Below are 72,089 nucleotides of genomic sequence, written 5' to 3'. Positions count from 1 at the left end.
TCATAGATATTTATAGCATTTTCCGTTTATTATATTGATTTATTATGATATTACGCGAGTTTTTGCTTTGTTTCAGGTTTTACACTCTTATTATGACTAATTGTGAAAAAGAGAAGAAATGGAGCTAAAACGACCCATATCTATGCCTAAAAGACGAAGAATAGGTGCTGAAGTAAAAAGGGAGTGCAAATAAGGCCCAAGTGTGCTGAAAGAGACCCAAAGACCCAATGAAGCAATCCAGCCCACGAAGGAAAGCAGCCCAATGCACACAAGTAAGAGGAGACGCACGTCTCCAATGTCCCTATGCCACATCAGCAAAAGGGAGACGCACGTCTCCATTTCCCTGAAGATTCTCCACTTGAGACGCACGTCTCAAGTCACGCACCCAGTCTCCCTGAAGAATCGGAGACGCACGTCTCCAAGCCAGTCTGCAGAATCTCCTCTTTTCATGCAAAGCAACTGCAAAGCTTCCCCTATAAATAGAAGCAGTCACTTCAGTCCAAAGTGTCCGATTTCCTGCTAACGAAGTGCTGCCGAAATTGTACCGCGAATCATAATTTTCATTCTGCTTTCATTCAAACACTTATTTTCTCACAACGATTTCTACACCGGAAATTGTTGTGAACTTTTTATAAATCTAGCCTTACGTTAGATTTATCATTTTATTTCCTTGTTTTATTTTCTGCCCGTTTAACTTCCAAAGAACGATCCAGCCAACTTGTGGTGGAGGTTCGATACTTGAAGATTTACTTGTCATTTATTTAATTCAGGTTTAATATTTACCGCCTTATTTATATTTTATTTGCATGATATATTGTATGCCTATTAACATGCCTATTATTATAAACCGAATCTATTTATGCATGCTTAACCATATTAATATGTCTGGCTAAATTACTAAGGTGTCGGTATGTAGAGTAAGTTAACCGAGGGATCCGAAATAAATTGGCTTAATTATGTTTTATTAAATATCACTTATTTTTGGTTTATATGTCTAATTTAATTAGTAAGTCTTAAAACCAACAGAGCGAAAGTTTGAGGGGTTAAGACGGTCAAAGGTTAATATCAATAGAGCGAAAGTTTGAGATCTTTAACCAGATAGTAGACATAGGACATTAGTTTTAAGGATGGAGAAAGCGTATTAAAACTAATTGGGACTTATTTATTTTCAAAAATTGTTTTTACACCCGAGCGGGATGGCGAAAGCGTACGTTAGGGATATTAGCATGTTCCGAGTCAATAGAGCGAAAGTTTGAGATTAGGAGATTTAAATAGATAACAACTTCATAAAATAGGCATTTTATTAATTACGTTGTTTCCAAAAAGCTCTTCTAAAATCTAATGGGATGGCGAAAGCGTACATTAGGATTAGGATAGTAATCTGAATCAACAGAGCAAAAGTTTGAGACGAGGATTTTTAATCAATTTAATTAGTAAAGATTTTTAGTTAAATTATGCAAAAGCCAATGGACCTTCGGATTACCTTAAGTTAAACGAAATACATACTGGTACCTGTCTTTTATTATATTCTTTATTTCTCACTATCACTTTCCCTTAGGAACAATCAAAATTTTAGTAGCCCTAGCTTTACATAGTAACCTTAGATAACGGTAGATCGATTCATAGTCCCTGTGGATTCGATATCTTTTAAAACTACACAACACGACTGTGCACTTGCAGTCATCAGATTTATAGACACGTAAAGTCGCGATCAAGTTTTTGGCGCCGTTGCCGGGGACTATTTAAGTCGATATCGTAACTCACTGTTACACCGTAGAGACTAGGACAATTCTTCCTTTTCTTTCTGAACGATTGTATGCCAAATACTCGTTCACAAGGAGGAGATTTAATACAACGAATTAACGAGATCGAACGTTTCATTAACGTCAAACGTCGAGCTCGCAATCTTCCCGAAGTAGCACCAATTCCTATTAATCAGGAATTGACTTTTACTGATCAAATCAATCAAATTATCCCGAAGTTAGAGATGGCTGCTATTCGTCCTCTTAGAGACTATGCCGCTCCTTCGCGCGCTGAACCGCATTCAAGTATCGCACCACCTGCGATTGAGGCAAACAATTTCGAACTGAAACCTTCGCTGGTCCAAGCTGTTCAACAGAATCAATTCTCTGGAAGCCCTGTAGACGACCCTAACCTCCATTTATCTGTGTTCGTGCAATACGCCGACACTGTCAAAGCTAACAACGTTAGTCCCGAAGCTATTCGATTACGTCTCTTTCCTTTCTCCTTAAGAGATAGAGCTAGAGCGTGGCTTCAATCCCTGCCTTCTAATTCCATAACTACATGGGACGAATTGAAGAGAGTATTCTTAGCGAGATACTTTCCGCCTAGCAAAACTGCTATGCTTAGAGGTCAAATCAACGGATTTACCCAGAAAGATAACGAATCACTCTTTGAAGCTTGGGAACGTTACAAGGACATGCTTAGAATATGCCCTCATCATGGACTCGAACCATGGCTGATCATCCATACTTTCTATGGTGGTCTCCTATATAACACTAAAATGACTATAGATGTCGCTGCTGGCGGAGCATTAATGGACAAACCCCATGATGAAGCATACAAACTCATAGAGAACATGGCACAAAACCATTACCAATGGGGTGGAGAACGAGCCGCTCTAGAGAAAACCCAAACCAAAGGAGGAATGTACGAAGTAAGTGGTATAGACCGCGTTAACGCTAAAGTAGACGCTTTAACTCAAAAGATCGAGAACTTAACCATCACTCCTTCAGCCACCGCTGCTGCTGTAACACCTAACTGCGAGATTTGTGGATTGACTGGACATGTAGTTGCCGAATGTCAACTCTTGACTGGAGTCCCATCTGATCAAGTAAACTATGCTCAAGGAAACCCTTATTCTAACACGTACAACCCTGGATGGAAAAACCACCCGAACTTTTCTTATAAGAACAACAATGCGTTGTACGCGCCTGGACAAGCACCTGCTGTACCACCTGGCTACCAAAAAGCGCCTGTAGCTGCTCAAAATACCCCTAGGAAGTCGAATCTAGAAATCATGATGGAGAACTTCATAGCTTCCCAACAACAAACCAATAAAGACTTCCTGAACCAAAACATCCACAACAGCGAGCAACTAAAACAACTATCGAACAAAGTAGATGCTTTAGCTACTCATAACAAAATGCTAGAAACTCAAATCTCACAAGTAGCCCAACAACAAGCACCTACTGCTGCCCCTGCTGGCACGTTTCCTGCTCAACCACAACCTAATCCTAAAGGACATGCGAACGCAATAACACTGCGAAGTGGAACGAATTACGATGGACCCATAGATCCTAGAACTCAAAACGTACCCATGTCACAACAAGAGCCAAGGGAAACCCAAAAGACATCAACTGATGACCAAACTACTAAGACTAAAGAGAACAATAACGAAGTGGAACCTGAAAAAGAGAAACCTTATGTTCCACCACCGCCTTATAAGCCACCAATTCCTTACCCTCAGAGATTAGCTAAATCAAAAACCGAAGCGCAATTTAAAAGATTCGTAGAACTTCTGAAACAATTAAACATGACCATACCATTCACAAAAGCCATAACTGAAATGCCTTCATATGCTAAGTTCCTAAAAGAAATCTTATCAAACAAAAAGAAACTCGAGGATAACGAAACTGTAATGCTTACCGCTGAATGTAGCGCTATCATCCAAAATAACATGCCTCCAAAACTAAAAGACCCTGGTAGTTTCTCTATACCCTGCGTAATAGGTAAAACCATTATAGAGAAGGCCTTGTGCGATTTAGGAGCTAGTGTTAGTTTGATGCCTCTTTCAACCTGTAAGAAACTAAATCTAGGTGAGCTTAAAGCAAAAAGAATGTCTCTTCAACTAGCTGACCGTTCAGTTAAATACCCCGTAGGAATGTTAGAGAATATCCCTGTTCGTGTAGGTCAATTCTACATCCCAACTGACTTCATCATAATGGATATCCAAGAAGATTCTAACATCCCGATCATATTAGGAAGACCATTCTTAGCAACCGCTGGTGCAATTATAGATGTAAAGCGAGGAAAGCTTACTTTCGAAGTAGGAGAAGAGAAAATAGAATTTATCCATTCCCAATTCCTAAAAGCACCTTCTATAATTGACACATGCTGTTCTGCTGATATAATCGACGAGTGTGTCAAAGAAATAAAATCCGAACCAAATAAGGAAACTGAGATCCTAAGAATTCCTATGCCGCCAATTCTTGAAGATGACAACTGGCATGAGGAATATCAAGATGACCACCTGAGTGAATGCTTAGCTTTAACTCCCGATCCTATACCTGGACCTAAGAAACCTGCTATAGAGCTAAAAACACTTCCTACCGATCTTAGATACGAATTTCTAGACGAAGAACTAAACCGACCAGTTATAGTGAACGCAAACTTAGGACGAACCGAGACTGAAAAATTACTTAATGTCCTAAGAAAATACCCGACCGCTTTAGGATATAACATATCAGATCTGAAAGGTATAAGCCCTTCTCTGTGTATGCACCGCATTATGCTCGAAGACGATAGTAAAACCTCTAGGGAACATCAAAGGCGGATAAATCCTATTATGAGCGATGTGGTTAAAAAGGAGATCCAAAAACTGCTAGAAGCCGGAATAATATATCCTATATCCGATAGTAAATGGGTTAGCCCTGTTCACGTCGTACCAAAGAAAGGAGGAGTTACTGTAATCACTAACGCTAAAGGCGATTCTGTAGCACAACGTACCCAAACTGGATGGAGAATGTGCATTGACTATAGGAAGCTAAACAAAGCCACCCGAAAAGACCATTTCCCTTTACCTTTCATAGATCAAATGCTCGAACGCCTAGCTAAACACTCGCATTTCTGTTATCTGGATGGATACTCCGGATTTTTCCAAATTCCTATCCACCCTGACGACCAAGAGAAGACCACGTTTACCTGTCCTTATGGTACATTCGCTTATAGACGAATGCCTTTTGGACTATGCAATGCACCCGCGACCTTCCAAAGATGCATGATGGCAATATTTGCCGACTTCTTAGATGGAATAATGGAGGTCTTTATGGACGACTTCTCTGTCTGTGGAAGAAGTTTCGAAACATGTTTAGAGAACCTTGAACTGGTACTTAAACGATGCGTAAGCGTTAACCTAGTCCTTAATTGGGAAAAATGCCATTTCATGGTTCGACAAGGAATTGTACTTGGACACATCGTATCCGATAGAGGGATTGAAGTAGATAAAGCTAAAATTGAAATTATCGAAAACCTTCAACCTCCCAAAACCGTTAGAGAAATAAGAAGTTTTCTGGGACACGCTGGTTTTTACCGACGTTTCATTAAGGATTTCTCTAAAATTACAAAACCCTTAACTGAACTACTAATGAAAGACGCCGAATTCATTTTTACCGATAAATGCACTGAAGCATTCCATACGCTTAAACGAGCATTAATCTCTGCGCCAATTATGCAACCTCCCGACTGGAATGAACCTTTCAAAATAATGTGTGACGCGAGTGATTATGCTGTAGGAGCCGTTCTAGGGCAAAGAAAAGATAAGAAACTACATGTCATATACTATGCGAGTAGAACCCTAGACGAAGCTCAAATGAATTATGCCACGACAGAAAAAGAGTTATTAGCCGTGGTATTTGCACTAGACAAGTTCCGTTCTTACCTGGTAGGAGCCAAAATAATCATATACACTGACCATGCCGCCATTAGGTACCTCCTAACCAAAAAGGACGCCAAACCAAGACTTTTGAGATGGATCTTGTTACTACAAGAGTTCGACCTGGAAATTAAAGATAAAAAAGGTACTGAAAATGTCGTAGCAGATCACCTCCCTTGATTGGAAAATCTAAAACCCAAACAAGTACCAATTGACGATGATTTCCCTTATGAAAGACTCATCGCTCAATTAGAAGCAAATGAATTCGAACCATACCATCCGAACGCTGAAACCAACAACTTAGCTGAAATAGCTTTAGCCCGCTCTGCCACACCTTGGTATGCAGACTTCGTAAACTACCTAGCTGCTGGTGTGCTTCCTCCTGATCTAAGTTACCAACAGAAGAAGAAATTCTTCCATGACCTAAAACATTACTATTGGGACGACCCACTCCTGTTCAAAAGAGGCCCTGATGGAATCTTTAGACGTTGTGTGCCCGAGGAAGAAATAAGAAGCATAATAACACACTGCCATTCTGCACCGTGTGGAGGATACCATAGCACATCTAGAACCTGCGCCAAAATCCTTCAATCTGGACTTTTCTGGCCCAACCTGTGGAAAGATGTTTATTTTGCTGTAATAAACTGTGATAGATGCCAACGAACCGGAAACATTTCGAGACGTGATGAAATGCCTCAAAAAGGCATTCTTGAAGTAGAAATATTTGACGTCTGGGGAATAGACTTTATGGGTCCATTTCCGTCGTCGTTTGGAAATCAATATATACTCGTAGTTGTCGATTACGTTTCAAAATGGATAGAGGCTATCGCTTCTCCTACAAACGATACACGAGTAGTTATCAAACTCTTCAAAAACGTCATCTTCCCTAGGTTCGGTGTGCCAAGATTGGTAATTAGCGATGGTGGTTCCCATTTCATTTCAAGAATACTTGAGAAACCCCTTCGAAAATATGGAGTAAATCATCGAATAGCTACACCATACCATCCACAAACAAGCGGACAAGTAGAAGTATCTAACCGCGAAATAAAACAAATATTGGAGAAAACTGTTGCTATATCTAGGAAAGATTGGTCAACCAAGCTAAATGAAGTTTTATGGGCTTATAGAACAGCTTTCAAAACTCCAATAGGAACTACCCCATTCAAACTCGTTTATGGAAAATCATGCCACCTCCCGGTAGAGTTAGAACATAAAGCCTATTGGGCCATTAAGAACTTAAACCTAAACTACACTGCCGCTGGTGAGAGACGACTTCTAGACATAAACGAATTGGAAGAACTTAGACAAGACGCTTACGAAAACGCCAAAATCTATAAAGAGAGAACAAAAAAATGGCACGACAAGCGTATATCTAGGAAAAATTTTAGCATAGGCGATAAAGTACTTTTATTTAATTCTAGACTAAAATTATTTCCTGGTAAGTTACGATCTAGATGGTCTGGCCCTTTCGAAATAACTAACATATTTCCGAGTGGAGCGATAGAAATCAAAGGAGAAACCGTCAAACCTTTTGTCGTAAATGGGCAACGTCTAAAGTATTACCATCATCTCGAACACGATGAAAACATCGAAGTTTTTAAACTTGACGAACTGCCCGCTCTTTCGAAAAAATAGTTTTCTATTTTTAAAATCGTCGAGCTTACGACATAAAACAAAGCGCTTGGTGGGAGACAACCCACATTTATTTATTATTTTATTTTATTCTATTTTATTTTATTTTTATTTTTAACCTTTTAATTTTCATTTAAATAAATCTATTCTATTTTTTTTATTATTATTATTTTAATTTTAATCATTTTTACTTTTTTCATACATCTTATAATAATTATTATAATTATAACTGCTATCTTAATTCGAGAAAATATTTCCATTTTATAATTATATTTATTACTATAACTTGTTACTTAATTTTATTTTTATTTTTAAAATCGACACTAGCCTAGTTCTAACTTAATCTTAATATTTTCAACTTCTAGGTTTTTCTTAACTACTAACTAAGATGCAAGAAGTCGATAATATGGAAGTTGTGTTCCGTGGTAGAGGACAAGAAGCAAGATTTGATAAGCTGGCTGAAAGACAAATGGAATTGACTTGCTACCCTCACCAACCGACTATGGTACGACTTGGTATCGAAGAAAGCGTTTTACACCTGCTAAACCAAATTGGTTGGACTGGTTCTCACCTGTTCCGCAAGTTTAGTACCTACCGGAAGCTCACTCTGGAATTCTTGAGCTCCTTGACCTATCTTCCTAACTGTGGACAAGGACTGAGAAAAGGAGTCGTTCTCTTTAGACTCTTTGGTATGGAATTTAATTTTTGCATCCGAGATTTTGCTGAAATGCTAGAGCTACCTCATGGATCAGATGCATACACCAAAGTAGCTGAAGACAGTCTTGCTTACTGGGAGTTGGAAAGATACTGGGGCAAGATCACTGGAAACGACAACCCTGAAGAGAACGAATTCCAGTCTGAGAACATCCATAACCCCGCTTTCAGATACTTCCATAAGATCATTGCTCACTACATCTTTGGAAAACCTGATAATATCATTGAAGTTTCTAGAGAAGAGTTATTCATCATGTTCTACTCCTCTCAGAATCGCCCGGTCAATGCCATCGCATTCATGCTAACAAACTTCGAGCGCATCACGCAAGACGAAGTTTCACCTATTAGGATCGGCGGATTTGTCACTATGATTGTTAATGCTATAGGAATGAGAGTACCTTTGCTTAGATTGACACCTCTTGGTTCCCACAACTCTATGGACATTCAATTCTGCTTTAACCGAGGTATCATCGGTAACCTTGGACCTGATCAGTTTGATTTGCTCATTGATAACAAAGTATTGGATCAGTTCACTTTACCGAGTCCAAGGACGAGTGTGCACAACCCTGCTAACTGGCTTTACTATGGTCAGATTCCTGAGAGAGAACCCTTACCTGAAACCCCTCAAGCTTATGAACATTTTGATGAGGAAATGCACGTATCGGAATTTGAGCCTGACACTCCTCCTGGATACTATGACCCTAATCCTGAAGATGAACCCATTCCTGATTATGAACCTCTTTCTGTAGATGAACCTATATCTGAGTATGAGCCTGAAACTCGTTCTGAAGATTCTGTTGATGATTACACTGTTGATATGACTGATGTCGAGCTCGAGCAACAACAACCCGCTACATCCACCGCATCAGTAAATCAAAGAATGCCCAATCTGAACACGCACGAGCAAGCCATCACTGCACTACAACAAGATGTACAACATGTGCGCAACGAGCTTCACACTTTGCAAATGCATTTCTTCAATTTCATCGACACCGTCAATGCTCAGTTCGACGAAGTTTTCAAGCACATTTATTCTAATGTGAATAACAATAGACGTGGCTAGATGTTACCGTTTAGATTATTAGATTTTATTTCTAGTTTTAGTAATTTCAATTCCTAGTTTAGAATTTAATTTTCTGCACCTTTACATTCTGCTCCTGTTAACACTCAGTACCGGTTTAATTTTAAATGCAATATTCTATTTATTACTGCTACTGTGTTCTTACTGCATTACTATTAACTGCCATATATTCCTGGTTATCACTATTTTTTGCTGTTTATAGTATGATACAATGACACTGTTCTGAACTATTATTCCATACTTAATGTCATCTGTCAGAACCTGTCTTGACCATTGCATGCGTGGAAAACCACTTACCTGAGCTAGGAGACGCACGTCTCCATTCATGTGGGACCAGACCTCAGCATGCAAAGGACAGGAGACGCACGTCTCCATGCCCTGTCCCCTAGCAGACTGACTGCCTGAGACGCGCGTCTCCCAAGGCCAGCAGTCTGCACCATTTGACCATGCATAAAGACCATATTGATTCCCTCTTGAATTTTGAATTTGAATTTCAAAATTCATTCTTCCTCATTCTTCCCCTATTTATTCCATTTAAACACCATAAACATCATTCATCCTCCATCATTCACCTCTTAATTCTTCATCATTTCCTAACCTTCCATTCCATTCAAACTTCAAACACCACCATTAATCCATTTTAATTCTCCATTAACCACACCATTCTCAAACCTCACTATAAAACCACACCACCACCACTCTTACTTTTCACAACCTTCATACCATTTTCTACCATTCTACTCTCATTTCTATTTTCCATTTTCAAAACTCACCATGCCTCCACGTTCAATCATCCGTAGTGTTCGTCCTGAGCGACCACCACCCGACCTTTCAAATATTATTTTCCGAGAAGACGACAATGATGCTCAACGAACAAAATACCTCGCTTTCTATGAACGTTCGGTCGTTCCCACAAAATTTGTGAACGCCGAATGTCTAGAAACTCTAGGCCTCATTGATGGTGTCACCCGTTTACTCACTAAATCTAGCCTTCACCATCTTTGTACCGAACCCGTACCAACTTATGAGCCGCTCGTCTTAGAGTTCTTGAGTTCTTTCAACTACGACACTCCTTCTAATCAACCGCTCTCAACCGGTAGCATCCAATTTCGGATGTTCAACCGTGAATATACTTTGGATCAAGAAGTAGTGGCTACGTACTTGCACTTTAATACGTCACCAAATGCTCTCCGCACTATCTTTCAAGAACTCAATGGTCGTTCATGGGAGCAACATGCTTTCGACCTGTGGTTTAATCTCACTGGCGAAGTTCCTACTGGTTGGAGGGCTCTACATGCTTCTCACATTCAAAACCCCGCTATACGTTATTTTCAACGTGTTTTGGGGCATACTATTTTTGCGAGATCCAACAACCATAAGGTAAATCAGCATGAATTATTTTTCCTTTATTGTGCGCTTAACAATATCCGCTTCAATGCCGCACCTTTCATGCTCCAACATATCCAAGACTGTGTCAACGCCCCCGCTACAAACCCCTTTTTGTTTGGCGGACTTATTACCACCTTGGCATGTGCTCTAGGTCTGGGTGATGATCTCCTCTCACTCTCTCATCTCATGCTACCTGCTCAATCACTTGACCTCACTTATTGCCGTGACTCCCACTTGGTTTCACCCCGCCATGATGGCCGATACACTTTGGTCGTCAACAAAGTTCTGATTCCTTATGTCATCCTTCCGTGTCCCGAAAGAATCAACATCTGTTATGTTCAACGTTGGAGGCTTATTGAAGACAATCCTCAAGATAACCAACCTGAACACCCTAATGAACATGTGGATGCAAATGAAGAAGAACTCAACCAAGGACAAGCTGATGTCAACCAACCTCCTCAAAACAACCCTCCGCCTATCACTCTTGAAGCCATGTATGCTGCAATTCAACGACAAGACCACCTATTTCAAGCTATGCAGACAAATCAAAATGAAACACTGAGGCTTATTCGAGAGATGCAACAGGAGCACCGTGACTATGCTATTAGGAACGAAGGCCAATACACTGAAATCGCTACACAATTGCATGATCTTAACATTCGTGTGAATGGCTCTCCTACTGATAGACGTCGCCGTGTTCGTACAAGAGGCGCAAGCAGTTCACGCAACCGCAACACTGAGGAGTAGTTCTCATGCACTGAGGACATTGCATCATCTAAGTCTGGGGGAGTCGTATTACTTGCATTAGTTTTATTCCCTTTTAGTTTATTTCCTTTCCTTTTAGCTTATTTCCCTTCCTTGTAATGTTTTTTCTAATTCAATAAAGAATATTTATGGAATTTCAAGTCTTATCTTTATAATTCCGTTGTTATTTCAATTTCTTCCATTTTCTTGAGCCATAACAAAAATTTTGCTCTTTAACGATAAACACAAACCCCACACGTTTGAGAAATACGAAGCTACTCAAACACTCAACGCATAGAAATTGATTCAAGTCAATACCCTTATTGTCCCAACACTTTAAAACCCCCAAGTATGCGTAACCGATTTGAATACCCGTTATACCGAAACCATCGACTTTAATTTTTGAAGTAACCCTTAGTAGTTTATTCTAGCAGTCGGCACCGTCTTAGATACAAACTACGCAGAGAGTCGATGAATATAAGTGTATGATCCTCATAATAATAATTATGTGCTTAACCATAATAAGAAATGTGCCTACTAAGTAAGGTGATCCTCACAAGATCATTTAACCTAACGGTCGCAAATCTCAAATACAAAGAATTTAAAAACTCATTGTTGATTGGTTCAGAAGTCATCTGGTACTGAGCTTGGTAGGAAGGACTATTGTCCGATTCCCCACAATCTACAAGTGAATGCTAAGGAGTATACCACATATTGTGCCAGAACTCCATGAGAAGGATCATAGTCACTAACCGACTACTCTGCTATGTGCGTGTCAAGATAATGGGCTTAATGTGATTGCGCGCGAATGAAAAGGGTAAAACATGATGACGAGTCAAAAAGGTCGAGCTATAATGGCATGATTCGGATTGGTATGCATACTGGGAGTTGTCTAGTGTCGCTACTATAAGTTTATTATTTGAATCTGCAACATTATTTTCAAACAAGAACACAATGTAGCTGAGTATGACCGAACGATGTGGCGGAAGCATGTTTCAATTCGCTGTCCTCCCATTTCTATCTTGTTATTTTGCTTGAGGACAAGCAAAGGTTCAAGTCTGGGGGAATTTGATAACACGATTTTATATCGTATATTTAGCTTGAAATTCATAGATATTTATAGCATTTTCCGTTTATTATATTGATTTATTATGATATTACGCGAGTTTTTGCTTTGTTTCAGGTTTTACACTCTTATTATGACTAATTGTGAAAAAGAGAAGAAATGGAGCTAAAACGACCCATATCTATGCCTAAAAGACGAAGAATAGGTGCTGAAGTAAAAAGGGAGTGCAAATAAGGCCCAAGTGTGCTGAAAGAGACCCAAAGACCCAATGAAGCAATCCAGCCCACGAAGGAAAGCAGCCCAATGCACACAAGTAAGAGGAGACGCACGTCTCCAACGTCCCTATGCCACATCAGCAAAAGGGAGACGCACGTCTCCATTTCCCTGAAGATTCTCCACTTGAGACACACGTCTCAAGTCACGCACCCAGTCTCCCTGAAGAATCGGAGACGCACGTCTCCAAGCCAGTCTGCAGAATCTCCTCTTTTCACGCAAAGCAACTGCAAAGCTTCCCCTATAAATAGAAGCAGTCACTTCAGTCCAAAGTGTCCGATTTCCTACTAACGAAGTGCTGCCGAAATTGTACCGCGAATCATAATTTTCATTCTGCTTTCATTCAAACACTTATTTTCTCACAACGATTTCTACACCGGAAATTGTTGTGAACTTTTTATAAATCTAGCCTTACGTTAGATTTATCATTTTATTTCCTTGTTTTATTTTCTGCCCGTTTAACTTCCAAAGAACGATCTAGCCAACTTGTGGTGGAGGTTCGATACTTGAAGATTTACTTGTCATTTATTTAATTCAGGTTTAATATTTACCGCCTTATTTATATTTTATTTGCATGATATATTGTATGCCTATTAACATGCCTATTATTATAAACCGAATCTATTTATGCATGCTTAACCATATTAATATGTCTGGCTAAATTACTAAGGTGTCGGTATGTAGAGTAAGTTAACCGAGGGATCCGAAATAAATTGGCTTAATTATGTTTTATTAAATATCACTTATTTTTGGTTTATATGTCTAATTTAATTAGTAAGTCTTAAAACCAACAGAGCGAAAGTTTGAGGGGTTAAGACGGTCAAAGGTTAATATCAATAGAGCGAAAGTTTGAGATCTTTAACCAGATAGTAGACAAAGGACATTAGTTTTAAGGATGGCGAAAGCGTATTAAAACTAATTGGGACTTATTTATTTTCAAAAATTGTTTTTACACCCGGGCGGGATGGCGAAAGTGTACGTTAGGGATATTAGCATGTTCCGAGTCAATAGAGCGAAAGTTTGAGATTAGGAGATTTAAATAGATAACAACTTCATAAAATAGGCATTTTATTAATTACGTTGTTTCCAAAAAGCTCTTCTAAAATCTAATGGGATGGCGAAAGCGTACATTAGGATTAGGATAGTAATCTGAATCAACAGAGCGAAAGTTTGAGACGAGGATTTTTAATCAATTTAATTAGTAAAGATTTTTAGTTAAATTATGCAAAAGCCAATGGACCTTCGGATTACCTTAAGTTAAACGAAATACATACTGATACCTGTCTTTTATTATATTCTTTATTTCTCACTATCACTTTCCCTTAGGAACAATCAAAATTTTAGTAGCCCTAGCTTTACATAGTAACCTTAGATAACGGTAGATCGATTCATAGTCCCTGTGGATTCGATATCTTTTAAAACTACACGACACGACTGTGCACTTGCAGTCATCAGATTTATAGACACGTAAAGTCGCGATCAATCTTCCCGGAGGAAGTACGTAAGGCAGGTATATGTAGCAAGCGTGATATCCCCTAGCTTCCCGAGAGGCTCTCGAGGGAAAACAGGTGTTAACAACATCTCCTCTAAGGAGGACACCCTCGAACTCAACCCTCACAATAATGATTTGTTGGTCATCACTGAACAACAGGGGATCTGAGACATCAACTGTATCCTGATAGATCCTGGAAGCTCTGGTGACTTCCTATTTTGGGACATTTTTCAGAAGCTACAACTCAATCCAAAAGACATTAAAATGTTCAGTGGTTCTATGACAGGACTTTCAAGGACTTAACGCCCGAGTGATTGATGTCAACTACCTTATTGTGGATATTGTATCACCATACAACATCATCCTTGGGCGACCGACTATTAATTCCCTTTGAGTGATTATATCCACCATGTACCTAACCTTGAAATATTCGCTCCCCAATGGGCGAGTCAGTACAATCCGAGGGGATAAATAAGAGGCTCGTAAATGCTACATGAATAGCCGGGAGATAATCAGAGAAGAGCTTGTCCTTGTTGATGTCCATCCTTCCAAAGTTTCAAATACAGAATTCGAGTGTTGGGACCCTAGATTGGGAGATGAAGCGGAAAGGCACACTCAAACAGAAGAATTGAAGAAGGTCAAGACAGGTTCTCACACCCATCATGTGACGAAGACAGGTACATTTTTTCCGCAGAGGAGGAAAGAGAACTAGTCGACCAACTCATTAAGAATGTTAACTTGTTCGTCGGGGCTCCCTTCGACATGCTATGAATAGACACCAAAGTGGTGAGCCACCGACTCGCCATCTACCATTATGCCAAACCAGTGGCCTAGAGGAAGCGCAAAGTTGGCGAAGAAAAGAGGGATGCCATAGATTAAGAGGTGAGAAAACTATCTGACGTTAGGTTTAGGGGTGGCAAACAGGCATACCTTCCCGATTTACACTCGCCCCGCAAAAGCCTGCGTAAAAAAGGGACGGGCAGGGCGAGCATATTTAATGGTGTAGGCATAAAACTTTGACCCGCCCTGCAAAAAAGTGATGCGGGAAACATTTTAGGCCTAAAAATTGTAAAATTTTAAGATAAAATGCTTGCTCGTAAAAGCCCGAAAAAATGGAGCGGGCCGAACACATTAAATGGAACGAGTAAAAGAGACATTCCCAACGAGCCTGACCCGTTTTGCCATCCCTAGTCGGGTTCATCACAAAAAAAAATTATCCCTACCTGGATGACTAACATGGTTCTAGTACGGAGATCTAATAACAGGTGGCACGTGTTCATAAATTTCATCGATTTGAATGTTGTTGCCCTAAAGATCCGTACCGACATCTAGACATCAATCACCTCATTGACAGATCATCAGGCTACCGCATGTCGAGCTTCATGAATGAAAATTTAGGGTACAACTAGATTCAGATGGATCCCTGGACGCGCCTAAGACAACCTTCATGTTAAATCATGGCAACCACTACTACAATGTCATTCCCTTCGGCCTTAAGAACATTGGTGCCACATACTAGCACCTCGTGGATATTGTCTTCGCCCTGCAGATAGAGAAAAACCTTGAGATATAATTCGATGATATGATAGTTAAAACTAACGAGGGATACAATCATGCAGAAGATTTGGAAGATGCCATGCAGTTCATCAAGAAGTATGATATGTGCCTAAACACAACCAAGTGTTCTTTTAGGATCTAGGTAGGGACGGTTATGGGGTTCATGCTGACACGAAGACGCATCGAGGCTAACCTAGACAAGTTCCAAGTAGACATCACGATAATGATCCCCACTAACGTAAAGTAAGTTCAACAACGTACATATCGCCTTGCCTCCCTATCTCGCTTCCTTTCTTGTGCAGGCGACAAAGCCTTCTTCTTATTCTCCATTTTAAATTATAATGGGAGTTTTGAGTGGACCCCCGAGTGCGAAGAGGCTTTTACAAAATTCAAAAACTTCCTCACAATGTCCTCTATCCCCCCCGGTTCTGACTCTCCCGAGAGAGGGGTCGCCGCTGCTGCTCGGCCTCGGTCACTGATAAAGCGATGAGTTCAGTCGTCGTCCAAGAAATTGACAAGGAAGAGAAACATATGTATTTTATAAGCAAAGTGTTTAGAGGTTCCGAGACACGCAATCAAAAGATCGAGAAACTGGCGCTTATCATTGTCGTTGCGGCAAAGAAATTGAGACCATACTTTTAGGGTCATAAAATCCTGGTAAAAACTAACAATCATGTTCGACGAGTCTTGAAGAAGCCTGGTCTAGTAGAAAGAATGGTATCCTGGGCGGTTGAGATCTTGGACTATGACATCCAATATGTCTAGAAGGGAAGCATCAAATCATAATTTTTGGCAGATTGCATGACCAAATTTAACTTGCCTATAGATGAAGAGATGGCCACAGAGTGGGAGCTATCTATAGATGGTGCCTTCAACATAAAAGGGAACGTCTCTAGAATAGTTCTAGAAGGAACTAACTACATGCTCATCGAGAAAGCTTTAAAATTTGAGTTCACCGCTACGGATAATCAGGAAAAGTATATGGCTCTCATTATCGGAATGATCCTCGCATGAGAAATAGGAGCCTATAAGTTAAAGGCCAAAATAGATTCTCAGTCTGTGTGTGTGTGTGTGTGTGTGTGTTTAACCCCCAAGGGTTGGTCCATCACAGATCCAACTATTTAGGACATGTTCTTAAGGTTTCAAAATCTGGTTGTTGGCTTCAAAGTCTTAAGGAAAGGCTACACAACTGCATATCATGTAAAGAAAATCATCAGAAGTCTGCAAAAGAAATGGAAAAGCTTGTAAGCTCTCTAAGGGCTCTTGAGGTCGAGCTAGAAGAGGATGAGCCCTAGAATAAATGGAAGTTTGTGGCTCTGAAGTCCAAAGGCAAACTTGAAAAGGTCAAAGGTCTTCAAGCTGAAGAAGTAGAATTTAAAGAAGATTCTGATGAAAAGGATCATATGTCTCTACTGTCCATAAGGGTCAACTAACTTTGGAAACAAAGACATAATAAGTCCAGAGGCCATAAAAGAATAGGTGGATGCTTTAAGTCAACCTCTTGACAGAAGAAGCCTAGAGCTGACAAGGAGGTCATCTGCTACGAGTGCAAAGAGCCTGTCCATTACAAGAATGACTGTCCTAAACTCAACAAAGAAAATACTATGAAGAAATTCTTCAAAGAAAAGAAAAAGGTTCTGATGGGAACACGGAAAGACTCTGAATCATCAAAACATGACTCTGGAGATAAGGAAGCAAACATGGCACTTATGGTTAGCACTGGAGCCTCTGAATTGAAATCAGAACCATATTCAAACACTGAAGAGGTATTTTTCTCATTTAACTCGTTTTGAACTTGAATTATTTTTATTTGAATTTCTTGAAAAGAATCAAAAATATTCTTGATAAAGCTTCTAGGGAAACTAACCATAAAAGACCCAAAAAGACGTGGGTACCTAAAAACAAAATAGTTTATGTTGCAGATATCATTCGGAGCAAAGTTGAGACACCAATCATAGTGCATGGACTCTTTGTACTCAAGACATATGACGAGAAAAAGACATATGCTCCAAAAGCTGGAACTTTCTGAAGGCTCCGTAGGTTTTTGAGGAAATCAGAAGGGTAAGATTATTGGTACATGAATATTTGGTAATGGTTATCTTCCTTGTATGTCTAATGTTTTATTAGTTGAAGGACTAATTCATAACCTCTTGTCCATAAGTCAATTAAGTGACAATGATTGCTCTATACTCTTTAGAGGTAAGAGGAAGAATATATAACAATTATAAAATTAAACTCTCTGATTTAGAAATTCAAAATGTTATTAAATATCTTATGTTAGTGAAAGAATAACAATGGACTTGGCAAAGACAGTTGGGCGATATTAGCATGAGAAGAATCTTTAGATTCAACAAGCTTAACTTAGTCAGAGGCCTTCCAAATATGAAGTTTGTTTTAGATGCTCTTTGTCAAGCATGCTAGATAGGTAAGTTTTCAAAAACTTATTTTAAATATAAAAATAAGGTATGTACCTCTAGGCCTCTGGAACTCTTGCTTATGGATCTGTTTGGATCATTCAAAACAACATTAGTCAATGACAAGAAGTATGGACTAGTAATTGTAGATGACTATAATTAATGGACATGGATAAAATTCTTAAGACACGAGGATGAGTCACATTCTATGTTTGCTATCTTCTGTTCTCAAGTGCAAAATGAAAAAGACTTATCAATTATTAAATTCAAAAGTGATCATGGTGTTATACCTCATTTTTTCCCTCATTCATTCATTTGATGCATGATATTTTCTCAGTAGCATACATGCATCATTCTAGGGTCAATATTCAAGGTCATTTAGAAAGTTAATTTTTAGATAAATTATGATGCATATGCATTTCTGTTATCACTTTTGCATAATTCTTTTTTTATTTCAAAAGTCAACACTTTTTAAGTCAAAGTGAAATCCTTTGTAAACTTTTCTTTTTAATCATTTTTTATCTAAAATTCAATGTTTAATTTGATTTAGTTTTTGTTTTAATTTTAATTAAATTTAAAGATTTTCTTAAGTTGAATTATTTTATTTAGCCAAAAAAAAATCATTTTTAAGCTAAAATTCAAGTCCACTTTTAAGCCATATTTGATGACCAATTCAAAAGCATTTGAGCCATTATTCAAGATCTTTTTACAAGCCAAGCTCAAGAGATGTGTTGGGAGCCATTTTGAGCCAACAAGCTATTGATTCACTTGAGACCACTTCCTTACATTATCATTCACGTTTTTCTTCCATTTAAACAACATTTTCAAACAAAACTAACACATCTCAGTTTTCAATTTCATTCAAAATTTACAATTCAAACAAACTCCAAATTTACATTTACATTCCATCTCAATTTGAATTTGCAACTAACACAAACTCTAACATCATCTCATCTAATTCATCCTAACCTTACAAACTAAATTAATCAAAGGTTGAGAATAATTGCAACAGATTTCACACGGATGCATCAAAACTCAACAATTCTCCATCAAAATTCATCATTCTTTCCCCCTCTTTTGATCATTCTTTCCCCTCAAATTCACTCAACATTTTCACATCCTCGCACTCTATAAACAGCTTCAAAACACACTTCTAAAGGAGGAAGAAATCAAGCCACAGAGCTCTATAAAAATTCATTTATAAAAATTCATTTATCTTCCTCAACATACACAGCCCCTACTTGAGTTGCTTAATTTTGCTAATTATATTGATTAACCTAATTAATTAACTTTCAATTGGTTAATTTTGTTAAATGTTTTTAATCGACCCGATTAATTGATTGAAGTTATTTTAATTGGTTAATTTTGTTAATTATTCTTAATAACTCGATTAATTGGTTAAAGTTATTGCAATTGGTTAATTCGACTTAATCGGCTTAATTAAATAACTTGACCTCTAAAATAAATTTCTTTTTCAAATAACTTACACCATTTTTATGTAATATCATTTGGTTTGTGTTTGATGGGTTGCTCTGCACTTCATTTTTATATTATTTTGTTCACTTTATTTGCATTATATTTCCAATTGACAAATGTACCCACATTGTCATAAAGTGTAATAACTTTACTTGCTTTGGTTAGTTCCTAATTGAATTAGTTAAACAACTTGGCATCTTAAAATTGATCTTTTCAAAATAAAAACGCTTGATTAAACATCAAGCTCTTTCCCGAATAAATTCAATCAATCACTTCGCAATGTTTGATCCAACATCAAGTACATTTTCTCCATTCACTTTAAATAATTTCATAATCAAACACTTGATCCAATGGCAAATCATATTTTCAAAAGTCTTTTCATAATAAACTTGCAACGAAAAGGAGTTGGTTGGACATACTTCTCTCTCTCTGATTCTCGAGTACTTGGACTGCTGGTTCTATTTAACTTGTGGTTTGATGTTTGTCTTCCATTCAAAATACATTAATCAAACAAACTTAGGTTCACCTCACAAATTTCCTAAGAAGCTTTAGGGATGAAAAAGGAGAGGTCTTGACGTACTTGTCCTTTTAACTTCCCGAGTACTTAGATTAACGACCATACTTAGCTTGTGGTCTGATGCTTGTCTCACACATAAAAATAATCTCAACTCATTCAAACCTTTTTGCCTTTTGGATTTTTAATTCAAAAGTTTTTAATAAAACGAAAGACGCTCTGTCCATTCCGCGATGATGAAAACATCGGTTCCACATGTTAATATCAAATGTTTTCCGCTCGAATGTAATGAGGGAAAAAATCTCTGCTAATCCTGATTAAGTCATTCATTCTTGAAGTGACGCATATATTCAATTATTCATATTTTGGGCAATAATGTTTTTTCGTTCGAACTACGAAGCTCTAATTTTCTCATTGCACGATGAGGATACGTAGGCATAGGATTTTGAAATCTTTGCGAGCCACTATTACAAAAAGGATATACAACAACGTCCATGTTATCACGGCCTAAGGATCCACCGTGTTTAATTATGCGCTTTTTAATTTTCATTTTTAAGCTACTTTTCACCACAGTTGGAGGTTCCAACCGTGGTAAAAGGTGGTGCACGGTCATGAGTTCGTATCTTGTTGGTTTTGTTATTGTTCTGCAACTGCATTTTTTATATTTTATTAAAATACATACAACAACGGTTGTTTAATATGATCGTTGTTGTATGTAACGTGTTGTCCACTTTACTACTACGGTTTAAAGTTCCAAATGTGGTGAAAAGTCAGCGTCCTTAAACAAATCTTTGTCGTTCATTTAGTGAGTATCAATGCTCAAGACACTGCCATTAGTGATATGCGAGAAAACTAAAACTTAGACAAACTTCCGACTTAGACAAACTTCATTATCTATCTCCAAACGTCATCTTTCATTTACGAAACTCTATTTCTCCACTAAACCAAGCTCAAAAATTTCTTCTCCAACTTGAATGAGACAAGGAAAGTATGGAATCAAGTTAACGATGTTAGTTCTTGTTGTTCTTTTTTTGTTATTGTTGTTGTTGTTCTTGTTTTTCTTGTTGTTATTATTGTTATTTTTGTTGTTGTTTTATTGTTGTACTTATTGTTGTTATTCTTGTTGTTATTCTTGTCGTTCTTATTTTTGTTGTTATTCTTCTTCTTCTTCTTCTTCTTCTTTTTGTTGTTCTTTTTTTTTCTTGTTGTTCTTGCTATTGTTGTTTCTCCACTTCTGCATTTTTTATTTTATTAAAAGACATACAATAACGGTTGTTTAATACAATTGTGGTTATATGTAGCGCGCTATCCAGTTTACTACCACGGGTAATAAACCGTAATTGAAGATAACCCACTTACAACCCCACCCTACCTAACAACCCAGTCTCTTACTTCCTTGTTATGAGCTGTATAATCGTCGTTATTATAGATTGTTCACAATCGTTGTTATATGTGTTTTTTCGTAGTAGTGATCCCAATAATAAAAAATCCAAAAATATTTTTCATTCTCTTTTCTCGCGCAATAAGTAGAAGATCACAAATAACATAAGCTAACATTTCTTTTGTAAAACTAACCAAATCGGTCTTGTTGAGTACAACGGATGTGAAAGGTGTTAATACCTTCTCCTTGCATAACCGACTCTCGGACCCTAATTTTGTTGCACTTACCAATTTCTTCTCTTTCGTGAGTTTTATCGATATTTTCCATTTCCATTTGGAATAAATAAAGTTCGATGGCAAATCTGTTGTATTTCGTGCATGCGATACACTCATGTATTTTTCGCGCCTGACATATAGTGGTGAATTTGAAAATAAAGATTTTGAAAAACTTTTTGAAGAAAATGGCATTTTACATTATTTCTCTTGTCATATAACTCCTTAACATAATGGAGTTGTAAAAAGGAAAAATCATACCTTGCAAGATATTGCCAGAACCTTGATCAATAAGACTAATGTTGCAAAGCACTTCTGGGTAGAAGCAGTAAATACTGCATGTTATATTCAAAACAAGATCTTGGTAACGTCTATGCTAGGTAAGACTTCTTATGAATTATGGAAGAACATAAAGCCCATCATTTTTTACTTTCATCCTTTGTGGTTGTACTTGATTTATGCTTAATACTAAGGATAACTTAAACAAGTGTGATTTTAAATCTCAAAAGTTTATCTTGTTAGGATACTTTAAATGCTCAAAAGGCAACAAAGTGTATAATACTGAAACCGAAATTGTTGAGGAATTAATTCATGTTAAGTTTGATGATAAACTTAACTCTGAAAAGTCAAATCTAGTTGAAAAGGTTGCAGATACGAAAATCTCCTTTTCTAACTCTGAAGAGAAATACTCTGCGGTCAAAGATTTTGGAATTTAAATTAATCAAAGTCGAGAAAGAACCTACACTCACCAGAGCAAGTATATAAAAAAACTTTTGAAGAAGTTTAATATGGATGATTGTAAACCAACCAAGACTCTGATGCATCCAACTTGCAATCTAGGAAAATACGATGAAAGTAAAAAGGTATACAAAGGTATGATTGGCTCTCTTATATATTTAACTACTTATAGACCTAATATCTTGTTCAGTATATGTATGTGTGCTAGATTCTAATCAGATCCTAGAGAATTTACTAAACAGCTGTTAAAAGGATCTTTAGATATCTGAAAGTTACTACTAAACTTGGTTTGGTTTATAAGAAATCACCATATTACAAGTTAGTAGGTTATTATGATGTTGACTATGCTAGAAATTGACTTGAAAGAAAAAACACCAGTGGAAGTTGTTCATTTCTGGGCGAAAATTTAATTTCATGGTCTAGCAAAAGACAATCAACCATTGCATTATCAATAGCATAAGTTGAGTATATTGCATCATCTGGTTGTAAAATTCCGATCCTCTGGATGAAAATTCAATTAGAAGATTATCAGCTAAAAGAGAGTAAGATTCCTATCTTTTGTGATAATATCTCTGCTATTTGTCTATCTAGGAATCTCACTTTACACTTAATCAAAGACTGTGTTCATAAGGGTATTTTAAAATTTAAAATCTATCTACAGACCATCAATGGGTTGATATATTTACAAAACCCCTTGTCAAAGTATGATTTGTCTTTTATTTTAAGGAGTTTGAAAATGAAAATTTATCCTAATTAAGTGATAATCTAATCTCAGTATGCATGGCCTCTGAATGAAAAATGTGATAATGGGATTTTTCAACTCTAACCAATTAGCCCTCTGAAGTTACAAGGTTCTCTAGGTCAGAAGGTCAAAATTCAAAATCCTTTTGGGAATTTATGTATTTTGGACTCTGAGCTATTAATGGTTAATGTCAAGTCACTTTGTTGTGGCTAAGAAACGTGACAATTGTCCCACTACTTAATTAAGCCGTCAAAAATGCTTGAAATATCTTTGGGAATAATTTGTATTGGGTAAAATAAAATCATGTTTTGGAGTTTCTTATGTCATTATTTCATTAGAATAGAAATGATTATTCATATTCAAACTTGTCTTGTTTTTAAAAAATTTTATGGTTTTCAAGGTGTCATTTTTTCTTTGATCTAAGTTCTTATACTAACATTGATTTTCATGTAGAGGCATTCTTTTGATTATTACAATTGCACCCTCTTCACTTTTTGACATTAAATACCTCAGCAGTAGCAACTAGCAACAACTTTGGTTGTTCTTGTAATCCATTCCTCAAGATGTGTATTTGTGTGTGGTCATCAAAGTCATGGTTCGGACACCTTCGGAGCATTGATTTATATCTCTCCCATGTTACATATAGGGTTTTTGTTGCCCCTTGAGAGAACACAATAGTGGTGGTTTTTTCTTCCATGAGTTTGTCATATGGAAAGAACATATCCAAGAATTTTTCCTCCAACAAGTTCCAATTTGTAATCACTTGTATTGGTTAATCCAGATACCATTCTTTAGCTCCGACAATCAATGAATATGGAAACAATCTCATGAGTACTGCATTATCCTCAGCACCTAGAGCTTCGAATGTACTTGACATCTCATAGAACTTTATAAGATATGTATAGAGAATTAGCATAAAGAATTTGCAATAAACATATTTTTATCTTGGTCTGGCGGACACTCTTCCGTGGCCCTAGCCTTCTCGGACTATTAGGGTACAACATGGCACCACTGTTGTAGTGTCCATTGTTCACATTGTTTCCCTATTGAAATTTTATGTGTTGTTACTCTTATTTACTAGGCCTGCCATGGTTTCAGGTTTTGAAATATAAGATTCGACTTGTTGTTTTCTTTTGGCTTGTTGTTTCTTCTTTCTTGTCTTTCTATTAATTTTGTGTGTGGTTATTTTAATTTCGGGTCGAACAAGATTTGGTCTTCGAGAACCTTTCCTCGCATAAATAAAGATGAATAAACATTTGGCCTTTTGGGATTTTCCTCACTCCAAGTTTCTCTTAGATTTGCCTCTCTTTTCAAATTTTGCACGTATCGTACAAAACTCTTCTCACTTTTTCTATTTATTCAACCTAATAAACTCAATTATTCTCTCATCCTTCAACTCTCCTAATTAGTGAAAGAAATGTAAAACAGTTAGTAAGTGTTAAATAGTAATTAGAAGTGGTTATGTTGTTGAGAAGTTAGTTACAGTTAATGTAACTAACCTCAGCTATATATATATATATATATATATATATATATATATATATATATATATATATATATATATATATATATATATATATTACTTAGCTACTAATATTATGGCTAATCAATAATCAATGCACTCATAAATCTTTCATGTGCATTCTCTTCTTCATTTTCCTCTCATCATCGATCATCTTCTTACCTCTCCATAAACCTTCTCTAATCACGTGTTTACTAACAATATCATGATCAAAGATCATCCCTTAACAATCCTTACATCCGTAGTCTTACTATTTTTCTAAAAATCTATATTTTATTTTTAATTAAAATATAACTCCAATTCTATTATTTCACTAAATCTCACCACACCCTCGGCTCTTACTTAAAACACCTTTGTCTTCCTAATTTTAATAAAATTTTATTTTTTCTTCCATCTCTAAAATATCTCTAATTTTCTAATATTAATTAAATTAATTAACAATAATTCTAACTAAATCTCTACTCTCCCCAAAATTAAATAAATCAATATATCACTTAATTAATTAAAATAATATAAATTTAATTAAAATAAATAATTAAAGTTGGGGTGTTAGATGTTGCATTGCACTTTTAGACGAGGCTCATGCTAGCTACTATTGAAGTTGTTAATTGTTTCTTAAAAGAGAATATCTCGAGGTCTAGCTTGGGTTAGCTAGTCATATAAGCTTATACTTACTGTAATTTTAGTGTGTGCTTCTGGTGGTTGTGCACATGTAATTTAAGCAACATTTTTTTTTGTCAGTTCTCATCAGTAACATTTTTTGTCAATGCATCCCAGATGGTTTATTTTGATTAAGTGATTATCTTAATAATTTTAGTTGCATTAGTTATTTCAATACCTTTGTCTGACCTCCTTATGATAATTAATAATTTTAGTTCTAGGAATATGTAAGTGTTTCTCCTGCTCCAGCTTCTACTTCTTAGGCTTTGGAATGGTGTAAAATGTCCAATGCACCACCAAGATACAATACTTCTGTAACGCCCCATACATAACTGACTAGTATATTATGCATGAAACGTTAAAATTGATATTGAGTACATACAAAAGTCATAGTTATAGAAAGATCCATATAAAATAAAACATAATATTCTACTAAGAATTACAAACATGTATCTTCAATGGATCTGCACAGCGGAAAGATGAGATCATACGAGGTCTCCGAGCCGTCATCACTTCCAAGTCTTCAGTCCAAACCTGCTACTGACCAAACACTACTAAACTGCACCTGAAAAAAATATAAGTTGATTGGGGTGAGATTACTAAATCTCAGTGAGTCCTCCTATCCTATGGGTCCACTCGGTTCTACAGGGTACATGCATCAACAAAACCGAATCCACCATTGATTCGGGGTTTATCCTCACATCCGATACAAGTACGGAGAAAACAAGGAATCGTCCACCATAGGACTCATCATATCACAAGTATACAAACACGTATGCTAAAACCCATACCCATGTACGGGGAATCCAGAAGCGCGTTAATGCCTCGACTAGGTTATAAAACACACCCTCGATGAATCACGCCCATGCCTATTGTCAAGAGACTTGTACAAGCACACCGCAAGATGATTAGACGGGTTCGCACAGGCCTAAATGGCCGCGATATGACCTTAGCCTAATTGGCGTCATTGTCCCATTAACCATCCTCACGCACATGTGTTAACGCCGAGTACAATACGCCATCTTGACACATGGGTCCATCGGGCGAAAGCCTAGTGATGTAGCCTACATGGCACCACTAGAGATGGTTTACCTGTTATGCGTAGGCCTACTTAGCCGCATAACGCCACCATACCGAGCACGCAAGTGTGTTAACGCCAAGTGGGAAAATGCCTCAAGACCCTCACAAGCACACTGCAACGGTAGCTCAGGTGTGAGCCCAAGATCACATGATCGGGGCTGTCCCATTGATCACAAAGCCCGGGACATAACGCAACCTAGCCCCCGGCCCGCTTCGATTCAAGCATACACACGCATCAATCGCCAATCACACAAGCACACGATCCCAATTGTTTAACCGAAACAACGGGCATCAACAATATATTCATGTCTCATCACAATATGGCATTCATATTTCAACATAATGTAGCAATAAAGTGCAATGAGATTAATTCATTCTAATCATGCATAATTCACATATTAAAATTACCACATCCATGTTCATATATGACAATAGCATGTTTAAATACCAATTAAACAAGTCTCACGTGACTAAGGAGACATCTGGTTCCCTTTACGGAACGAAACTGTTCTCGGGGGAAAATAACAAGATTCAATTTCACTCGACAAGACACTAAGTTGGGTTAAAATATAATTAAATCAAGCATTCTGATTTGGGGACCAATTTTATTAGAAAGTACACGTCGCTAGCTTTCCAACGATATAAAGTTTGCGCAATTCCGATACCCGAGCCGAAAGTTACGAATTTCCGAAGTTTGCTGATTTTTGCACTTTTGCCCAGGGTAACCGGTTACCCAGAAGCCAGTAACCGGTTACTGACATGAAAAATGCCCAAAAACGCAAATTTACACAGATTAACCGGTTACCCAAATGCCAGTAACCGATTACCCTGAAGCAGAATCAATTTTCTGCATTTTAAGGGTTCTATAACAGTCCCAAATGCTCTATAATGAAACCCCTGCACTACCAATACAGTCCCAAAAATTTTATATCACACATATATTCATAATCATCAACATGCAACATATACTCATCAATTTAGCAAGTTGATCACATGCAATATGGATTATCACTCAAACCCCAATTCCCAACATAAACCCTTGCATACAAATTCCCCAAGGTATCTAACTAAGGACTCACCTTGCTAAAAAGGAGGTTGAGAGGATGATCATGCAGCCACTGAACCCTCACCATAGCCAGAGTTTCACTTCATCTCCATCAAACCCGTATCCACTCTTTAACACACAATCAGCATGCATTTCCCAATTTCAAACTCGTTTTTCTCCTTCAAAACAGAAGCTATAAACATGAACCTTATATGCAAATTGAAGAGAATTTCGTTAGCTTTCCAATGGGACCAGAATCGATACAATCGGAGTTATGAGCAAGGAGTTATGACCTGTTTTGTGGGTGCTGTCCATGGTGTGCGAAAATGGAGATATGAGCTTCTTTCTCCTTTTTCTCTTAGGCTCTTCTCTCTCTTTCCTTCATAATTTTGACTTGCATGACTCTACCACCAAACATGACCTTATGTTCCCATGCAACCTAGAGACAAATGTCCATTATGCCCTCCAACTAAGTGGTAATTACCAATATGCCACTTAGTTGGATTCTAACTAATTCCATTGCCTCTCTTAAGACTTCTAATACAATTGTGCTTAGATGATATGGACTAAGACCAAAGTGCATTTTAATTATCAATTAACCAATTTAATGATAATTACCAGTGTCGGAGAGTCGGGGTATTACATTCTCCCCCCCTTAAATAGAATTCGTCCTCGAATTCTTTTCGATCACCACGAAAACAAACTGTTCACATCTCTCCTGACAAGGGGATGAATGTTCCTTACACTCCTTGTACGAATAGCCTTATGACTCTGCTTGAGCATAGCTCCACCAGAGGAAATACAATCTGCCAGCACTTGCATTCCACTCTGCATAATTAGAACCTTAACTCTCAAGCAACACGTCTATCCAGATACTTCGTCTTGACATATCTGGGGAAAGATCCTTCCAGGGTCCTTGACCTTCACTGCTATGCACTGAATCTCCAGAACTTCAAAAACTCTAATAATCCACTCATGTCGGATATCCTTCGTTTCATTCTCTGGTGTGTTCAACCTCGTTCAACAAACATTACTGATTCACTCAGCTCCTTGAATTACTTCCCACTTGAGAATTACCGCCACAACGTTGCTTCCGTGATAACACTTCAAGTTATTCCCCACTCGAGTCCATACAATGTCATTAGGTGATCTTCAAATTCCTTGATCTTAACCTCTGGTTCCCAAAGTCTTAGGATGATGGTTCCATATTTACCTTTACTTATACAACTGAATCTTCTTACTTTAACCCTTACTCCAGTTTAGACATAACAACTGTCACCGTAAACCGCGAAGGTGTAATCATCTTGCAACTATAGCCTTGACATTCGACAACTTCGCACAAGATTCTACTGATAAGAGACGAAATTCAACAACTGACCTGTAACCATTGTACCAGTCTTCCTGTACAATCATAGTACACAAGGCATAACCACAAAGAACTTGCGCCAACTGAATGTCCTCTCTAGCCTTCAGTATTTCGATGGTCTGATACTCAGTCCAACCCTTGTGACTTGCAAGCTAAACTGGTGACCTACGAACGTCGGACTGCATGCCATCCACAAAAAGTATTTCCAAGTTGGCCCATAGACAACACCTCTCGAGTTTATGGTGGATCCTCGAGTGACTGGAATGAACGAAACGCTGCTTCGACAATTTCCCTTAGGAAGATACTTTCATCCCAACATAAAATCCTACAAATAGTCCATTCATTCCTACCTCTGACTTATCTGATTCTCCCTTGATCTGTTGCGCTACTCTGATTCCAACAAGCCACACACAACTTGAAATCCTCCGAGTCACGTTATATCCATAATTCACTTAGTTCCCATTAATACACAATAATTCCTTATCTACAGTCGTCCAATTACAACACGTGCCAGAACTCTATATACATCCATCATCGACTACTACTCTTTGAAGTTGCGTACTTTCCAGAATCAAGCTTCTACTTACTCTGCCATTCCATATAGTTCATCTACCACAACTTAGGTACACGTTTCATCTTCAGGACATTGAAACCCAAATGCTCATTGACTTAGAAATCGTCCTTCGTTACTGATTTTCATAGTGTATAACCGTTACGTCTGTCATTTCAACAAATCTTGTGGCTCAACCGGTATGTCGAACCCTTCACGACGTACTGCAGCTCATGATAACTCTAGCATTTCTACACAACTTTTACCCAACCATACACCTTCATTCTCTTAGCGTAGTATCACCTCTGATAACTCGTGCGACTTACTGATATAACAATACCCCCATAGCCATACTCCATTCTCACAGTCATCTAATGTTTGTTCCACCTCTGAACTAAATTCCTTGGCGGCTGCATCCTTCATTGCGGTGCTTCTAACAGTTAGAGTGTAGCCACAATGCAAGAAATTGCACTTTGCACTTCGAAGATCTCTCTTATAAACTCCTTAGCAGTTCTCAAACCAAAATGTTCATGCTCTACCAAGATTAACACTTCTCCACTCAGAGTATCTAGCGACACCTTACCAGACACATCACACATCGAGCCGATCCAAGATACAATTCAAATATTCCATCGTCGGTTGCCAATGGTACATGATAGCCACTCACCATGCTGACCAGGATATCATGACCGCACATGAGTCCCCCTTTAGACACTCATGCAAAATTGCCAACTTAACACTTCATGAAACGAGAACGTCCCCAAGGTACAATTTGATACTAACTCACGCGATCACAACCACTCAGAGTCTCCATAAGTATAGTATTGGATTTTGATCCATTTCACCATCGCCTGCCTAGTTATTCCTCTACTATCGAGCGCGACATATGGATTCTCATCCCACATACCTCATGAGAGTCTGGATTTGCGTCTCATGAGTATCACATCAGAATTCTACCTTGAGCTTCGGATCACCCTTGTCTCACACACGTCGGAAAAAGGATGACTCACGCATCTTGTGCACGATAGTGATACTGTGGCATTATACCCGTCTGGTAGTACCAACATGGTGGTCCAACTCCGAGACCATGTACCCAGGTAACCTACCTCTGTGGCGTATAACGATATCCACGTGTATCCTAAAGTCACAACCGACAAGTGTCTGAACAGACCTCCAATAGGTTCATCGTTCCTCAAGTCTTTCGAATCACACTCCTCAGGATGCTAAGACCTAAGAGTGCTACACATCAAGGTTACTTACTCGGAAGGCCAAAACGCCAAGCACGAAGATTGAAGTTCAACTTCGGATTACCATGCAGTGCGCGTACCCACTCGTCCCACGCATGCATGAGATTCCAAGGGTAATTCAGTCCAAATAGGAATACTATGGTTCCTAACAACCAACTCAACCGCGATCATCCTACTGACGTTCCAGATAGATCTTAGTTCTTACTCGCCTGAACGCCCAATGTCAAGTGTAGTTCTATGGCTTCACTCGGGGTCAGACGAACAACAACTAACAAGAACTTAGGTCACTGCATTTCACGCTTCTACATCATTTCATATTCCATCTAGCGTAGTTCTAGAACTTAAATATAAAATGATGAGAACAGAAATACACATCCTCTTCTATCGACCGGGTATTCAAGCCTCACCTAATCGTAAGCTACCACGCTCGTACATTCCACCAACCCTTACTAGGAAACTACTCTCGCTTAGGGTGCTTCAAGTTGGATCAGGATCTAATACTCCGTCCATCCAACTATTGTCCGTACCTGCACAATCAGAAAGGTCTAACTCTTCTATTCGCATTTCCAGGGGTCATTCTGTCCTATCAGCTCACCCGTCATACTTAACACCAGCAACATCATCAGTACTGAATCCTACTAATTCCCAGCTCAACACCTTCGGAGAATCTCACTTACAAGGCTCCTACTCAATCCTATTTGGATTTTCCTTGCTATTACCAAGACTTAGAGAAATTTTACTTCGTCCAATCAAAATCCTGGGGGTTCTAGCTGTCTCAATCCACACCTTCGTAGTTCGGGTATTACTTCTTTGCGTCAAACGCTCCTCTTAATCCTGACAACTCCAATATTTCCCACTTACAACATCCAACAATTCATTACTCATCTCACTCCAACAACTTAGGTTCACAACCTTGCAGGTCTTACGAGTCCTCGTGGCGGCTCTGCCGTAATTCTACTGTCTCGCACTCAGTCGATGAGTTGATCAAGTTCAACAACTGAGTGAGACTTCAGTAAAATCAGGCTAGCAACGCACACTTGAGAGAAGGAAAAGGAATTGCTAGTGATGTCTCATGGCTCGGCCGAGAATCGACCTGCTCTGATACCAACTGTAACGCCCCATACATAACTGACTAGTATATTATGCATGAAACGTTAAAATTGATATTGAGTACATACAAAAGCCATTGTTATAGAAAGATCCATATAAAATACAACATAATATTCTACTAAGAATTACAAACATGTATCTTCAATGGATCTGCACAGCGGAAAGATGAGATCATACGAGGTCTCCGAGCCGTCATCACTTCCAAGTCTTCAGTCCAAACCTGCTACTGACCAAACACTACTAAACTGCACCTGAAAAAAATATAAGTTGATTGGGGTGAGATTACTAAATCTCAGTGAGTCCTCCTATCCTATGGGTCCACTCGGTTCTACAGGGTACATGCATCAACAAAACCGAATCCACCATTGATTCGGGGTTTATCCTCACATCCGATACAAGTACGGAGAAAACAAGGAATCATCCACCATAGGACTCATCATATCACAAGTATACAAACACGTATGCTAAAACCCATACCCATGTACGGGGAATCCAGAAGCGCGTTAATGCCTCGACTAGGTTATAAAACACACCCTCGATGAATCACGCCCATGCCTATTGTCAAGAGACTTGTACAAGCACACCGCAAGATGATTAGACGGGTTCGCACAGGCCTAAATGGCCGCGATATGACCTTAGCCTAATTGGCGTCATTGTCCCATTAACCATCCTCACGCACATGTGTTAACGCCGAGTACAATACGCCATCTTGACACATGGGTCCATCGGGCGAAAGCCTAGTGATGTAGCCTACATGGCACCACTAGAGATGGTTTACCTGTTATGCGTAGGCCTACTTAGCCGCATAACGCCACCATACCGAGCACGCAAGTGTGTTAACGCCAAGTGGGAAAATGCCTCAAGACCCTCACAAGCACACTGCAACGGTAGCTCAGGTGTGAGCCCAAGATCACATGATCGGGGCTGTCCCATTGATCACAAAGCCCGGGACATAACGCAACCTAGCCCCCGGCCCGCTTCGATTCAAGCATACACACGCATCAATCGCCAATCACACAAGCACACGATCCCAATTGTTTAACCGAAACAACGGGCATCAACAATATATTCATGTCTCATCACAATATGGCATTCATATTTCAACATAATGTAGCAATAAAGTGCAATGAGATTAATTCATTCTAATCATGCATAATTCACATATTAAAATTACCACATCCATGTTCATATATGACAATAGCATGTTTAAATACCAATTAAACAAGTCTCACGTGACTAAGGAGACATCTGGTTCCCTTTACGGAACGAAACTGTTCTCGGGGGAAAATAACAAGATTCAATTTCACTCGACAAGACACTAAGTTGGGTTAAAATATAATTAAATCAAGCATTCTGATTTGGGGACCAATTTTATTAGAAAGTACACGTCGCTAGCTTTCCAACGATATAAAGTTTGCGCAATTCCGATACCCGAGCCGAAAGTTACGAATTTCCGAAGTTTGCTGATTTTTGCACTTTTGCCCAGGGTAACCGGTTACCCAGAAGCCAGTAACCGGTTACTGACATGAAAAATGCCCAAAAACGCAAATTTACACAGAGTAACCGGTTACCCAAATGCCAGTAACCGATTACCCTGAAGCAGAATCAATTTTCTGCATTTTAAGGGTTCTATAACAGTCCCAAATGCTCTATAATGAAACCCCTGCACTACCAATACAGTCCCAAAAATTTTATATCACACATATATTCATAATCATCAACATGCAACATATACTCATCAATTTAGCAAGTTGATCACATGCAATATGGATTATCACTCAAACCCCAATTCCCAACATAAACCCTTGCATACAAATTCCCCAAGGTATCTAACTAAGGACTCACCTTGCTAAAAAGGAGGTTGAGAGGATGATCATGCAGCCACTGAACCCTCACCATACCCAGAGTTTCACTTCATCTCCATCAAACCCGTATCCACTCTTTAACACACAATCAGCATGCATGTCCCAATTTCAAACTCGTTTTTCTCCTTCAAAACAGAAGCTATAAACATGAACCTTATATGCAAATTGAAGAGAATTTCGTTAGCTTTCCAATGGGACCAGAATCGATACAATCGGAGTTATGAGCAAGGAGTTATGACCTGTTTTGTGGGTGTTGTCCATGGTGTGCGAAAATGGATATATGAGCTTCTTTCTCCTTTTTCTCTTAGGCTCTTCTCTCTCTTTCCTTCATAATTTTGACTTGCATGACTCTACCACCAAACATGACCTTATGTTCCCATGCAACCTAGAGACAAATGTCCATTATGCCCTCCAACTAAGTGGTAATTACCAATATGCCACTTAGTTGGATTCTAACTAATTCCATTGCCTCTCTTAAGACTTCTAATACAATTGTGCTTAGATGATATGGACTAAGACCAAAGTGCATTTTAATTATCAATTAACCAATTTAATGATAATTACCAGTGTCGGAGAGTCGGGGTATTACAACTTCAAAGTTTGCTTCATATATTCTGACTTATTATTGAATGTTTAATTTATTTTCTATTTTCTATTAACTTCTTCATTTGTATGTATTAATTCACTTTATATTTCAATTAATCTTTGATGTTTCATTCTCTCTCTGTACCATATCTTATTGTCCAAAGGCTAAGCCAGATCTTATCATGGCCTCAATAATAATGCTAAATGTTTTTGCTTATTGTAGCTGCAATGCTTATTATTCATAGGTAAATATGTGCAATAAGCTATCAGATATATTTAATAAAAATTATATCTCTTTAAATATATTTTAAATTGTATTATATGGCGTTTCATTGTTACATTATTGCTTATAGTTTTTTTTAAAATTAATATACTTAGTGGCGTTACAAATTTTTGTAATATTTTTTAAAATTCATTGTAAAATAAATAGCTTAAATAGGTTTAAAATGTAAATCACATATAACAACGATTGAAACTGCCACATTTAAAGTAACGACGGTACGACGGATTTTAAAATTGTTGTAGACAATGCTCGCAACACCAACTTTAATGACGATTTCAAAACTCACAATATGTCATTTTTGCCACAATTCTAATCGCCGCAATATGCTCTCAAAATCGCCGCATACACTGTTTTTTCTTGTAGTGGAGCTCTCATATGATTCATGATATGGGTAAATCGTTTTTGCATTAAATTTATGTTCTCTTCAGGTTTCATTCGTAAAAGTTCATACCTGTGAGTTAATGTTCCAACCTTGCCCTTTTTTCTCAGTAGTTCCCTCATTGGTAATTTGGAGGATGTCCCACATTTCTTTTGTAGTCTCGATGAGAGAAATTTGCAAAAAAAAACCATCAAGACCGAGAGCGATAATGATGACAACTTTTTCCTTCAAATTGCACTGCACATTTTATTTATCATATTTTGATCCAATCATTTTTCGTGTTTGTTTACTACAACCCCATTAACTTCATATGTAGGAACAAATAGATCTTTTGTGAGATGCTGGTGTCGAGTTGTGCATGCTGTAGTCGAAGATGGATCTAGCATGCAGGTGTCGAAGATGCTTAGGTTGTTAGCATGTTAAATTAGGTTTTAGTGTTTAAACCCTAATTTGTTAAGTTAGCTTGTGTAATGGGTCTTGTGGAAAAAGCTCATTAGTTAGTATGTGAGGTTTTATTATAAATAGCATACTAGTCTCTCATCATTGCACGCTACAAATCCTAATTTAAGGTGAGAGAGGTTATTTGTTATTCTTGTAAACTTGTAATCTTGTTTTCTAAGAGAAAGTAAAAGAATAGCAGTTATAACCAATTCTTGTATTCTTCTTTTTCCTTGTTCTTTATTCTTTCCTTGTTTTATACTTTGTTCTTGGCATTGAATTCACAACATCTTCCTTCATATCCTTCAAAATACCACAATGCATCACTTCTATGAAGAACTTCATGTTCTCTTTCCACAAACTATATCCTCTCCATTAAAGGGCAAGGGTTTGTTTAGGGAATAGGTTGAACTCATTTTTCTTCTTGGGCGATTAGTCTTTAATAGGAGTTAGGCTCTAATGTCACTTGTTGGACAAGTGACTCCAAACACAAGAGATATGGTGAGTTATGGTATTTAAAATATGTGATAAATTTAAATATTTTCTTAAAAAACAATTTAAGTTAGTATTCACAAAATTAGAAAAAAAAAAACAGCTGAAAGAAATAAAGCAATAAAGTAAATGAAAAAAATTTAAAGAGATAGAGTTAGAAAGATGGCAACGAGATTCATACATGTTTGGCTGAGTGTTGTCCTAGTCTAGTTCCTAAGATCTCTTCTTGAGAATTCACTTAAATCTTAAGATTTTACAGTTATGCCCGCGAACCTTTGATAAAAGTGAAACCATAGATTTTACATTGGCTTATTCTCCTAACCACAAGAGAGCTTTTCCAAAGGATGAACTCACGAACCAAGTAGACATTTCACCGGTTAATCTCTATAACCAAAGAAAAAATTTACAAGTTGGGTTCAATAACCAAACATATATTTTTCAATGCTTGATCTCAAGAACCAAGCTCGATCGTTCGATATTATCTCAATAATGGATTAAAACATGGGCATGACACAATGAAACACTTTCCTCACAAGTAGTTTTCACTCACGAGGCACTAAGGTAACTTTCATGAAAAAATATTTAGAGAGGAAATGTGTAATAAAATGTTAAGAAATAGGAAAACTCTGAATTCTTGTGTGATTTCGAATGAGGAAAGGTTTCCTTTATATTGGAGAAAATGGATCAAATAGGAAACAATCCATGGACTGAATTAATGGAATAATCAATTAGAGACCCCAAATAATCAATTATTAAAGCCCCAAATGGAAGGCTTTGATTGACAGTTATTACCAAGCATGATCTAATCGATTAGGTTTATTGTCTAATAAATTATTTAGTTGGAAAAAGTCTTACAATCAATTATACATTCTCCTAATCAACTTGCTAAGTCCCAAAAACATTTTTAAAACACTCAATTTGCTCCTTATCTAAGTTTAGCTTTATCATTAGCATTTTATTTTTCTTTTAAACATTTTAAAACACTTAATAAATAATCGATGTGAATCACACTACCGTAAGTCATAAGTAATAGGAGAGAAGGAGCAGGTACATTTCCTAAACTTGTTCTTCTTGCATTCGAGACTTCAGTGTGGTTCAAATCACAAACTTTTTCCCCCTAAAAAACACCCAACAAAAACACATAAAATACTTAATAAATTCCAAACATTAAAAAGTATAGAAAGGTGAGCATCCTTGCATTGGGATCTAGTTCACAACTATCTACATCAAAAAACACCAACCAATTCAATTTTCTTTAATAACATGTTAATTCCTTTCCACGACAATTGTTTAAGTCTCCAAAGGTCGAGCAGCAGTGGAATGCGACCTTTAACATTGTTCATTTAAAAAACACAAAACACATCAAAACTTGTAAGCCGAAATACGGTTGCTCTAATTCCTTAAAAGAGATACGTAGGCATTAGGTTACGGGACCTGAACGAGTACAACTTTATAAATATTTCCTTCTTTTCCCTGCATTTTCTTTTCTTTCTTTCTCATGCATTTCTGAAGGTGTTTGCAAATTGGTTGTATTATTGGTAAAACATACCTGGTTGATTGTGTATATGCAGGTTGCATATATGTGTGGAGCTAATACAGGTTGTGTAGTGAATGTCATGTCAATGTCATGACATCCATGTGTGACAGCAGGAGCTGTTAGTGTTTATTAATTGTGTTTCCTGATTTATCACTTTTATCTGTTTAGGAAACTTTTTATTGAGTGCTGCAAATTTCGTTCAGAAGATCCTACTGACAGCATATTGTGTAACAGACAGCTGGCGTGTGAATTAGGTTAACTTTGTTAACCCTAATGTGTTTCTTAAAAAGCCCAAGGCCCAATACTGCGTATAAAAAGAACTGCAATCCTAATTTGGAATGCAGACAGAAGATTGTGTATTGTGAAGAACTGATGTTCTGTAACTGTCTCTTGTGATCCACGCTATTATCTTTGATGATTGCGTTGGAATTAGTTTGTGTTTTTGTTGTGTCACTTTAAGCTTTTAAGCACGAGTGTATGTCTCTTGATTGAAGCTTTTAAGCAGATCAAAGTGTGTTTTTCAAGTGTGTCTTCTATATGTAATTGTTTATTGTGTATGTGTAATCACTGCTGTGATTGAGGGGGAGTGGAATGGAGATATTCCATATCTAGGTAGAACCTAGGTAGAAGGGTCATTGGGTAGTGATTAAGTGAGAAGTTGTAAACGGGGGAGTTTAGCTTTGAATTGATACTACTGATAGTGGACTTCATCCCTGGCTTGGTAGCCCCCATAGTAGGTTGTTTGAACCGAACTGGGTAAATAATTCTGTGTGTTCTTTACTGTTTTATGCTGTTTTGTTATTACTGTCTGTGCTGCATAATTGTGAATGTCATAACATCCAGTTTGACATCAAGCGTGTGTTACTAGAATTTTAAATTTCCCTTTAGCATTATGATTTAAAATTTTAGATAACACCCTTATATTAGAACGAACAAGAGTGGATCTCGTCGAGTACGACAGACATGATGGGTGTTAATCCCTTCCCCTTGCGTAACCGACTCCCTTACCCTTTCTCTTGGTCGAAAGACCTTTGTTTGTTTTTCCTTTAGGTTTTACTCGATTTTTTCCTTTCCCATCTCGTGGGATAAATAAACCATCGATGGCGACTTCATTGATCTTATGATTTTGTGCAGTTGTTTCAGGTATGTAGGCCTGAGACTCAAATGTCTTACCGAGCTCACTTTCAAAACCTTCTCTTCCCATCCCCCACTCTATTTGAATAAAAAAACCATAAACACAAAAACAGTTTTAAATAACAACAATAACAATAATATTTTCAAAGAGGTTCCTATGGAGTACCATAGATGTGAGGGGTGCTTAAAACCTTCCCCTTTCATAACAAACCCCCTTACCCAAATCTATCTTTATTTTATTAGTTTTGATTTTAAAAACTAATGTGGGTTTTATTCTCTCTTTCTCCCATTTCCTTTGGAAACAATAAAGCACGGTGGCGAATCTGTTTAAAACATATGAGCTAAGTCAATTCAATAGATTTAGTCTCACAAATTTCACTGCTACAGGTTGTTAGTGCATATATTGGCAGGTGTTTGGTGATTGGTGGCTGGTATCGGCAAAGTGCACTAACCATGGTAAAAGTCAAAGTGAACGTTGTTGTTGTTGTATGTACAAATGTTGCATGCATTCGTGTTGTTGGACGATGGTCCGTTGTTGGTAGCTAAATTCCTATAGTGTTGGATACAGTGAGATAATTGTTGGTGATCCGCAGTCTCATTATGTGGACTGAGTGCGAGTAGCTAATTCCTATGGTGATGGATTAGTGAAGTGTTACATTAGTAAAGATTTTGGACGGAGTTCCGATTGGTACCACATGCATTGAGTTGTTGTCGTTGAATCTCATTGCATTGCATTAAATGTATTGTTGTTAGATTGTATGGGTGTGATATGAGTTGGAATGTATTGTTGTGCTTGTAATAGTCTATTGTTCTCTTATTATTATACTCATTATCTATTTATGATATCTCACCCCTTCTGTCGAGGATCCTGACTAAACCTTTAGTCCCCTAAGAAATTTTAACAAACCTGGTTAAGTTTCAAAGTGTTGGGTTTACAAAATGCTTCTTGAAAAGCTTATACACACAGTTACAATACAATGGGATTTACAAAGAATGAAAGATATGAAGCTTTCAATGAGATAACAACTTTCTTCTTTGTGTTGATACTCGACTTTTTCTAAGTGTTTATGATTTATGTGTTTCACGTTCTTGTTCTATTCCAAATTAAATCGTCATTTTTCCATGGCTTCAAACACTCCCTTAAATAGATGAGAATAGATCCGTTGGAGGGTGAAGTTGGAATTTCTTAAACCACAGCTTGCATGGAGATATTTAGTAGCACAGTAGTAGATTGAAGGTAGAGGCATAATGCAAGGTAAGGATGAAACGTTTTGCAAAAGTTAGTATTGACAACAATCATTTTGTCCTCTTTTACAAGGTAGTGGAAATGATGATGATTTGTACTATTTTAATATTTTCACACTATCTTCGTAGTAATCTCTTTCAGATAGAGGCTTTTGATAAAATTTGGTGAAGCTTGGTCAGAATCCATAGTTACTAACTTTCTTCACTTCTAATCACTTGAGTCAGAGGCTTCTGATAGATTGACACGAAGCTTGATCAGAGTAAGTTTTCTGTTTTTTTTTTTAAAACGTCGAGTCTTGAGCTATTAGAGTCAATATGGATAATATGTGTTTAGTAGATGACTTGATGCTTTGAAGAAGTAGATTCGTAGTGGTAAACACTTCTTTTTCAAAGGTTCAGAGTGCATTTTGATTGCCCAAAATCTAGAGTTGCCTTGTTCATAGTCTAGAACTTCACTTGTCTAGAGTCCACAACTTGCATATTCAGAGTCTAGAATCTATGAGTAAAATTTGCACACTTTAAACAAACCAGTAGAATACAAAATTGTTCCTTATACAAAAACATTTATTATCATCAAAACTTTAAGAATTAGTTAAGAAACCAAACTTGTTCCAACACTCATTTCTGCAGTGTAATCAAATTTTTTATATAGAAATTGCCTCTCTTTTTTCAAAACCAATTTACATTACAAATAAAAAAGTAAAACAATCATGAAATATTTCAAATAATAAAGTAAAAGTCAAAATATCAAAATATTGACGATACAATTGATATTGGAAATTATCAAAATAAACAATAAAGTACAAACTAATAAAATTAGACAAGTTCATAGTAGATATTAGTGTCTCCATTATCCAATTTATCCCCATATTTTGTAATCTAAACAATTTTAAATCCAGAACGAAACCTAATCAAAATGGGCTTTTCAATTGAATTAGGGGCATGTTTGAATGACTATAAGTGGGTACATATTATTGTTTGCCTATTGGTGAAGTTATTTCATTAAATATGTTATTTTTCTCATAAAAATTAACATAATTTTTTTCAATTAAGTCTTATTATATTTTTCTAACAATTGACATGCACACATTAAATTATAATAAAAAATTTCACAAAAATAATATATTTATAATTATTTAAAGGTAATTTTTCGTAAAATTATATTTTTTCTATATTTTTTTATAAGTAAATTTTGACTTAAAATTATAAAATAAATAATATATTTAAACTATAAATAAATTAAATAGATAAATTATTCAATGAATTAAAAAATTAAAAAAATTGCTTATAATAAAGAAAAAAAATATTTTTTAGTGATATAATAGTCTGATTAAATTTTCAATTAAGTTAAATCATCAACATACGTTTGATTTGCATAATACTAGATTGTTGGCCCGTGCGATGCATGGGTATTTTAGGATTGAAAATTATAATATTCATTAAAAGTTAATATTTTATTATTATTGTTATTATTATATTAAGTAGGTTATAATAATAATAATTATTATTATTAATGTTAATTTATAACAATTACTTTACTATATCACGATATTTTTTATTACTATTATTTTATCATTTTACTTATTTTTATTTATAATTTTTTATTTCAATAGTTTTGTTTCAATGGCTTGTTATTATCACTACAATATTTATTATCAAATTAAAATTGTAACTTAAAAATCAATACATTCTCGTTTGTTTTTGATATCTCTTAAAATGACGTGATTATTATTTAAATAAAAGAAAATATATTATTAATGGTGTACATAATTTTGCAAACTTTGAGGTATTGGGATGTTATTGTCATTAAAAATATTTAGTATCGGATGACAAATATAAAAATTCAATAGATTGTGATAATTTTAAAGGAATATGAATTTATGAAATAGATTGTCAAAGTAAATCGATTTTGATCGATTGATATTCTAAAATCGATTTTAATAATTCGAGGGGTTAAAAAATTTAATTGAAATTAAATATTTGTTTCAATAAAACCAAATTAAATTCTTTGTATAAATGCTTTATTAACCTATTTCAATTTATTAATATTTTAGAACTGATTTTAATTGATTGATATTTTAAAACTGACTTTAATAATTTGAGCGGTTAAAAAATTTAATCGAACTTAATTATTTATTTCAATGACGTATAATATAAATCTTGATTTTATTCTTTGCATCAAATTTAAATTTATTTATTTCAATAAATTTGTATAATTTAAACTTGTATAATTTATTATTATATTATTATTAATAGAGATCATTCAATATTATGTTTTTTTTATTATTAGTATTTTTATAATAGGTAATTATTATTATTATTATTATTATTATTATTATTATTATGTATTAATATAGTATTAATTTAATATTTAATAAAATAAAGATGGCAAATATATATATATATATATATATATATATATATATATATATATATATATATATATATATATATATATATAGTGTTAATATTAATATTGTTATTATATAAACATTACAATTTCGAATCAATTAATTGGAATAATAAAAGATAAATATGACGTTTTTGAAAAGTTACAACAATTGAAACAATAATCTAATTTACTGTATTGAAAATAAAGGACAATAAATTGCAACAACATGCTTGTATGTAAATCACAATCATAATTAAAATATAAATATTACTTATATTAAAAATTAATATAATTTATCATAATAATAATAATAATAATAATAATAATGTTACCTATGAAATTTAAATAATGCAGAACAAAATGACATATTTAAATATTGTTAAAATTATTTGTAACATAATTAAAGACCTTCAATATATTATAGTTAGAGAGAGCAACAAAATAAGAATGTAAAAGTAGCAACAAAATAATTCTTCTTTCTTCTTTACGTCCGCAAGAAATAGTAGAGAAAACTATATCACAAAATCCTATAAGAAAATTCTTACAAAATCATATAGTTAAAATATTTAGATAACTGATATAATAGTGTAAATTAAATCATAAGTCTGCCATATAAATTGAAGAATAGTTAACACATAGTCAAAAATAAGAAAAGGAAATAAAAATATCGATACAAAATTAAAAAAATTAGGTACCTTGTCTTTGTTTGGGTAGAAGAGGATGAAGATATACAACAACAAAAAATAGTTGGAATATTTACAATTACTACAATAGAATAAGTTGAGGTACTTGTCATATAAATCAATTAATAGCTAAAACATATGAAAAGAAAGGAAAATATCAATACAAAATAGAAAATGAAGTACTGTCTCAATCTTATTTGAAGAGAATGATGAAGACCCACAACAAAATATATAGTACTGATATGTAAAACTCTTTTACCAATTATGTATTTATATACATAAGAATGATTATTAATTAAAAAGACAATAACTCTAATTTTGTAACTCATATGTTACAAAAAAAATTGTAACGAACCGTTTTACTAATTAAAATCTATTATTAACTCATACTAATTAAATTTTTATATTCTAATTAAAACAAATTTACTTTTATCTTCATTATAATAATTTCACATTATTACAAATAATGAATATTTATGGAATATATTTTAGCTAAGTAAAAAAATCTAAAATTATGAAATTTGTTTATGTAGAAGATATATATATATATATATATATATATATATATATATATATATATATATATATATATATATATATATATATATATATATATATATATATATATATATATATATATATATATATATATATATATATATATAATTTCTCGTATTAGTCCTAATTGGTCAATGGATTATTTTTAATCAAATATAAGTAAATAAAATCAAACATTATATATTATTAAAATAAATTAAGTTTTTAGAGCTAATAATATAAAATTGTACATATTAAAGTATTGACTTCAAATGTTTTAATATCATTTTTTTTGGTAGTGAGACAATTTATTAAAAGTTATTTATTTATTATAATAAAATTAGGGTATTAGATTGGATAAATGTAATGATTTGGTGTGAAGAATAAAAAGTGATAAAAATTCAAAATTTTAATAGTTTTATAATATGATGCCACATTGGATTAATATTTCTAATATGATGCCACATAGGATTTAGGGTTAGGGTTGGGTCCAAGGTTGTCATCATGACAACCTTACGTTTATATTAAGTAGATGACATATTAAATTTAAAGTTTTAAGTTGACTTTATTATATGATGTTTTAATTTATATATGTGATAAGTAAAAAAATTAATTGAATTGATTGTGATGATAAAATTAATGTTATTTATTAAAATATTTTATTAATTATAATTAATAGAATGGTAAATTGAATAGAATTCAAAAAATAATTATAGAGTTGAATGGATATAAATTGATAATGCACAACAATTTACGGTGTCGTTCAATATAAAATCATCACTTAGACATGTCAAATTACTAATTTTAAAATATCTGTGTGATTTTGTAGAGTATACAATTATCATTGGATGACATCGTAAAATTATTTTATTTTGTCATCTTTTATTTTTAGAGATGACAGTTCGACTCATCCCCAATAAATATCCGAAAAACTATGCAACACAAGTAGGGTAAAAATATATAAAAGTGAATATGTGCATGAGTAGAGTTGTTAAAATGAACTAGCCTATATGGATCGATCCGTTCGAAACGATAAATCATAGAGTTTGGGCCTTCAAATTATAGTTCATATTTTATGGACTTTTTAAGTCTGGCTTTAAAGAGCACGTTATCCATTAGTATATATTAATTCTTATATTGTGTTACTTCAAAATAACATATTAGTTTTTCTCACTTTACTAAATTTTATCTCTATTCTATTCAATCTTTTTTAAAAATATTATACATTAATATAATCAACACTCTTTCCTCGTATTCTATTAGATTCTCTTATTAAAATATTTGAGTATTATTATTTTACACAATTTAGATATGTATTATATTTAAAAGCACATTATAGTATTTATAAAATATAATATAGTACTTAAAAATATACTATATTTAAAATAATATAACTTTTTATTTTATTTATAAAAAATATTATATATTTTGATATTTTAATTTTTTTTATAAAAAAAAAAAGCGTTTAGGACAGGGGTAGGCCAAAGTGCGTCTAAGGTCGAACTCTTATAGTAATTTTTAGGCCCATATTACAACAAGTTTTTTTAGTCCGCCTCTAAAATGCCCGAGGTCCGCCAGGGCCGAGTAATCCATTTTGACAGCTCTATGCATGAGCACAGAAAATTATCCACTAAAATAAGCGAGTATGAGTACAGATACGGGTACATTAACACACACCTCCTTATATCTGCACAATATACATTTTTATATTTTATTTTTATCATACTTGTATGTGTTTAAATATGAGAGTTTCTTTATTTTTTTTAACTCAATAATAACATTTTTGAAAAAAAATTAATGTTGTTAAATTTGGCTTAATTGCAATTTTGGTCCCCCTATTTAGGTATTTTCTTCATTTTGATCCTCCAACTTTAAAAACCACAATCTTAGTCTCTTTTTTAAGTTTTCTATTCAATTTTGGTCCCTCTTTAAATCTGGGGGTATTTTTTAATGAGGTGGCATTATTTTTGCTTATGTGTCAATGCCATGTCATTTTAATATAATTTTTTTAATTCATTATTTTAATTTCTTAAAATTTTCTTTTTAATAATTAAATATTTTTAGTTATTTTATTTTATACATATTTATTTAAAAACTAAATATTACATATTCTAAAATATATGTTTGGGCCTAAAGAAAATTTTAAAAAATTAAAATAATGAATTAAAAAATTATATTAAAATGACATAGCATTGACACATAAACAAAAATAACGCCACCTCAAAAAATACCTCCAGATGGGGGCCAAAATTGAACAAAAAACTTAAAAAAGGGACTAAGATAGTGATTTTTAAAGTGGGGAGATCAAAATTAAGAAAATGGCTAAACGGGAGGACCAAAGTTGCAATTAAGTCAATTTTAAAATAACAAAATAAATTATAATTTATCGATAATTTTATTATAAATATCGAAAAACAGATATAAATATAGGTACCGTAAATAATATATATTTGAATATGGCAAAATTTTCAAATTATAAATATGATGATACTATAGTAGTCTTGCCAAAATCTACTCATTGTCATTCTTACCTATTTTCTCAATATATATATATATATATATATATATATATATATATATATATATATATATATATATATATATATATATATATATATATATATATATATATATATATATATATATATATATATATATATATATATATATATTCCTTGACAAATAATTAATGGTTAAAGAGGACAAAATCCAATTTATTTAATAATTATGAAAGTGATGTCACTTTTTATGAAAAGAAAAGTTGAATAAATTAATGCATAAATACTAGGGGTGGCAAAACGGGCCCGGCCCGTTGGGCATGCCCGTTTTCCCCGCACTTTTGTGCGGGGCGGGCCAAGATTTTAGGCCCTCACCCTCTAGTGTGACCGCCCCGCCCGGCCCGTAAATTATGCGGGCTTTTGCGGGCACCGAAATTAACATAATTTTTTCATTTTTAGGCCTAAAAGTGTGGTGCCCGCGGGCTTAGCCCGCCCCACCCTCACTTTTTTGCGGGGCGGGCCAAAGTTTTAGACCCGCACCCTCTACTATGACCGTCCCGCCCCGCCCCATTTTCTTGCGGGCTTTTGCGGGGCGGGCTTAAACGGGGCGGGCATGCCCGTTTGCCACCCCTAATAAATACCCCGCTTATTTTTCACTTTCTTCTTACCAACCAACCCCAAGCATCTCATTCACTAGCATCTGACATAGATGGCTAGTTTGAATCGTTTCAGAAACCATCTACTCACCACACCATCAGTTTCCCTTCACATCACTTGTCTATGTCCAAATCATGGTTGGGGGGCCACATCAAATCAATATAATCAATCTTCATGGAATGAAATAGTTATTCCAATGTCATCACTTATTGATACCTCAAAGAAGATTATAAATAAGATGTGTAAGGCCATTTTGTTGGTCTAAAGCCCGCGGGCATTCGACTTTTTAGGCCTAAAAATAGTAAAATTCTATGAAAAAACAAATGCCCGCAAAAGCCCACAAAAAAAAGGGGCGGGGCGGGGCGGACACATTAAAGAGAGCGGGCCTAAAACCTTGCCCCGCCCCGCGAAAAAGTGCGGGTAAAACGGATTTTCCCCGCGGGCCGGTCCCGTTTTGCCACCCCTATGTGTAACTGCTAAGGTCTTACATCAATTTAAATATCTACTTATAAAGTAGAAGCAATTATCACTCGATGAATTGGAATGATAGGGATGACTTAATTAAGTCTAAAAGTCATTTGTTAACGTGATATTAGAATTTAGTTTAAGATCTGATAAATTACATATTATCATGTTTTTGCTATTAAATCATTTGTCATTTATTTTCATGTTTAAGATGTTTAGTCCTTAGCGTAATAGTATAATAAGAGTTTCACATAAAACACTCACTACTAGAAATACACGTATTACCTGCGGAATTTCCTTCGAAAAATATTCTGCAGGTTTACCTGCGGATTTTTCTGGGAATTTCTTAAATAAACAAAATTTTCCTGCGGATCGAGAATTGGCAGAAAATTCCGTAGGAATACCTGCGGATTTTTCTGCGGTTCATACATTTTCAAATAGAAAACGAAACTATAAAGCAAAACCCGCAGGTAAATCCGCAGGAAAGTTTCCTGCGAATTTTGCTGCGGATACCTATTAAAACCAAACTATTATACAAAATCCGCAGGTAATTCCGCAGGAATATTTCCTGCGGATTTTTCTGCAAATTTAACTATTTTCTTAAAATAATAGTAATTTTTGTCTAATTTTTTTTTTAAAATTAATTATTATATTTAATGGTTAATTATTTAATATTATTATATTAATTAATGTTTTAATGTGAATTGTGTTATTTTTAAATTTTCATCTTAATTTTTTAATGAAATAAAAGGTATAAAAAATTTGAAAAATAAAATTAATAAAAGGTATTAAAAATTTTGAGAATGGGTATCGAAGATTTTTTTTATAACAACCAATTTTTTTAAAAAATCACATAGGTAATTCATATTTCAAATTTATTATCTCAATAACCACGTTTGGCCATTCTATATTGCGCCTCTTCTTTTTTTTTTAAATTTCAATAATCAGTAGATTTACTGTTTTTTACAGATTTACCTGCGAATTTACCTGCAGATCGGACATTAAAATATTTTATCACAAGTGACTGAATATTTTTAAAAAGTAGGTGGCGTCATATGGAATGGCGACTACGTGAAAATCACCCCCAAATATGGTTGACGATTTCTCAATGCATCTCATATATCTTTTAGACACCACGCAAAAGATACATGATATCATTTAGCCATGTCATATAAAAAATTTAAAAATTACAGTTTGATTTAGCATGATACATGATCGTGATTGATTGACAGTGTAAGTCATTTTTCTCTAAAATTTAAAAGAAAAATCTGATAAAATTTCTACATAGAAATTGAACTTACTCTCTATCTCATATTGGACCAACACTAAAAACAAATGTAAGATTAAGTATCATTATTTTACTAATTACTACAAATTATCTCATATTGGACCAATACTAAAAACAAATGTAAGATTAACTATCATTATTTTACTACAAATTAAAATTATAATTAATTTCAATTTAATAGACAATTATTTGTATAAATTACACATATAATTGTTTATACTTTATTTAAAAAGTATGTACCATTTTTTTTGGTTATTAATATTATTATTATTATTATTATTATTATTATTATTATTATTAATAATAAGTTACATTAGTTTTTTTTTTAAAAAAACAAAGGTTATATATAAATAAATTATAATATATTTTCTCCATATTGTTAATGGGTTTAGTCTCGTATACTGTAACTCACCATGTTAACTTCTGAAAATGTCTTCTTCCCTCCATAAGCACTTATGAGAAGTGCTTTTTCATTCTAAAAAAACACTTACTAATAAAAGTCATTCTCTCTACTCTCCTGATCATCATGAAACAATGCTACCAAAAAAATCAATCAATTGATTCACTCCCAAATAATGATTCACTCCCAATGAATGATAAGGAGTTACTGGCGAAAAATATGGATGACGGGGTGACGGGATTCCAGCTAGGGGACGTTTCCGACGGCACGTTCAGTTTGTGGAGCCGCGGAAGTCGAGGTTGAGAGGTGCGGCGGAGCTATGAGGTAGTCGCGGTGGAGTTTCCGGCGGAGCTATGAGGTAATCGTGGAGGTCGCGGTGGAGTTTCAAGGTTGTTCTCGCGTTTTCGTCGACAAATCCGGTGAGACAAGTATTCCGCGTTTTTTATTTTCTCTTCTGTTCAATTCTTGGTCGCTTAATCGTAGTTGTGTTATCATTGATGATTGTTGCTCAGTTCTTGCTATCGAATGCTTTCAAAGTGAAGAGTTTTTCATCTTACACACAAGGTGTTTGATGAAAAGTCTCAACCAAGCTCTTAGTCTTAGCATGTATTAGTATAAAATAAATTGCTTGGTTTGCTTAATTGGTTTGTTTATTTGGTTGTTTGTTTTGAATGACATCAATTTGTTCTCAGTAGGAAGTTAATTTGAACTGATTTTATGTCAGAAGTAGCTGTTATAAAAATCTTAGGATCAAATTAGGGGCTTATGTTTATTTTGTTGACTTAAATTTGTGTTGGTTTTATATTGATTTTGCACTTAAATTATTTGAATGATTGTTGTCAAATTTGAGATTATGGACTGTGGTTTTAAAATGCGGCCGCGATTACATTGGGGCTACAACACTTGATGAATATATGAAGTATGTTGAAAAGGATGCAGCATTTGAAAGGAGGTTTCAACAGGTTTACATGGCTGAACCTAGTGTGCCCGATACTGTTAGTATACTTAGTGGATTAAAAGAGAGATATGAGGGCCATCATGGTGTTAGAATTCAAGACCGTGCTATTGTTGTTGCAGCTCAGTTGTCTAGTTGGTACATAACGGGTATGCTCTTGCACTCTATTAATATTTGATTACTTATGTATTGGATGGGCATGATTTCTTAATAATTATAAAATCTCATATGTTCAATTCAATAATATTGGTATTTATTGGTTTGAACTAAGTCGGATGCAACAGACTACAACTGTGTTCTTATTCACAATTCCGTTCTTTTATTGAGCGTCTATCCACGAAATATCATGGAGAAACTTACCATCTGATTGCTAAGAATTGCAACCATTTTACGGATGAAGTTTGCCAAGAGTTAACTGGAAAGCCTATCCCTGCATGGGTAAATCGGTTGGCCCGTGTTGGTAAGGACTCTCTTTGTCTATATGTTTTATATTTACGATAAGGCTCATCTAAACACATCAATTCACTATAAAGAGTAAAGTGGGAAATAGAGTTTATCGAAAGGAAACAAGCCGAAAACAACTTATGGATGTATCATAAGTCATTTTCTTAAGCTATCCAAAACAATCTTACTAGGGCTTACATCAGGAGATTAACCCAAACAAGTCAATTCAAACAGACTAGGCATCTTGTGATTGCTTCTACTAATTTAGGTTTAAGCTAATCAAATGCGGTTTAAATTTCAGGTTCTTTTTGCAATTGTCTTCTGCCCGAAAGCCTTCAGGTTGAGGCTGTCAGACATCAACCTGATCATATTCCACATTCTGGTAAGCCATGAATGAAGATAACTATATATCAAAAGATTGTCTTACAATATTTTATCTTTCAGATTGATTTATTGGTTGTGTCAGAACAAAAAATCTAGTATTAGTGGCATTGGAAAGAAACACTTTTGGCTAACATGTGTTATTGCAGATGAAGAGGAAACAGAATCTGAAGACCATTCTGCGTCCGATGATAGTGAAGAGGAAGATTCGAATCACCATTTGCTAGATCCACAGAATGGCGTTGTCTCGTTTATGAAGGAAAAACCAGTTGCTGAATGAAACCATTTGCTAGATCCACAGAATGGCGTTGTCTCGTTTATAAAGGAAAAACCAGTTGCTGAATGATTTTTTCACATGTTAACTTAATTGTGATTATTATTATTAATCAATAATAATTTTTATTCTTTTTTAACTTCCTTCAATTATATCTCTGCGGTATTAGCTCGCACAGTGTGATGAATTTTCTCAACTGGAATATATATTTGGAGGTCCGAAAACATGTTTTGAATTACAAACACAACTGTAGTCTAGATAAAGAGAAGGACAAAGCTAGCAAAGCCCGTCTTGTAGATGTAAGTATAGATGCTGAGTTTTTATCTTAAGTAGGAATTCAAATTCAAATTTGCCATGTAGCATCAAATGATATATTAGACAATGAACATATATTTATTCAATGACTGATAAATAACTTAGTTAATCAAACTTTATTCATTTAACCTCGGTGTTGGACAATGGTGCAAAGTATGTATTTTTTGTAGTACAGGACAGTTTTTATTCTGTTTTGTGTATTTATTGTATCTAAGCGGTTCTAACTGTTGATGTTACTTGCATGTGCGGAGAGAACTTGACGACTTAAGAGACAAGCTTCAACCTCTAAAGATGAAGTATAGCAAAGAAAAAGAGAGAATTGATGAGATTCGAAGGCTGAAGCAGAAACGTGAAGAGCTCCTATTCGCACTACAGAAGGCTGAGAGGCGGTATGATCTAGCCAGAGCTGCAGACCTACGATATGCTGCAGACATATTTAAAAGATGATGGGAACAGTATGCCAGTTTATTATCCCAGGATGTCAAACCTGTTGATCTAACAGAACTTAGTTCAAGTAAGGAGCAAGCATTGGCATCTTTACAAGCAGAGCCGCAGTCAGATTGGAAGCTGGCAGTGCAGTATTTTGCTAACTTCACAGTAGTCTCAACAGTTTTCATAGGGTTGTATGTGCTTGTCCGCATATGGCTTGCTGCTCCGAGTAAAATTTTAGGGCTCGAGTTTGCTGGACTTGATTTACTAGATTCAATAGGCGAATTTGTTGTTTGTGTTGTCCTGGTTCTTCAAGGTGAACGCATGCTGGGTTTAATATCACGTTTCATAAAAGCCAGATCACAAAAGGGTAATTACACTCTCTACTGCTACCTTAAACTTTGCATTTCTTAACTAAAGGTAACCCCTTCCATCCATCTCTTCTTCATTGATCCGAAGTTGCTTTTCCTTCTCTTTTCACTTTGAAGGATTGTTGTTTAAGACTGCAGAGATTTATAAGATAAAAAAATTATTGGAATACACTACTGTTTAAAGTCTGGTGTGGAGCTTCAGGTATACATGTCTGCACTTGTCACTTTTTTTTGTTTAAATTAAGTATGAATGTTTAATGATGGCCCTTAGTTTGTGAAACGTTTTCATCTTATATTCATATATGCCTTGATGGATTTTTACATCTAGGATACCACGATGAAATAGATCTACTAAATATAGGTCTTACCACACAACTGATGTAAAACATGATTTATGCAGTTAATCATATTGCGGTGTTACAAGTAGGTATGACATGGATGGAGAATGACTACCTTTGATGCAAGTTTTTGGATAGGCTGGGATTTAATACTCTATCTCTTCAGCGCAATAATGCTTCTCCGATGTACGTTTTTTATCATCGTTCTTTACAAATATTGATCATTCTTGATGATTCTTGATACGTCAACGGTATGTGTAGTGATCTTTTTTACTATCTATGAAAATTGATTAGTGTTCATTGTAAATATAACAATGGATTGGATTGAACACCCTCTAAGGTTATTCAAAATCTATGATTTCTCAAACAATTCTACAGGGCACCATACAATGTAAAAAACTCTACTTATATTTTTCATGACAAGGTTGTTCAATCTGATACTTGTCTTGGGTGAGTAGTAATAATAATAATATCTCATACTGTTTTAATAATCATAGTAATGAACCATTGATTGTGTTTCATTTTTAATTTCATTCCGGTAAAGTTTTCTTCTACTAGTTGGACACATGATAGCAAAGGTTTCTTTTACAGCGCTATCCGGCTCCAACAATCAAGTGAGTCATTTCTATCAAATTCTTATTAACAGTTAGTGAATCATAGTGCTTCTGATGATGGTAGGAAGGACTAGGATCAGTTTTGTGTTTGGACCGGAAAAGATGAAGAAAGCCACCAAGCTAGATGGGAATGTGGTGCCACTAGAGTTTACTCTCTTGCTGCAAATTTAGTTCCTGGTCTGATGAACCAACTCATGTTTCAAGGTAAGAATCCTTCATTAAATATTAAGTTGAAACCGTTATTTAATTGGATTTTTCAATGTGCCGACACCAATGGCTTGGATTTTTCAATGTAACGACACCAATGGCTTGAAAAGAGAAGAGAGTTTGTGGATTTAGTGGAACAAATTCGCATGAGATGGGAGTACTTTTACTTAATTCATATTAATTTTTCAGCAAGATTTGTGCTGCTGTAACATGACAGACTTTCTTTTTTTGTCAACTTTAATTGATACGTATGTCCTGTACTCTCTCAATGCAGGACCCAAAATTGCCATTGTCAGTTTATTTGGAATATCTTGCTACAACATTAGGACCGCTGGAGCAGTTGGCTATAATATAGTTTCTTGAGTCTTTGTTGATCATTCCAAAGGTAAGAGGCAAACAAGGTCTGAACTTTTCTATCAAACATGAACGTTTTATTTTATGGAGTAACGTTATTATGAGTTTGTTATAGTTTGGAAATTGGCTCAATGAAATTTATTAAGTCTACTATTGGATGAAGCTTTATTTTAGTGGTTATATTCTTTCAAAAGGAAATTTGCTTAAAGCTGTGACTCACCTTTCATTCTCTTAAAGTAAATTCTATTGCCTAATGTGATGTTAGTGTTCAATTTGGCTTATGTTTATTTAGACTTGAACTGAAATCAACTTCATTACTTTCCAGGACTAATGCGCCAAGGTGGAAAGTTAAGTTTATCCTATGAAGTAGAGAGGTATCAACTTGATTCCGTAAAGGTTTTGCACTTAACATTACATTGTTTATTTTTTATTTATAATTTAAGTGTAGCTTACTAATCATAATTTGATATGGTTAATTAGAATTGGTCCCTATTTGTACCAATTTTCATACATTACATGTTAATTTCTGGCACATGATTTGTCTTTTGGAGAAAACCTCTGTTGCATAACTTTGGTGACTATATATATTGTTTAGTATATCTATAGACTGCATAAATTTTTTTTTTAATTTTTTAAATAATTTACCTGCGGATTTAGCTGCGGATTTTTACTGCGGATTTAGCTGCGGAATTTCCTGCCGAAAATATTACCCACGAAGGTTTTAGCTGGGGACATAAAACCGCAGGAAAATCCGCAGGTAAGGTGTTTCCTGCGGAAATTTAGCGAAAATCCGCAGGAAATTTGAATATTTCTAGTAGTGACTATATGTCACCAACATATTATAAATGGAGACAATTATAATTCTACAATTTTTAAATAAAATTCTTTTCACTAAAATCAAACTTGGTCAAATTTAAATTCAATATTTTCATAAAAGAATTATAATTTTTAAAATTAAAATAAATTAAATTAGTTTCTTTTGACTAAAATTAAACTAGATTAGATCTAAATTCAATGTTTTCATAAAAAAATTAAATTCTTTGATTTTGTTATTAATTTAAAATAAAACTGATTACATTATATTAATTTAATACCAAAATTGTATTTTAAATGTCTATAAATTTATTAAAATTTAATAATTTCAGTTATATTATTATTATATACTTTAATAGAGCCTTGTAAATTTGTCTTAAGCCTTCCATATACAATATGTGCGTGTTTGTGATTTTTATGAAAAATTTAAATTGTATAAAATTTCATTGAAAAGAATTATGTTAGTTCTTTTAAAGATTTTTTAACGAAATTATAATTTATTTATATATAATCAAGATTATACGTAAATAATAGGCAAACAGATAACGAGTTGCGTCGTCACTCTTTTTTGGATGACAAAATTAAACCTCTTAAAAACTATCATCATTGTCCTAGGAGACACAACATTCCTAGGAGACACAACATTCATATGCATGAGTCTTTGAACTCTCTTTAAAAGATTTAGGGTTAATGAACTTCTTAGTCCCTCTAAATATTGCAGATTTCGTTTTTAGTCCCTCCAAAATTTTCCTTTAAGAAATCGTCCCTTCAAAATTTTTCGTCTAAACTATTGGTCCCTAACGTCAAATTTGCTAGAGATTAGCTACGACTTTAGCCACCGATTAGCTACGAAATTTGACGTTAGGGACCAATAGTTCGGAAGAAAAATTTTGAAAGGACGATTTCTTGAAGGAAAATTTTGGAGGGACTAAAAACGAAATTTGAAATATTTAAAGGGACGAAAAAGTTCATTAACCCAAAGATTTATTGTTTCTGGTCTTAGAAAACCAAATGTGACAAAGATAAATGGTATAAAAGCATGTTAATTGTCGGAACACACTTTCTCATGCTTGGCAACTTTATTTTAGGCGGCTTTGAGAGCTACTTGTCTCACAATAAAACCTCTAGTCCTCAGTTCCACTAGTGGAGAAACCTCAGTCAATTTTACAGATGCATGTTTCCCTCCTAACCACCTATACACTAGAATATATGTAGGGATAAGACTCAATCTCTCCTCAAGTGGGTCAGTCAAGAAACTTACAAGCGTATTTTTCTTCACATATACCACAAAATGCCTAAATATATCAAATAGGATATCCCTAACAAAATATCGGTATCTTAATCCATGAAGCTTATTGCAATAAATAGTGTGTTTCCTAAATGTATTCAAGCACGCCACAAAGCAAACTTCATCAACAAGAAATAATGGAATCATAAGTCGGTAATTAAGGATGGTATTGTGCTCTATTATAGATATATGTTCGCGTAGACCATTAATAGGGGTAGAAATGAGAAAATCTTGAGCATGTGTTGCTTGCAAACAACCAAAAACTTCTTTCTGTGTCATGGTCATATCAAACTTTACATCCATATCCTGAACACTTTTACTAAAAAGGACACTCGCCAAAATATGTTGAGTTTTAGGAGGGACGTCGTCCATTTTAGTAAAACCCTAAGGACAAAATCTAGTATCACATCACTAAGTCCATTTAAAACTCTATCGAAATCAAGGTTCATACCAGATACCCCATTGTCCCTCAATATATGATTCTGTAACACCCAAGGTTGAGCCCTAGAAGCCACAAACGCGTATGAGGCAACTTTTACTACAACGTAGAATTCTAATCACCTAGCAATAATAGGTAAAGAAGCCACTATCCACTAAAGTCTATGAATAAAGGACCTCTACCAACCACAATGTCTTCAACCGCGCTTTGCAACTCTTTATCAAAACCAATAGGTGTTTTATCCTTATGATTAGGTTGACAAGTCTTATGCCCAAAAAATAGCTCAGCAATACATATGCAAGTACGAAGTAGAATAAGGTCAATATGAGGATCCCTTAGTTGTGGAAGAAGATGTATAAGCTCAATAGCCCTGACTGCCCTCTTCATGGACAAACCTTCGGTAAAGCCATCATCTCGACTAACAGCCCCTCCAAGAAACTTCATCTCCAACATCGGCCTTCTGTTGTCTAAAGAACACAACTCCCCATGAAGTTTACTATTGATCTGTTGTCGCACACTGGTGTTTGTAGTAAACAATCACAAGTTTAGTTTACTTAAAAGATTAACTCGAAAAATTTTAAGGACAATTTGAGTGGAAATAGGATGCAATGAAAAGTGTTTGGGAATTGGATTTGAATGCTTGTATAAGGACAAAATGGAAATAAACTTTAACTATAATAAACCTTCGACAAAGATAATAAACCAAAAGTACAGGAAGCAGTATTAAAGTAAGATGTTTCAATTAAGGAAACATGGAAAAAGTAAACGACAAGGATGCAGACTTATGCATTTCTCACAACTGTTTCACTCTGTAACTTGGGTACTTTAGTCTTATAGATTACAAGTGAGATTTTGCGACCTTGATTACATGCATGAGCCTGCTTTATAAAATAGTCCTAAGTAACCGTCGAAACGGTCGTTTGTCACATGTTTGACACGTGACCTACTATGTGGGTTTTCACCATTTTAAATGTCTCCACGCGTCTTTATTGGTTTAAAAACCACTGCAACTACTCGTCACGTTGGTAACTTCCTTTGAACTTCCCAACTGTCTTTAAGAATCTCTGATTAACTTCTCTAGCATTGTCGAGACATCCTCCTCTTATCTAACTTTTAAACTGAAAATATGTTAATTCCTAGATATCTAGTAAATATGTCAAACCTAACCATTTGTCGAAACCCCTTTTTGAGATGTTTGACATGTTTTGAAGAGAGAGTGGTCCTAATCGTATGGATTCGTTCTTGATATTCTTTCAAACCATATTCACTATGCTAATTGAGTTTCTCGATCGATATAGACAGCGGATCGACAACCAAATATTTTCATACTTTGTCACTTTTACTGTAAAGTTGCTACAATGTTGAATCCTTCAACTAAAATTTTCAGGCTAACATGGAGAACAATTTATAAGGTAAATGTGATGAGTGTTAACAAAAAAAAAAAAAAAAGTTATGTTATGTGAATATCCACTTCCCACTAAATAGATGCTTAATTGTTTGCTTTCAATATTCTTATAGACATAGGAAATTGTATTTCTTGTATTGCCTATGATGACGAAGATTTTTTTACACCATATAAAGTCTTCATTTTAAATATTGACTCAGAAAAATGGTCTCTTCGCTTTTTTAGAATTGACATGCACACATTTAATAATAATAATAATAATAATAATAATAATAATAATAATAATAATAATAATAATAATAATAATAATAATAATAATAATAATAATAATAATAATAATAATAATTTGGACTATGGTACTGCACTGACTGGATATTAATTATTCACCACTTATTTTGAAGGAAGAATTATAAGGAACACTAGGGAAGGGCTGGCGACATGGTCTGCTTAAACTTGCACCGGCCAAAACACTTTATTCAATATGGCAATATCGTAATGTAGTGGTCTTCAATAACAAAGGAGGTAGAGATAGTATAGTGAATAATATAATTGACACCATTGTATATAGGAACTGGATGAGGCCTAAATATAGAATTCATATAACAAACATTTTGATGTAATTGGCTTATAGATGATAGTTTTGGTTGTTGTTTAAAGGCCGGATCGTTTGCGATCGTCTTGTACTTTTGACTGTTTTTGGAATATATATCATCTTTTATTTCAAAAATAAATAATAATAATAATAACATTTTTTAGAAAAAATCATAAATATAAATGATTTTTAAAGTAGTATTATAATATGAAAAAGGTAAAAAATTATTATTGATTTAGTGGTCAACATCTACTCGAGTAAATATTTAAATTCTACTCGGATAAATTTTTTTTTTTTGTGTAAGCAAGAATATATTAACCGGAGAACTAAGGGTTCTCCAACCTTGATACACAGAAAACGGAATTAAACCGTCAAAATACGATATTACACACCAATTACAATTACGACATACAAGACACCGGGTCCTTGACGAAATCGTAAAAACAACAATTGGAATGAGCAATATCGCCTATAGAAGACCATCTTCATATCAAAATCTTGATATTCCAAATCATATTATTAACATTCCACGCCTCATTCCTAAAGCAAAACCCATTTCTTGTCAACCAAATAATCCAAGAAGTGGCTAACCAAAACACCTCCAATTTTCCTTTTTTAATACCTTTTCTACGGCTCATCGAATACCATTCCATAAAAAAAGGAATACACTCCTCCGAGTTCCAACCCGGAAAATCCACCCACTCGGATAAATATTTAAATTCAAAATTTTACATAAGCCAAACAATTTGTCTCTGACTTTAAAAGTATAGGTTAATTGTAATTACCAAATTAGTATTATTTATTAAAACATTCTTATTTATCGTAGTTGATGGAATATTTAAATTGAGTAAATTTTATTATATAATGTGTATTGATAAAAAATAAGTAATATTATATTGTTAGTTTAAAATCAACAATTATTTTAAAACGGGAAAAAAATTCAAATGTGGCGTTTTTGTAATGAATAGAGTAAGTTTGAATATAAAATTTTGTTGTGTCATCTTTATCAAACAAATTTGTTTAATAAATATAATTGGTCTAAATAAAAGATTAAATATATTTATTATTCAATCAATCTAAAAAGAAAATTTTTGATTATAATAATCGTCAGAGTAGTACATAAATACCCTCTTATTCCTCACTTTCTTTTGACCAACCCAAACATATAAACTTAATAACAATATATCACAAGCATCTGAAAGTGAAAAACATGGATAGTATGAGTCGTTTCAGAAACTATCTATCCACACCATCAATTTCCATTCACATCACATGTCTTTCTCCAAATCATGATTGGAGGGCCACATCCAATCAAATAGTTATTCAAATGTCATCACTTTTTGATACCCCTAAGAAGATTATAAATAAGATCTGTAAGGCAATTATCCCATTTACAATTTGCTTCAAAGCAAAGCAGCTAAAGGAGTTATCAAATGATAACTCAAAGAATATCATCAAGGAAATGAAGAAGCAAGAGGATGATAGATGCTTGTGGAAGAAGACCATATTAATGGGAGAGAAGTGTCAACCATTGGAATTTTCAGGTGCAATTTTTTATGATAGTGAAGGGAATCAACTTTCTGAGCCACCAAAGACAACACCAAGAAATAGTCCTTTAATTTCTTTTGGTTAACCTTTGTCATAAATCTCCATGTATGCTTTAATATAATTTTATGTTCTAAATCTCACTAATGAGAGCTTCTTTAATAAAATGCATGCATTTTTCTAGAGTGTTTAATTAACTATTATATAATTATTTTATGAATTGGTCTAATTATAATCTTTTGCTAAATATTTATGTTATCAATTTTTTGAAGAGAATTGTACCATTCATTATAATTCAATTTGAAAGATTAGTCTTGACAATTATGTGATTGCGAATCAAGAGGTTTAACATATTCTTCTAGTGTTTAGTGGTTCTTTGGTAAAAAAACAAAAACAATTATAATTTTTATTTTACTTTTTTAGTCAAATAACTTAGTGACGAGAATCTCATATATTAAATGTAGAAAAGTTATAAATTTTAAATATCTACCTTCTTATTATTAGTTGTACTTAAGAATGTAACCCCAATCTTTTTTGGTCAACATTCTTAATCTTTATTGTCTTTTTTTGTTAATGAATCTAACCTTTTAGAATGTTTGAGTTGAAAGTCAATAACTCTCTTTCTAAATAAATTAATGTTACTATTTTTGTAGTAAAGATAAAATATATTAAAAAGGATAAAAAAAAAATATGAAAGTGCGGATTAGAACAAAACTCTCTCAATTATAAATGAATTTAACAATTAAAAAAAGACCATCATAAATTATTTTTAACAAAATCACATCTTTAATTTGAATGAAAAGAATCAAAGGCTACACAATTAAACATGTTTAGGCTTATGTTTGTCGGTGTATATGCACAATTGTTTTCTTCTTTATACATATGCCAGATCAAAAATTGCATTGTAAAAGTTGTGCATATTATATATATATATATATATATATATATATATATATATATATATATATATATATATATATATATATATATATATATATATATATATATGAGGAGGGATCAAATTACACCCGAAGAGTTACACTACGAGTTACACTCGTTCAAAAACTACATCTCGAATTAATTTTTTTTTAAATTCAACCATTGGATTGAAATATAATATCATATAGATCATACCTATAAAGTTTGAGATTAATCTATAATGATTTACTATATCATCAAGATATCCAAAGATTAACGTCAAAATGAGCTTTCATATAACGTTAATTTTGATGTAATTCAATGACATAGTAAATCATTATAGATTAAGCTCAAACTTTATAGGTAAGATCTATATGATATTATGTTTCAATCCAACGGTTGAATTTAAAAAATATTAATTCGAGATGTAGTTATTGAACGAGTGTAACTCGTGGTGTAACTCTTCGGGTGTAATTTGATCTCTCCTCTATATATATATATATATATATATATATATATATATATATATATATATATATATATATATATATATATATATATATATATATATGGTGAATTGGTCAATCTATCTTTTTAATGGTAGATTAAAGCGGTTAGTCTCCTTTCCACGAACAAGGACTTTGGAGTTGTTAGTCTTCAAGTTCCAAAACTTCTGAGCTCAATACCTTTGGTTTTACCAAGACAAACCAAACAACCTTCGAGATTTTGACTAGGTTGATCTCTAACCTATGAAGATTTTAATATCAGACTAATCTTCAATCTAACTTGGTTTTGACCAGGATAACCAAGAACCAATGAAGATTTTAACAGTGGATAATCTTCAACAAAAACCTAGAACTTATCACACAATCCTCAAACTCAATCTTTTATCGGGTTTAACTTCGAACCATAAATAATCCTTAATTGAACAATATTCAACCAAGGTGTATGCAAAAGATTTCTTTGGTGAATTTTATAATTCTACCCTTTCTAGAATTACAAAAGTATCCTCAATCACAAACGAACTTTTCTCACAAAAGCATTTGGATATAACATCTAGTGAGAGAAATTTAAATACAACTTTAGAGAGAGTGAGAGATGGAAGTGTCAAAACACGATTCTATATGGTTTGAAATATTAAAAGGAGCCTCTAATTATAGGCTTGAGGGTTTCCAAAAAAGGAATTTGAAATCAATGCATTTTGTCGTTAGCTAATCGCTTAGAGCAAAATGATAGTCGGTTAGATGTTTAAAAATAATCGATATAAGTTCTCAAAATGGAAGTTTAGGATATATATATATATATATATATATATATATATATATATATATATATATATATATATATATATATATATATATATATATATATATATATATATATATATATATATATATATATATATATATATATATATATATATATATATATATATATATATATATATAGTCGTTGTATGGAATCAAGGTGCGTTCAAACTAGCTTGGACCTCAAGTTTGTGCATTTCTAATCGATTGGCTATTTATTCTAGTCGATTAGAAAAGTCAAAATTTCGCTCATGGAATTTTGGATGCTCCTGATTCATCTGATATAACTTCCAGCTGTTTTTCAAAGTGTTTTCTTTCGGTAAAGCATTTTGAAAAATGTTTTAGTGTGTATGTGCTTATAGCCTTATACTTTTACGGAAAAGCTTCTTTGCTTACATAAGTTCAATCACTTACTAAATCATGAGATAAACTCCTTTTCTACAATCCCTTAGTCAGATACTATATTTTGAATTGACACTGCTTGAGATCACTAGAGGTTTTAGATAATTTCCACTTTGTTTTCCTTCTTCGGATATTCAAGTTCACAAACAATAACACTTTGGTTTGCATCTTTATTCGCTTAAGTATCTCCGCATGTGGTCTCTAGGTTTATGTGGCTCGTTATTTGTACATGTTCTCCTGATAACCTCGTCAAAGAACCATTGAACATTTTTATGTCATTTGGGTCGAAATGTAGGTTTTGGAAGGCATCCCAAAATAGGACGTCAGCAGAGCTGTCGGGATCTATCAAAATGCGCCTGATGTCCCAATTGCCCTGTTGCACAGTGATGACCAAGGAATCATCATCGTGAGGGTTGATGTCTAGGGAGTTCTCCTTGAAGAACATGATGTTAATTCTGCTTTCCCTTGGGAGATTTTGGGGAAGCCATTGGATACTACATTCGTTGAAAAAACCTGCCTTGTGTATTTCCTTTGGGAAGATCTAGAGTTACCTCCACTGGCGAAACCTCCGGCGATGGTGTTTGTGTTGTAAGTTATGGTTTCGTTATCCATTTTCAAAGGGAAGATGGAGGGAGTTAGAGTGGGAATGTGGCTCGGGTTAGTTTTACCAGGGCGCCATTGTACTGGTCAAAAAGTATAGGTGTGTGTGTTCCCCCTGCAAGGGCATGGAGACTTAGAGGCCTTAGTAAGTATATTACGTTGTATGGTGGTTATGGCTTTCCCAAGACAGAGAAAAGCTTTGTACGGTGGTGTTTTATGGTGGTTTTAAGAGTCCTTCTCATGTGAGGTGAGAGGCTCTGTGGATGGTGATATGCTTAGGTAAAAGCTTTTGAGGGTATGATCTTTGTGTTATGACCAAGTGATATACTTTTGAAGTGTAATGATTTGTATGGCTTAAGATATGACCTCTCTCCTTAAGGGGGTGTATTTATATAGGCCTCTAGGGCTTAAGACTCTCTTGGGAAAGATCACGGTCCACTCAATCAATGGTGGATCGTTGAATCCTATTTCCCAAGAAGTCATGGGTCAGCTATTAACCCTGACTTCTCTTTTCCGCAAAAATGTCTTATCCCACATTTTCCACGACTGGGTGATAAGAATCTGGCTAAACTACTATCAGTAGGCATCACCAGTTTCATCTAGCAAGCCCTAACCATTATAAATTTAGCCACGCATACTGATAGTAATCATGACTAAAGAAATAAATAGATAATATATGAATCTCCGGTTAGAATTTTCCTTTTGATGATGAAAATCTTTGCTCCAGAGCTCTAAAACTTGTCTTGCCGTCATAAATCTGTACCAAAAATGCCCACCCCTTTTTCTCCTCTCTTTCTCCTATCTATGTGAAGGCAAGCCTCTACAACACTATGTTTTGATGAAGACAACTATCATGAGTATACATCAATAAAGGATGAGCAAAAAGATCAAATTAGCTATGGATCAAGATTGCAATCTTCATGGAGATTAGCTTTGATTGATCGATCTTCATGTCATAATGGTACAAGCTAAATCCTTTTACATTGATATTCCTTAGTGCTCAAAAATCATATAAACTTTCATAAATATGCAATTCCAAACTTATATATGCATGGCATAAGTTTCCATATACCAAAAACATGCATTTTCACTCCTTATGTTGAGGTAACCGGTTACCAACATTCATGTAACCGGTTACTGAAACTATGAAAAGTATTCCCACTGGTTATTGTATGGGTAACCGATTACCCTTGTTTCAATAATCGGTTACTGAGTTAAAAATTTCAAAAATTGTGAACGTTGGGAGTGGGTAACCGATTACCCTGCTTTTGGTAATCGATTACCTACTGAACCAGTGCCTTGTTTCACATTGCATTGTTTGATCATTTTATACTCTTTCTAAAGGGTGTAAATACCTATATAAATACCATAAACTTCTGATTTAAATCTCACCTCTTTCATTACAATTTACCACCTTTTTGTCATATATTTCCATACAAGTGTTTCATACTTAAACTTTCATTGAAACTTTTTCTGCACATTGTTAGAAAAGTTTCTCATTCATACATAAACACTTGAGCACTATTATATCATTGTAAATTGTCTTGCTTGAAAGAGAAGATCAATCCTAGTGATTGATATATGTTCATCAACATTTCTACTCAAATATATTTGGTTATTATTGACTTGCTATCCAGGATTGTTGGAAGCAAGGGTTTTTTATTAGTGAGAGGATTGTTCTCATAATAAAGTTAGTAAATCCAAGAGGATTGTTCTTGGTGGTTGAAATCTTGTTGTCCAGGATTGTTGGAAACAAGTGAGTCATTAAGGGAGGATTGTTCTCTTAAAATATACTTAGTGAAAATCCAAGAGGATTGTTCTTGGTGTTTGGTTTGTCTTGTGTAAGTCACAAACAATAATAAAATCTCTTTCATGTTGAAAGGGTACTGGAGTACTCTCGGACTGTGAGGGGAACCAGTATACATCATTGTGTTCTTTACTTTTCCGCATTTGCCGTTTTCACAAATCATAACCAGAAAAGAAAGTAACACATTTCTAAACTCTTGCACTAAACCAGAAAAATAAGAACAATAAGTATTCTAAAACTGGATAAATCTTCAAAGTCCTAATTCACCCCCCTCTTAGGCGCACTCTTATACTTACAATTTATAGTTGTAAAAACAAGTCAGAAAAAGGGAGTCATCAAGCCACGAAGACTTTACATCGCGCTGCGATGGGATACCCATCTTGCCACAATGTGACCTTGATTTTTCTAGGGTAGAAATTCTCTTTTTGTTTAAAATTTTATTAATTTTCCTCTTCTTTCTTAAGTCTTTCACTTCTTCATATTTCTATTTCTAAATCAAACTTAACTCAAATCACCTAAAAAAAGATTTAAAACATAGGCAAATGCCTATAGAAATTACATGATGACGGAGTGTCATCAGGAAGCCACATAGGTGGACGAGCACTCGCTTCCAAGCTACTAAGGGTCGGGTACTATTGGTTAACCCTAATGAACGATAGCATAGAGTTTAGCAAAAAAATGCAACAAATGTTAAAGACATTTCAATCTTTTTCTCGCGTGCCGATTAAGGTTTTCCACAATGTCATGTCTTCCTGACCCTTTTACCAATGGTGTGTGGACATGTTAGGTTCTTTTACCTTAGCGCTAGGTGAGCTGGAGTTCTTGATTATGGTGGTGGACTACTTCACAAGGTGCATAGAAGTTTAACTCATTTCGAAAATCAGATTAGAAAGAGTTCCACGTTTCTACTTGAAGCTCTTATTTGAAAGTTTAGTTTGTTGAAGAGTATCGTCTCAGATAACAAAACTTAGTTCGCCAGCTAAATGGTGGTGAAATTCGGCCAAAACTGTGAATTCAAACAATTTTCGTTTCGACCGTCCACCCGTAGGCGAATGGACAAGTTGAATCATCCAACAAAGTGATCCTATGTGGGATAAAGAGGAAGTTGGACAACGTCAAGGGTGTGTGTGCCGAACAGCTGCACGAGATATATTTTTTCTCTATGATTCTATTTAACCTAACATTTTTTGCCTAATGCGTGCAATTGTATTTAATATATTTTTAACAAAGTATGTGTGGTCATATCATATAACACCCACACTCAATCACTAAAGAAACGTCATTCAAGATGACTTATGGCACATACGCCATGTTACATGTGAACATAGACATGTCCATGTGGCGTCATGAGCATTTCAATAAAGAAGAAAACGAAGTAGGCCTAAGAGTTGGTTCTGACAAGATTGATGAGACTAAAGAGATCATTCATACACATAATTTCGCAATAAAACAAAGAACTGTCAGGTGATACAACTCCATGGGAATCCCAAAGGTGACGAAGGATTTCATGTTCAACGCTAATTCTATAATGCAATAGCTTAAAACTCTTTTTCATTTTTTTATATATTACTTTTGGTTGTTGAGCATATTATTAACGTAAATTAATATATTTGAAATTTTCTATTTTATAGTCGTTACACATGTGTAACTAGTTTTACTATTTTCTAGCTATAGCATAGGTTATTTAAAGACTCACTTGTAAATTGTATTATCTAAGTCTTTAGAATATTTTCTAATGAAACTTCAATATTTCAATATTTCATTTTCCAATTGTTCCATCTCTTTCGTCTTCCGTCATTTTCTTTTTCTCTCTCTCTCTCTCCGTGTTCTTTCTCCTTCTTCCATTGTCGTCTTCTTCGTGACGACATCACCGGAAAAAACACCATAATCATCGCCAAAATCCGCCAAACACCACTCTGAAACCAACAATCACTCATATCAAATAGACATGTTGGACCCTTTCTACATACATCCGAGTGATAATCCTGGTATATCCATCATTTCCCCATCCCTAAACAATCAAAACTATCACTCTTGGTCTCGTTATGTAAAAGTTGTGATTCGATCCAAGAACAAATTAGGGTTTCTTGATGGAACTTTACTCAGACTTGATTCCTCCGATCGGAAAGCTTTGGCTTGGGACTGCTGTAACACGATGGTCATGACGTGGATCACCAATTTCGTGGAACCTGAGATCGCTGAAAGTATTTTGTGGATGGACATTGCACATGAAATCTGGAAAGAGTTACAAGATCCCTATCATCAAGGTGATATTTTTAGGGCTTCAGATCTCCAAGAAGAAATATTCACTCTCCAGCAAGGTGATTCGACGATCACACAATATTTCACCATATTGAAGAAACTGTGGCAAGAATTGAAAATTTTCCTTCCCACACCTTCATGTATTTGCACTATCAAATGTTCTTGTACTCTTCTTCCTACCATTAAACAGTATCATGAAAACGACTATGTTATTCATTATTTAAAGGCGTCAACGAGCAATGATCAACAGTTCACTCCAGCATCATGCTTATGCACCCTCTTCCACCAATCAACAAATCCTTTTCCTTGTTGATTCAGCAAGAACGTCAGTTTACATCACCTATGAAGGAAGATAAATTCCATGCACATGTTTCAAAAGCCTCCAAAAAAGGCAAACTCTGGGAATATCAAAGCAAACATGCATCTATGGGTCGTGGTCGCGTTCTCAAATTTTGCAGTTACTGCCAAAAACCAAGCCACACCATTGAAGTTTTCTTCAAAAAAAACATGGCTTGCCCCCTTACATGAAGAAAGCCAATCTTGCTAATTCAACTACTTCTGACGAAGGTGGCACAGAACAAGGTCAATCACAAACTCCCTCTGAAAGTTCTTCTATTTGATTTACCCTTGAACAACAACAGACCTTGCTTGCGCTTCTCAATTAGACTTCCATTTCTCCTGCAACCAATGGTCATCATCTCAATACATACTCTGATTCTACACCAGGTAATATCAATTATTTACCTTCTTCAAACCTTATAGATAATATTTGGATCATTGACACTGGAGCCACGGACCACGTGTGCCACTCCAAACATATTTTTAGTCACTTGATTAGAATCAAACCTATTCATGTTAGCTTCCCCGATGGTAATATGCTGATGTAGCAACCTGCCCTAAAAAATTAAAATTTAGAGTCGCCACCTATTCTACCAGGGAGAATAGGAAACCCTACGCAGTTAAGAGATCTGGGTAAGTTATTATATTCAGGTCAAGGGAAGGTGTTAGGCACCCTTAACCCTTTCCTAAGGTTTTTAAGTTTAAGGCAAAGGTTTGTGGCTAAAAGTGTTAATGTTTAGGGTTTATAGCTAAGAAAATGAATAGGGTGAAAAATGAGATTTTGGGGAAGGGGACTCGCCTTGGTTATCCAAGTGCCTACGTACCTCCTTATGGAGGATCAGAGTCTACGTAGTTCGGGACAGGGTTGTACGCCTTAGAATTAGTATGAGTGTTGAAAAGGTATTTTGAATTACCCTTCATAGTTTTGTAAAGGTATTTTGAATTACCCTTCGTAGTTTTGAAAAGATGTGTTTTAAATAGCGTACAACCCTGTTTATAATATGTTCTATTAATCGCGAGGATTAATAGATTTAATCACCATAATTAACAGATTTAATAAAAATTGCTAATTATTCTAATCGATCGGTTCGATTATCACCGTTATCTAATTGATGTATTTTAAATTAAATTATTAAGTATCGTTACTCCTCGCATCAATAGATTTGATCAAAATAAATAACGAATTGATAAAAATATGCTAATCATCGTAACCAATTGAATCGGTTAAAACCCTTTAGCAAAATATGCCTTATTTGAATTTAATATTTAATTAATTGAATAATTGATTATTACCCACCGCGATCAATTAATTTAATCGAAGCGAATAATAAATAAAATTTTAATACTAAGTTGGTTAGGAAATCCTAATCCTAAAACTTGGGCCAATGGCTAGTGGGATTGGGCAAACCCTAATACCTTGATAATCTTTCTAGGGTTTTTGTGATTTTTAACAGTTAAAACTGATTAAATAAATTAATCGAAATAATAGAATAATCGGGAAATAATCCTAACCCTAGTTATTAGCCTAATCCTAATTTTATCATCCTAACCCTAAATTAAATAAATCAATTAAATTAAACATAATTAATTAACATTTAATTTAAATAATAAAGTAAATAATAAGAAAAATATATAGAAAAACCTGGGCATGATCCTGTGCTGCTGGTCTTTGAAGTTCCATGGTGGACTGCAAGCTCTATGGCGTTAGATCCGATCTTGGTGAGATCTGATGGTGCAAGGATGAGAGTGCGTCGTGTTCCTTCTTTGGGTGCGTCACATGGAATCTACAAGGAAGAACTTTGTAAAAATTAAATGTCGTGGTGGGGGTTCGAACCCATGACTTGTAACACACCTGCATCTCTTCTTTGCCAATTGGTCTGCGCAATTAATATGATTATTAAGCAAATGTGATTAAACAAATATTAAAAGCATGCGAAAGTTGTGAAAAGTCAAAGAATATGTCGCCTGGGTCCCACGCGCGCGCCAACACCAATAAGAATGGGAGAGAGATCCTAGAATGGTTGACCAGCGAATTGGGCCAAGCCACGTAATAGTCAACCTTCCCACGAAAACTGTTCATCATCTTCATCCTCCGTCCCTGCCGTTTTTCCTGCGGAAATACCTGTGGCTTTACCTGCGGATTTTTCCGCAGGTTCTTCTTCCTCCATAGCCATAATTGAGAACCTGCGAAATCACTAACAAGTGCAAACCAAAGCTGCCCAGATCGACTTAAATTTCCCTGCTGATCATGAATATGACATTAGTTTGGTTTAAAAATGGCCACAACCACGAAACCGAACGTGAAGCTTCATTGACCCTAGCCATGGCATCTTTGTATTCTAGCGTGAAAGCTTGTTAACGACGAGCTTAACTCATCCCAATCATCATCATGAACCAAAATATATACATAGAATCAAACCATAATGCGACAATTACGAGTTTGAAATTGGGAATTTATACAAACCGGTGCAACCTTAATGAGGAGGATCTGAGACGTTCTGACCTTCACAATTGCTTTGGATGATCCTCTGGACGATGCAAGAAGATGATTCAAGGCTTAGAATTGATTGAGAGCAGCGGTACACAAAGAAACCTTCTGCCCTAGTTTGGAGAGAAGTTTGAACTTGGAAACCCTAGCCTCTTATCCCCCAATTTTCGTCCCCCTCTCCCTTGCTGAATGTTTTAGAATATATATGGATCCATTAGGGTTAGGTTTTGTGTAAATAATATATTGCATTGATGAAAAATATGATATGATCTTTTGCACCACATCTTTCTATTCTTGGCTCCCATTCTATTTCTTGCACTTTCCACGTTTTGGACACTCTTGTGATGTTGTTTGGGCCTCCAAATGATTAAAAGTAAAATCCAATAATTTATTTCACTATTTTATGATTTTATTTAATTTATTTTAGCATTTAAATGAATAAAATCCAAATAAATCAAATAAATATCATAAACATGTGGGAATAATCTTATGGACTTCTATTTATGTATCAATCATGTTTAGAGTCCAAAACTTGGGCCCATTAACCTAAAATCCCAAGATTGGTCCATTAGGGTGTTAGAACAAGATTTGTTCTGATCAATATTCTTAGTTTTGATGATAACAATGTATATGAATTTTGTATGAGATAATGTGGTACTCTAATCCTACGCAATTTCCATTTCAGGAATCACATAAAGAGTATGCACAAATTCAGCGCAAGAAGCACTGACTCAGAAGGTTCAGCATGCAACATCAGAACATGCTCTTGCAAGACATCAGAAGATGGTCAAGCAGAATCAGAACATGGTCTATGGAAGCATCAGAAGAACTTGAGATCAGAAGCAGAAGCACTGAAGTTCTCATGGTATCACGCTAAGAAGCACTTCAAGGTCAGAAGACAAGAAGATGCTCTGCACCAAGCTGTTTGACTCTGATGATATTCAAACGTTGTTTACACAAACATCAGATCAGAAGCAAGTACAAGATGGCAGGCTACGCTGACTGACAAAAGGAACGTTAGAAGCTATTAAAGGCAACGTCAGTAGACACAACGAAAGCAAGGCTCGAGGTAGTTGACAAAAGAGTGAAACATTAAATGCAATGCTGTACGGATCACGCAAAGCATTAAATGCTCCCAACGGTCATCTTCTCAAACGCCTATAAATAGAAGTTCTGATGAGAAGCTGAATACAACACTTTGCGCAAACATACAGAAACGCTTTCAAATTCAAAAAGCTCTCAAACTTCATCTTCAACCTCACTACATTGCTGTTGTAATATCTTAGTGAGATTAAGCTTAAACTTAAGAGAAAAATCACAGTTGTGATCATAGCTTATTAAGAAGCATTGTAACTCTAATAAGAATTTGTTTACATTAAGTTGTAAGAACTAGAGGAGATCAAGTTGTGATCGGATTCTCTAGAAAGTCTTAGAGGGTATCTAAGCAGTGTGTTCCTAGAGTGATCAGGTTGTGATCAGAATACTCTAGAAGACTTAGAGGTTATCTAAGTGGAAAACCATTGTAATCTTGTGTGATTAGTGGATTAAATCCTCATGTGAGGTAAATCACTCCAAGGGGGTGGACTGAAGTAGATTAGTTAACAACGAACCAGGATAAAAATCATTGTGCAAATTATTTTTATCTTACAAGTTTTAAAGCTACACTTATTCAAACCCCCCTTTCTAAGTGTTTTTCTATCCTTCAATTGGCATCAGAGCGTCGGTTCTAAGGTCCAAGCACTTAACCGTGTTTAGAAAAGATTCAGGAAGAGAAAAACGCTTAAGTCAAGATGGCTGGTGAAGATCCAACACATACATCTACATCTGGCTCTGCTGAGCAACATAATGGAAATGGTAACAATGGTTATACTAGACCACCAGTATTTGATGGTGAAAACTTTGAATATTGGAAAGATAAACTTGAAAGTTACTTTCTTGGTCTAGATGGTGACTTATGGGATCTTCTGATGGATGGTTACAAACATCCAGTGAAAGCTAATGGTGTAAAGCTTACAAGACAAGAAATGAATGATGATCAAAAGAAGCAATTCAAAAATCATCACAAATGTAGGACTGTTTTGCTGAATGCTATCTCTCATGCTGAATATGAGAAGATATCTAACAGGGAAACTGCCTATGACATATATGAATCATTGAAAATGACTCATGAAGGAAATGCCCAAGTCAAGGAGACTAAAGCTCTTGCTTTGATCCAGAAATATGAAGCCTTCAAGATGGAGGATGATGAAAATATTGAGAAGATGTTCTCAAGATTTCAAACGCTAACTGCTGGTTTAAGAGTTCTTGACAAGGGATACACAAGGGCTGATCATGTCAAGAAGATCATCAGAAGCTTGCCAAGAAGATGGGGTCCTATGGTGACTGCTTTCAAAATTGCCAAGAATCTGAATGAAGTATCTCTTGAAGAATTGATCAGTGCTCTGAGGAGTCATGAAATTGAGCTGGATGCTAATGAACCTCAGAAGAAAGGTAAGTCTATTGCATTAAAATCTAATTATAAAAAATGCACTAACACTTTTCAGGCTGAAGAAGAAGATTCTAAAGAATCAGAATCAGAAGAAGAA

The 72,089-nt window shown here is 34.8% G+C and overlaps 1 protein-coding gene and 1 non-coding gene across 2 annotated transcripts; one reads left to right on the top strand and one right to left on the bottom strand.

The window, feature by feature from the left end:
* Nucleotides 1–2,362: 2,362 nt before the first annotated feature.
* On the bottom strand, nucleotides 2,363–2,469 carry LOC131645317 (small nucleolar RNA R71). Its single transcript, XR_009296946.1, has one exon. It is a non-coding gene; the product is annotated as a small nucleolar RNA R71 (small nucleolar RNA).
* A 47,062-nt stretch (nucleotides 2,470–49,531) lies between these two features.
* On the top strand, nucleotides 49,532–50,975 carry LOC131650715 (deSI-like protein At4g17486). The gene is made up of 4 exons (XM_058920419.1): nucleotides 49,532–49,721; nucleotides 49,844–50,032; nucleotides 50,318–50,398; nucleotides 50,547–50,975. The coding sequence occupies exons 1-4, from the start codon at nucleotides 49,532–49,534 to the stop codon at nucleotides 50,675–50,677; spliced, it is 591 nt and encodes a 196-aa protein (XP_058776402.1). The 3' UTR covers nucleotides 50,678–50,975.
* Nucleotides 50,976–72,089: the final 21,114 nt, after the last annotated feature.

This window comes from Vicia villosa, linkage group LG1 (assembly GCF_029867415.1).
Source record: "Vicia villosa cultivar HV-30 ecotype Madison, WI linkage group LG1, Vvil1.0, whole genome shotgun sequence".
Classification (NCBI taxonomy): Eukaryota; Viridiplantae; Streptophyta; class Magnoliopsida; order Fabales; family Fabaceae; genus Vicia; species Vicia villosa.
This window is presented reverse-complemented; position numbering and strand designations above follow the sequence as displayed.

Bases quoted from the DNA above. Each gene is read 5' to 3' on its own strand.
- LOC131650715 (XM_058920419.1), top strand. From the start codon at position 49,532: ATGAAGTATGTTGAAAAGGATGCAGCATTTGAAAGGAGGTTTCAACAG. The intron at 49,722-49,843 runs GTATGCTCTTGC...GTTTGAACTAAG, and splicing joins GTCTAGTTGGTACATAACGG to TCGGATGCAACAGACTACAA. The intron at 50,399-50,546 runs GTAAGCCATGAA...GTGTTATTGCAG, and splicing joins TGATCATATTCCACATTCTG to ATGAAGAGGAAACAGAATCT.